General features: G+C 34.8%; 4 protein-coding genes and 2 long non-coding RNA genes across 13 annotated transcripts; 2 read left to right on the top strand and 4 right to left on the bottom strand.

Annotated features, from left to right (window-relative positions):
* Positions 1 to 24,793: 24,793 nt before the first annotated feature.
* Positions 24,794 to 32,477, top strand: LOC130986837 (uncharacterized). Of its 4 annotated transcripts, none has more exons than XM_057910362.1 (14): positions 24,794 to 24,987; positions 25,205 to 25,368; positions 25,479 to 25,612; positions 26,517 to 26,555; positions 26,673 to 26,765; positions 26,883 to 26,999; positions 27,755 to 27,850; positions 29,354 to 29,467; positions 30,161 to 30,214; positions 30,567 to 30,614; positions 30,809 to 30,959; positions 31,662 to 31,827; positions 31,906 to 31,975; positions 32,093 to 32,477. In XM_057910362.1, the coding sequence occupies exons 2-14, from the start codon at positions 25,287 to 25,289 to the stop codon at positions 32,348 to 32,350; spliced, it is 1,422 nt and encodes a 473-aa protein (XP_057766345.1). In that variant the 5' UTR covers positions 24,794 to 24,987; positions 25,205 to 25,286; the 3' UTR covers positions 32,351 to 32,477. The 4 variants fall into 4 exon arrangements, with proteins under 4 accessions (XP_057766345.1, XP_057766362.1, XP_057766355.1 ...); XM_057910379.1 differs by having other exon boundaries at positions 24,809 to 24,987; positions 25,227 to 25,368; XM_057910372.1 differs by having other exon boundaries at positions 24,810 to 25,044.
* Positions 32,478 to 33,973: 1,496 nt separating this feature from the next.
* On the top strand, positions 33,974 to 40,081 carry LOC130986810 (uncharacterized). 3 transcript variants are annotated; one of them, XM_057910350.1, is made up of 4 exons: positions 33,974 to 34,215; positions 34,433 to 34,694; positions 34,790 to 34,839; positions 39,580 to 40,081. In XM_057910350.1, exons 1-4 carry the CDS (start codon positions 34,170 to 34,172, stop codon positions 39,789 to 39,791), a joined length of 570 nt encoding a protein of 189 aa, XP_057766333.1. In that variant the 5' UTR covers positions 33,974 to 34,169; the 3' UTR covers positions 39,792 to 40,081. The 3 variants fall into 3 exon arrangements, with proteins under 3 accessions (XP_057766333.1, XP_057766332.1, XP_057766337.1); XM_057910349.1 differs by lacking the exon at positions 39,580 to 40,081 and adding an exon at positions 37,050 to 38,278 and having other exon boundaries at positions 34,001 to 34,215; XM_057910354.1 differs by having other exon boundaries at positions 34,006 to 34,215; positions 39,589 to 40,081.
* A 133-nt stretch (positions 40,082 to 40,214) lies between these two features.
* On the bottom strand, positions 40,215 to 42,466 carry LOC130986798 (heat stress transcription factor A-7a-like). Its single transcript, XM_057910345.1, has 2 exons — positions 41,783 to 42,466; positions 40,215 to 41,264 (listed from the first exon to the last, which is right to left on the bottom strand). Exons 1-2 carry the CDS (start codon positions 42,134 to 42,136, stop codon positions 40,524 to 40,526), a joined length of 1,095 nt encoding a protein of 364 aa, XP_057766328.1. The 5' UTR covers positions 42,137 to 42,466; the 3' UTR covers positions 40,215 to 40,523.
* Positions 42,467 to 44,456: 1,990 nt separating this feature from the next.
* LOC130986783 (zinc finger CCCH domain-containing protein 65-like) lies at positions 44,457 to 49,537 on the bottom strand. 3 transcript variants are annotated; one of them, XM_057910323.1, is made up of 8 exons: positions 48,688 to 49,537; positions 47,306 to 48,216; positions 47,231 to 47,266; positions 46,748 to 46,813; positions 46,507 to 46,635; positions 46,321 to 46,371; positions 45,677 to 45,817; positions 44,457 to 45,559 (listed from the first exon to the last, which is right to left on the bottom strand). In XM_057910323.1, the coding sequence occupies exons 1-8, from the start codon at positions 48,839 to 48,841 to the stop codon at positions 44,630 to 44,632; spliced, it is 2,418 nt and encodes an 805-aa protein (XP_057766306.1). In that variant the 5' UTR covers positions 48,842 to 49,537; the 3' UTR covers positions 44,457 to 44,629. The 3 variants fall into 3 exon arrangements, with proteins under 3 accessions (XP_057766306.1, XP_057766315.1, XP_057766297.1); XM_057910332.1 differs by having other exon boundaries at positions 47,231 to 47,781; positions 47,863 to 48,216; XM_057910314.1 differs by having other exon boundaries at positions 47,231 to 48,216.
* A 7,932-nt stretch (positions 49,538 to 57,469) lies between these two features.
* On the bottom strand, positions 57,470 to 59,005 carry LOC130986778 (uncharacterized). Its single transcript, XR_009089397.1, has 2 exons — positions 58,311 to 59,005; positions 57,470 to 57,716 (listed from the first exon to the last, which is right to left on the bottom strand). It is a non-coding gene; the product is annotated as an uncharacterized LOC130986778 (long non-coding RNA).
* A 2,712-nt stretch (positions 59,006 to 61,717) lies between these two features.
* Positions 61,718 to 63,253, bottom strand: LOC130986774 (uncharacterized). Its single transcript, XR_009089395.1, has 2 exons — positions 62,559 to 63,253; positions 61,718 to 61,964 (listed from the first exon to the last, which is right to left on the bottom strand). It is a non-coding gene; the product is annotated as an uncharacterized LOC130986774 (long non-coding RNA).
* Positions 63,254 to 68,345: the final 5,092 nt, after the last annotated feature.

Raw genomic sequence — 68,345 nt, 5'->3', positions numbered from 1 at the left:
ACATTCTCAAATTCAAGTATGATTTTCACGAAAATGAATTGGGGATTCTCAAATTCAATGATGATTTGATGAAATTGATTGGGGATTCTCAAATTCAATTATGATTTCAAGTATGATTTTATGAATTTGATTAGGGGATTCTCAAATTCATGTATGTATGATTTCATGGAAATGCATTGGAGATTCTCAAATTCAAGTATGATTTCATGTAAATGAATTCGGGATTCGCAAATTCAAGTATGATTTGATGAAACTGATTAGGGGATTCTCAAATTCAATGATGATTTGATGAAATTGATGATGGGATTCTCAAATTCAAGTATGATTTCGTGGAAATGAATTGGGGATTCTCAAATTCAATGATGATTTGATGAAATTGATCAGGGGTTCTCAAATTGAATGATGATTTGATGAAATTGATATGGAGATTCTCAAATTCGAGTATGATTTCATGAAAATGAATTGGGGATTCTCAAATTCAATGATGATTTGATGAAATTGATTAGGGGATTCTCAAATTAAAGTATGATTTGATGAAATTGATTAGGGGATTCTCAAATTCATTGATGATTTCATGGGTATGAATTGGGGATTCTCAAATTAAAGTCATGATTTGATTGCATTTATTGCGTTTTTTTTTTTATTTTATTTGCGGGAGTAGTGATGTGATTTAATTAGCATTCGTAAGTAGTAACCCCATTTCTAAGTCCAATTTCATATCAAAGTGGAAGATTGTGAATACCGTCGGGTAAATTGAGAATGCCGTCGGATTAATTGAGAATATCGTCGGGTAAATTGCGAATACCGCCGGGAAAATTATATAATACCGCCAGTCGGTATTTTGAACTATTCCGACGGTATTCTCATTTCTCGACGGTATTATCACACATATTTAAGTCTAATAACTTTTATGTGATGTTTCTATAAATTATTAAGGTATTTTGACATAATTCCCGTATGCTAAATAATTATACCTTGAGAAAATTTTAGAATACCACCGTGAAAATTGAAAATATCATCGTGGTGTGTAATTATATTTTGTCGGAATAACGACTGGCGGTATTCTATATTTTTCCCGACGGTATTCTCAACTTAGTCGGCAGTATTCTCAATTATCCGACGGATTTTCAATTTTCTCGGCAGTATTATCAATTTTCTCGACGGTATTTTCAATTTTCTCGGCGGTATTCTCAATTTTCCCGACGGTATTCTCAACTTAGTCGGCGGTATTCTCAATTATCCGACGGTATTTTTAATTTTCTCGGCGGTATTCTCAATTTTCCCGACGGTATTCTCAACTTAGTCGGCGGTATTCTCAAATATCCGACGGTATTTTCAATTTTCTCGGCGGTATTCTCAATTTTCCGACGGTATTCTCAACTTAGTCGGCGGTATTCTCAATTTTCCGACGGTATTTTCAATTTTCTCGGCGGTATTCTCAATTTTCCCGACGGTATTCTCAACTTAGTCGGCGGTATTCTCAAATATCCGACGGTATTTTCAATTTTCTCGGCGGTATTCTCAATTTTCCGACGGTATTCTCAACTTAGTCGGCGGTATTCTCAATTTTCCGACGGTATTTTCAATTTTCTCGGCGGTATTCTCAATTTTCCGACGGTATTCTCAACTTAGTCGGCGATATTCTCAATTTTCCGACGGTATTTTCAATTTTCTCGGCGGTATTCTCAATTTTCCCGACGGTATTCTCAACTTAGTCGGCGGTATTCTCAAATATCCGACGGTATTTTCAATTTTCTCGGCGGTATTCTCAATTTTCCTACGGTATTCTCAACTTAGTCGGCGGTATTCTCAAATATCCGACGGTATTTTCAATTTTCTCGGCGGTATTCTCAATTTTCCGACGGTATTCTCAACTTAGTCGGCGGTATTATCAATTTTCCGACGGTATTTTCAATTTTCTCGGCGGTATTCTCAATTTTCCCGACGGTATTCTCAACTTAGTCGGCGGTATTCTCAATTATCCGACGGTATTTTCAATTTTCTCGGCGGTATTTTTTTTAAGTACAAAAATACAATAAAAAATTATTAAAAAATAAAAAAACTAAAACGTGGAGAAAACAATAAGATTAACTAATCCCCTTTGAAGTATTTAATCATTTTTTGTTCAGACATATTTTGTCCAAATAGCACTACTCTTTTGATAACTCGTCATATCTTGTATTTATATATAAATGAATAATGATTTTTGCGAAAAATAATCAACATGAAAATTTAAATGAGGAAAATCCATATATAGTATATTTGCTCTAACAAAAGAAAAAGTACAAATCCTTATAAAAATATATAAATATTATTCACATTTTGCAGTAATATATTTAATCATGTAACAGTTTTAAAACTCAAGATTAAAAATCGTGTAATTATATAATAATATAATGAATAATATTACACAATTACACTTTTAAACCTTTGTGTAATTATATAATAATAATAATAATAATGTTAAGAGTTTAAGCAAATTATGAAATTATATAATAGTTCGACCAAAAACTTTGTATTCATATATATAAGCAGTGTAAATTGTTTATTTTTATTGAGAAACTTTAAGAAATAAGTAAATAAGAATTAATATTTGTTTTCATAATGTCCGAAACGATAAATAGATTTTTTTTCAAGTCATGATTGGAATTTGGAAGATGAGACGTAGAATGAGAACATCCTTCTCAAATTATCTACGCAAAGAACTTAAATTTTTCTAAACAGATATCTGTAATTTTCAAATAAAAGCTTTAGTAAAACTTAAATTTCAATTGGTTGGTGTTCATTAGTCATATCTCAAACAAATTGGGAACTTTGTATAATTGATAAAATATATTTCATTCGTTCTTAAAATATTTTTTTTTCTTTTTTCATTTGTCTCAAAATATTTTTTAAATTCTACTAATTTGTGGGAATCATCAAATACATAACTAACTTTTATTAAAATTCGTATCGTCTCCCATTAGAAATTAATATATTTCAGAAACATAAGAAGCGTTAAAATTATAATTTATCCAATCTCGTCTTTGAGTAAAATATAAATAAAATATAATTAATTTAAACAGTAAAAATAATCGAAAGTCTTGATTCCAAAACTCCGATCTATTTAAATAAGTGAAGATTGGTCTTATTAATTTTAGAGATTAAAATTCATCTTCAAAAGTAAATGAATGAATCATAATAGGTCGATAGAAAACTAAACTAGATGGATTTTTTTGACGATTTAAATCTTCGATTATCAAATATTGGTTCTCTTATTTATTTAAATTGAAATTGTATCTGCTATTTTCCCCCTATGTATACTTTGAATACTATATTAATTTTCCAAAAAGGCAAATGATGTGAGAATTAGTAGAGATAATCGTGAAATTAATGGGTCCTCGAAAAACAAAAACAAAAATGTGAAATTGACGGATAAGGTGATGTACGTGGAATGAGTAGTTTGGCGGTGCCAATATAAATTTGCATCTGCAAAACCGCAATAAAAAATGGACCAAAACCAGAATAAAAAAATGGGAAGTATTGGTTTCTATGGCAGGACACGTGGCGGAAGATCAACGTCCCCGCCTAGTAAGCGGGCGCCTAGGATAGACAAAGCCTTGGTTTGGGTACAAGTCGTTCCACACCTTTTCAATTTCATTGTGCACTTACATTTCATCATTGTATTTTGGTCAATTTAATAGGGTGATTGGATACCGGATGGATTTCCTCTCCCGCTCTCATCGTATTCCACTCTTAATTTATTACTCTCGCAGTCTCATTTATCTTGAGATAATTTTTATTTTGAACGTTCCACTTATTTTAAGACCTCTTTTTATTTGATAAAAATTTATCATTTATTCACCTTTCCATTTTTTCATCTACACACAGAACACTACTTTCTTAATTCTCGTGTAAAAATAAAATATCTCAAGATAGCCGGGACGGAGGGAGTATAAATTTTAATTATTTTTTAATATTAATTTATTATATTTTAATATGATTTTAAGATAATTAATAAGAATTTACTCATTTACTTAAAATTTATAATTATTTTTATATTTATTTAAATTAATAAGGAATTAATCTGGTTAATTAATTCAAAATTAGGCTACATAATTTTTTTAAAATTCAATTTTTAGTAGTACATATTAATTAGAGTTTATTTATTATATAATTTGTTATAACAAATAATTATAAAATAAAATGATTAACAACGAGACACGGTGAGATATAGTAAATTATGGAATAGATAATCTCATCCTAGTTGGATACTACATTCTGCATACACTCTCGAATTAAAGGATATGTATGTTTTGTTCTCGATATATTGTGTGTGTATGCATGAGATACTCTCTCCGACTCTCCGCCCCGTGAAGCTTGAGCAATTTTTTTTCGACACAAATTTTAAAAAGTTAGTACTTTATGTGTTCAGTGTAGATATGTGAAAAGATAAATAAAAGAAAAAAAATTGATATATTACATAAGTAAAAAAAAGTCAAAAATCGTGTGATGGGGGACACGAATCCAGAACCTCAGGTCTTGGGCATTAACCTCCTACCGTCAGGTGACTCAGGTCATATAAGAAAAGTGTTCAAGTTTCGTAGAATAACTCAAAAAAAAAAAATACCATTCACGCTTTGCGGGATGGAGATGATATTTCGCATTTTTTATTTAGTGAAGTAGGCTGGATGAGAGTAAAAAAATGTAAAAAGTACTATTGGATGAGAGTGGAGTACTCCTTTTATTGAGTTTTAAGTTAAAGTAAACTTTTTAGGAAAATTATTATTTATATCCTAAATTATTGGTCATTTAAAAAAATACTTTAAATTATTCATAATTCCTATATAGGGAACACGTGAACTATCTGAAAATTAACAAAAATATTTTGAGTTACAATAAAATATTCAAATTATCTTAAAACTAATAAAAATACCTACAATTTCTGACAATTATATTTTTCTGATGTGTTTCATCGGCCTCTAAGTTTTAATTCTAATTATTAAAAATAATTAAATGAGTGTCGAGTTTTTACGCGACTTGGAATAACTTGTCGAAAATTCAAAAGAGTCTTGTTTGTTAGTTGGATTAACCCCGAACTTGGAAGTAATTTATAAAAATAAATCGGATTTTTAAAAATATAAAATTAGCCAAATCCATAAATCTTATGGATGGTACATATCCAAAAAGAAGCGTTCACATCATTTATAACGTTCAATTATAAATTTAGTGCCGTAGAATTCACAATTTAAGTGCAATTAATTTGAGAGGCTTATTGAGACCTTGGTATCATGCGTGGTTCATCATTTCTTTTTGTCAAAGTTAAGGGATAGAAAGAAAATGAAATCAAATGAAGTGGAGGATTGCGTGTTTGATTTAACAATGAAAATGAATCATTAGTAAAAAATTCTCTTAATTTCTTTTATTTTTCTTCTATTTTGAGGGTAACAAATTAAGTGATTAAATTATCCTCGGGTAAGGATAATGATTAACTCATTATCCAAACAAAATAACAAGTAATAGGTTCAATTAATTGAATTCATTTCCAACCATTAAAAACACCCAATCAAACGTGGGCTTAAACACAATCGGTTGGAGCTTTGGATGTGGTCACAAACTATGCTTGATTACATCCAAGTTTGCACGACCTTTAAGGCTTATGAATTTGAATAGTTTTTTAATTGGATTATGACGTAGAATTATCAAATTTTGTATAATGATACTCCCTCCGTCCCATTATTTATGGGACAAATTCCATTTTGGTTGTCCCAACATACATGGGACATTTTTATTTTAAGCAAAAATAAGGGATGGATTAAGCATTAAAATAGTCCCTAATTATCCTTAAATAAATCATAACTCTACTCTCTCTCTCTCTCTCTTTCTCTCTCTCTCCTTCCCCCTACCAGTCGCCGACTCGCCGCCTGCTTCCCCCTACCAGTCGCCGACTCGCCGCCTGCTTCCCTTCTCTCTTCAAACACCACCGCCCGTCGCCTCCACCGCCACCACCGCCCTCGCGCCCCCCCACCGCCCGGTCGCACCCGCGTCGCCGAAGGAGGGCGGCGCCGCCGACAAGAAGAAGAGGCGCGCCGTTCATCTTCTCCTTCCTCCAGCGCGCCGTTCATCTTCTCCTTCATCCCGCGTCGTCCTTCCACGTCGTCCACGTCCACCGTCCATCTTCTCCTTCCTCCATCGCGCCGCCCTCCTCTAGGGTTCCGATTTGTGGATTCGAGAGGAGGCCGTGGATTTGAGAATATAGGGCTCCGATTTGGGGATTTAATTTTGAAACTTATTTGGAATTTCTTCTATTTGGTTTCTGCAATTTTGAAACTTGTTTGAAACTTGTTTGGAACTTTGATTTAATTCTGCAATTTCTTCGATTTAATTTTGGTTTCTGCAATTTTGAAACTTGTTTGAAACTTGTTTGAAACTTGCAATTTTGAAACTTGTTTATGCAATTTTGAAACTTGTTCGATTTAATTTCTTCGATTTAATTTTTAATTTTGGTTTGGTTTCTGCTATGGAGAGAGGGAAGGGAGAGAGGGGACGGGGAGGGAGTGTGTGTGACTGTGTGTGTGTTTTAATTAAAATAACACTACACATCTAATTCCCTTAATTCTACTCTTCTTAATCTCCGTGCCCAACAGTGTTTGTCCCATAAATAATGGGACGGAGGGAGTACATTTTATGAAAAATACTAAAAGTTCAGGAATTTTGAATTGAAAACAAATTTTGGGGACATATTATGAAAAAAAAATGTTAAAAAGTTGGATGTACAATATAATAGTAATTTTTATTTATTTTTATGGTGAGGTGGGAAAAAGATCCACCTCGAACTCTGACGAGATGAATTATCTTTGTATTATCGAATTTTGTATAAAGAGATATTTTATGGAAATGCTGAAAGTTGTTTGAAATTTTTGAATAAAAATCATAAATATTTTGAATATTTTATAAAAAATTAAATGCTAAAATTTAGAGACATAAAATATTATTAACTCTAAAATATATGTTATTTAATGATCAATACTATTTGAATAAGCAAGACTCACTACAAGTTGTGATATGTACATTGTAAAAATCCACCTTGAAGAGTGATCTCAATCACGTTTAGACAAATCTTTCACACTATGTTAAAACAAATTAATCATCTACATATACTTTTTAAATAAATAAATAAATAACTTCTACATGCCGATCATCTTTCTGTAAATGCTCAACTAGATAATATATACGCCTCAAATATTAATATTTGCCCTCTTATTATCTATATTAATGTAGAAAATTGAAAGATAAATGTATTAATTGAGCAGCTTAAAAAGTCGCATATGTCGATTTTTTTTATTGTATTAATTAATTTGAGATATTTTTCTAAAGAAAAAAAACTTTGAAAGAACAATCAAACTCAGATTAATAAAATTAAACAACTATTTTTTTTTTAAAAAAAAGATCAATTACAAAAGGTACTTTAGCCTATATTCGTGTGATCTAATCTGAGAATAATATAGACAGTCAAAAGAATAAATTTATAAAATTAATCAATTTGTAAAGATCGAATTCATATATAAATGGTTTTCTAATTTAAGTAAGTGGACTGAACTTTTTGCGCTTTGAATTATATATATTGTTGTGTTATATTTAGAGGCAGCTATACTACTGTGTCAATGTTTGCGGCGACCTGCAACTGTATTAATTCACCAAATTTCGAAAAAGTTTGGCAATTAACCCATTACCACCCACTTTCCACGTAGTATTATATATTTTCAGATATTTTATTTTGGATCGTCCTATTATAAGTGGTCTATTTTCATAAATAATAAAATTTAACTCTTTAAAAAGTATGGATCCTACCACTTTTAACACATTTACATTTTCTCTTTAATTCTCGTGCCAAAAAGTTTTGAACTACTTAGTACGGAGGGAGTAATACTTACACAATATCATTACTTTGTTTATTTTTCTATATATTAGAAAAAAAGAATAAGGTTGAAAAACTTGAAATTCTTGAATGAAGGGGCATTTAGTCATCCGTGCATCATTAAATGCGTGTACTATTAATTCATCGTCAGTTCGGATCATCTGGCAATATTTTTTTATAGTATATTATTTTAATATTATTTATTACTCCTTTATCCCATTTCAATAGAATAAGTTTTTTTATTTTCTTATTTCGATGTTTAATTTCTATAAGTCGTCATTTTAGAATACATAAATATTCTTATATAATTTATTATTTACATCAAATGTCATTGTGATTCAGACATAATTATCTTTCATTTTATTTAAAAGATAGGTAGTATTTTCATTTCTCTCTCTTAGTTTTTGAATAAATATATCCTTAAAAAAAATTACTTTCTCTCTCTTATTTTATATGCACACTTTTATAGTGAAAATATGTAAGGAGTAAGAGTCAAATTATATTTTATAGAAAACTAGAAAAAATAAAGGAGGAAGTTAAAGAGTGAAAAAAAAATTATTCCACATTTTTCTCATGATAAATTCACAAAAAAAATAAATAAATACATTTGTATTACTTTCTCCGTCCCATTTCATTTAGCATAATTTTCTTTTCGAGTTGTTTCATCTGATTTTATCTGTTTTATTTTTGAATAATATTACATTTTTACTATAATAAATATGAGTATATGTACTTTATACTATTTTATATTATAATTTTATTTTCTTTAATAATCATAACAAAAAAGAATTAGACCAAATAAAATGAGGCTAAGAGAGTGGTACACAACTACTACCATTTATTATCAATGAAAGTCTTGTCCTTAAAATAATTAAAATATAATATTTCCACTGTGGTCATCATCCTATAAGTGCCGTGTAAGACCAAATTTACATATGTATGATCCTCTATAAATATGGATGATCGAAACGATACATGTGTGAATCTTATATGCTACTTGTAAGAGTGAAATGCAGTTGGAAAGAAAAATACTGAGTTATATGTTGCATAACTGACCAAATTATTTTATTTTTTCAGCAATTAAACGAGAGACGATAAAATTATTTATAATTAAGTTCCACCTTTATTTTTTTGTTTGTTGATATGTTAAATAGTTTCTTTTGGTGGCGCTAACAATGTGTAAAAGAAACTCTCAACTCAAACAAATCCAAACTACAAAATTAAAATTAAGATATTTTTTAATAAAAATAATAATATTAATTATTACTCCCGTCCACGATAAATGTGGTGTGAATGGAAGAACACAAATTTTAATAAAATATTGAATACACGCAAAGAGTTTAGAGTAACTTAGATAATTTTTCCACTCAAACAAATATATATTGATGAAATAATATATTCAGGGCTTGCTTGGTATGCAATATGAGATCAAATGTGATATGTGATGTCTTTTACTATATGTCATATTAGTATCATTTTTGGTAGAATATATTAAAATATCTGTAAAATATATATGTTGTTTGGTATGATGTATTAAGATTATATAAAGTTAATAATAGTTATAATTAATATTTGTATCACGTATACCACTTTCGTAGGCGATATACATAATTCCTCAAATGAGTATAATATTTTCGAATTTTTAATTTATAAAAGGCCATATATGTTTCGTATTATTTCAAACAAGATATTAGGGTGTTATAATTAAGTATATTATACACTCCAATCACTCGTACCAAACGAACCCGATATATAGGATGTGTGGTTTGAATGGTTTAAATATGATTGATAAAATAATTCAATTTAATCGAATACTATTTGATTCGTATGATTAATTTCATAATTAATGACTCTACTTGCACTCTAATCATTCGAATCATTCAATCGAATGATTATCTATCACTAAAATTATATTAATTATTCAATTATCATCTAATTCCATCAAATTTACTAATTTTATCCATTTCATTCATCAAACCAAATAATTATTTTGAAGTATTATTAGCTGCACATCTATAACAATTGGTATATATGACTTTGCGCCGAAAGAGATCTCAATCTATGTAGATATCAATTCTTTTTGCACAATTAAGTATGAACTTTTTATACCCCGACATACACAAATTAACATACTCCCTCCATCCCTAAAAATTGTGACATTTCTTTATTTAGAAATGATCCAACAAGATTTTCTTCTCACTATTTATAAAAAAATGTGAAACTCAATCTCCATTCAAACACAATTCTTAAAATATGTGTAATCTCCTTTGGAGCTCAATTTGTAGAGACGAATGAAGTAATTAAACTTCATAGTGAACTAAACTAATACTCCAAATATTTTTACTCTTATTTTTTCAATTAAAATCAGACTTGGTTACCCCAGATCTACGTTACCGAGCAAATTCTGCCGACAATTATTTATTTTTAAGGGGAATCCTACCGACAACAATAGGTTGGTCAAGGAAAAAAAAGATTAAAATGTTTATAAGTTTGACCATGTATACATACAATACGACTTGCAGCCCCAGCTCTACGCCTGTACGGCATCAGACCACCTTGACTCAATACAATCCGCTCTTTTCAATTCTTTCAAATTCTTGCTAATTAATAAAGGAAGACCTCCAACTCCTCGCCCAAGACTGCGACTTTGCTCATACTATGTGAATAATAAATATATTGGAGTAATATTTTAAGTACGTTTTATAATAAAATATGTGTAAATTGTGAATAAATAAGATTTTTATTTTAAATATAAGTGGAGTTGTATGAGCCATATTACTATAAATGAAAATAGCAAATTTTTTATGAACTGACTGAAAAAAAAAATGATAAAATACTATAGACGATAGAAGTATCTTGTATAATTTATGCTAATTTTAATTAGATTTTATTTTTACTATATGTACAATATAGTTTATGCTTGCAAGACTATGTACAATACAAAAGTGTTGTACAAATACACACTATATTTTTATTTTAGTAAAAAATAGTTTCTATAGGGGCTACAAAATATACTAAAAAAATATTATTTTTTTATTCCTAATATAACTTATGAAACTGGTTTTTAATCGGTGTCTATCAGCATTATTGTGTAGCGGTGTGCCTATTAGCAAAAAAGATATCACTGAAAAATGGTACCGATAGAAATCGGTTTTTAACCGGAAGAAATGGTTTGTGTTCTTGTACGTTTGATTCACTAGCCTTTTACAATATTAATACTTGAAAATAAAAATAATTAATAAAATTGTTAATTTACATAAAGTTGACTTTTCCTGTCGAGATTTCGCATTGTCCCTTGGCAATTTAAAATGTTATCGACAAAAAAAGCAGTTATAAGTTATAAACCATTAAATATTTCCCCAATAATGGATTAATAAATTAGAGGTGTGGACACAAAGATCACATAGAGACAAACAGGCACCTGGACACACGTACACTGTAATACTAACAACGAATTAACAAACAGGATTACAGGAATGTGTCTCTTCTTAAAACATTTATTAAGTGGAAAGATGCAATATAATTAATACTTTTTATACAAATATTAGTAATATTTTATAATACAAAAACAACACCATATGTTAAGTTTAAATGAAAAAAGATATATATTTTTTTATTCTTTTCTTTATTATGATAAATTTTAAATAAAAAAGAACACATCTTTATAGTATTATATAGATTTCATATTGAAGAACCCGAAGACTGCAAGAGTTTCTGCATATATAATACTAATCTGAAGCAGTTGACGAAGAAATTATTGGTCGCAAATTTGGAATTAGAAAATCCTTGTTGCTGGCGTTCAAATGCATTAATTATTTGAAGAATCAAATTAGAGATATGGTAGTGGATAGGCAAGTCGGGACATATAAAAATATTATTGAAGTGCTAGCCCACATCAATAAATAATAAAAGGGATATTCAAATCTGAAATATCCCATACATCTCCTGCAATTTGCATGGAAGCTGTATCCCTCCTTACTTTATTAGCGTCAAACTTGCATGGGGCTATTATATTATTTTAGAATATGATGATATTGATGAGCAATCGTGACATATATAATCTTTAGAAAAATATTTATATGCGATTCGCAGGTGTCATACTAGATAACTATCATTAAATTTGTATACTTTATTTTATGTTGTTGTCGACCACAATCAATAGTTTTGATTTATGATTCGTTTCTAGACGTCATTCAATAGTTTTGATCATTCGTTTTCAATATACAGTCGAACACCGACCAAATATACCACCGAGACAGATATGTCTCTCGGTAATTATCGACAGAAAAAATGATGGGTAACGAGGGATGATTGAGTTGCTTAAAATTAATACTTTCACCAACGAAAAAGGACAATGGAAATAATTTACTGACGAAATTAAAGTTCAATGTTTGAATGTTTTTAAGGTTCAATGTTGAATGTTTGATAAATGTTAAGACTAACTTTATGTGATTATACTTGCTCAACTATTTAATACTCCTTCCGCATATTTTATGTGCATCGATCTAACTCGTTTAACTCGTTTAGTTCGTTTTATTTGAGATTTATTTATGCATTTAAATTAATTTAATTTTGATATTTATTATTTAAAGTTTCGTACTTAAAGTGAAATATTAGTATTAAAATTAAAATTATATGAATAAAACCAAAGTTAAAGATGAAAATAAAAGGATTGAACAGGTAATAATAATAATAATAATAATCATATTATTATTATTATTATTATTATTATTATTATTATTATTATTATTATTATTATTATTATTATTATTATTAATAGGGTTAAGTATCAAATAAACCCCTAACGTGGAAGCCCTTATTACATCCAGCACCCTATGGCAAGGGGTGTGTCAACTAAGCCCCTAAACTACGTAATTTCGGACAATTAGGCCCTCCAACTTAACGGAGAGTTAACACCGTTAACTTTTTAATTTTTTTAATTTGAGAGAAAAATAACAGAAGGCAACTTGCCGGAAGACATAGACTGAACAGGCAACTCGCCCAGTTCCTCACTCCACCGGAGACCTTCCAGAATCGACAATGCTTCACCCTCCATAGCCGAGAAAGCCCCCTGAATAAAACTAAAACGGCAGCAGATATTCCCAACAAAACCTTCAGAGATGAACGCCCCAACACCCAAACCAGAGTCACGTTCCACCGCTGCATCGCAAGAAATACGGATCTGCTCCTCTCGAGTACGAAACACCCAGACCAGAGTCACGTTCCACCTTCCCGTGGAATAAGAGAATATTTTGAGCAAACCAAATGGACCAAAGATGATTAGTGAACGTTTGGTGCACCTCCTTATGTTGAACAACCCGGATTTTATCAAACCAGATAGAGATAGTGCAGATTTTGGAGTCGGCGGATGGCGGTGGTGCCCGTCTGTTGTTGCTCACTGGAGTAGAGCAAGAGCGACCGTCGGTGGGCTAAGTGTTGCTGCCAGTCAGAGCCAGGGGGGAGATGAGTCGATCGACGGCGATCCTCGCTGCTGTCGGTCGGACCCAAGGAGAGAGAAAGAGAGACAGATGGCGGCGCCTGGTTTTGGGGTTAGGGCTTACAGGCCGCAGCGGGGCTTGAACCACGAGCGGCGGCCATGGTGCCCACTATGGTTGCCGAAAATTGGAGAGATGCGGTGGTGGCCACTATTTAGGTGCCGGTGATCTGAGAGAGGTGAGTGAGAGGAGAGAACTGAGAGGAGTCGGCGGTGGAATCGTGATAGGGAGGCCGAGATCTGGAGACTGGTGGCGGCGGTGACACAAAACAAAAGAGGGGAGAGAATTAGAAAAAAAAACTGACGAAGTTAACTATCCGTTAGGGCAGGGGGTTTAATTGGAGAAAAGTAGGTACTTCAGGGGCTTTGTTGGCACACCTCTTGCCACAGGATGCTGGATGTAATAAGGGCTTCCACGTTAGAGGCTTATTTGATACTTAACCCTTAATAATAATAATACGGTTAATTCATCACCTTGTTGAATGAATTCATGGTCCGAAGTTCGAATCTCATAGGTAACAAAAAATTTATTTTTCGCAATTCATACATTTACACAGCGAATTCATACGTGTTCTACATAGAATTCATACATTTTAACTAGTTTGTATTTTATATGTTAAGAAGTGTTTATACCCTAGCCCTCACCAATATATATATATATATATATATATATATATATATATATATATATATAGGGGAGGGCTAGAATAAAAACACTCTTAAGTGTATAAAATATAAATGATTTTCAGCCCTTAGATCATCAAGATCTACGGTTGATTCGTAACCCTGTTGGATGAATTCGTGGTCCTGAGTTCGAATCCCAAAGATAACAAAAATTTATTTTTCGCAATTCGTAACTCTGTTGGATAAATTCATACGTGTTATACATAAAATTCGTACATTAAGAAACGTTTATATTTTATACACTTAAGAGTGTTTTTATTCTAGCCCACCCCTATATATATGTGTGGGGGGGGGAGGGGAAGTTCTATAGTAACACAAAGTTAGACAGAGAAAGGAGACAAATTATAGTTCGTTAGATCAATCTGGATCAAGGGCTGAGATTAGAAGTTAATATAATTAACAAAACAAACTAAATGTTGAGAACTTAATGAAATATCCTAGCCCTTATTTTGATTATACCAAAATCCTTAGGTTTTCTTCGTAATAGACTAGAACCTTTTGAACTCAAGTGTTGGAGTTCTCCTTCTAGTTTAGTTAGTGTTCTGAAGACTGAAGACCGGAGGAATGAAGAATGAAGAACGAAGGACTAAAGACTGAAGACTGAAGAACTCGACTGATGTTCGCGATTAAAGGCAGAGTCAAATACTGATATTTGACTAAACGAGTTTCTCAACTGAAGAATCAGTTATGAATGATTCATCTAATGCTGGCTACGTGGAATCAGCGGACTGATACTAATGTCAAGTATCAGTTGACATTCTTCATCGGACTGAAACTCCAACGTTAAAAGGAAATCACGCACTCAAAGTATAGCCGCATTAAATGCAGAGATACAGAGGATCGTCCTTTCTCTGCAGAGCATTGATTTTTTGGTGATTACCTTTTCAGAGACGTCTTCTCTCAGGTACCAGAGTAGCCGTTTCTAATCATACAAGGAACCTCGAAGATTGAAGCCTCAGCAAAATTCGAATTACTCTCCAACTGATGAATTCTTGAAGACCATCTCCGCCAACGGATCTATTCAAGACCTCTCCTATAAATAGATACAGATGAACACTTCAATCTTCACCGATTCAAATACACAAGCTGAAACGTTGCTGAAATCGCCACTCAACCAATCAAAGCCTTCCAAAGTTTGAATCGAAGAAGAGAATCCTAAAGCCAAAATCAGTCTACTACTGATTACATATATTCTCTTGGAACCTTAGGCAAATATTGTTTATCCAAAGCCTAAGTTACTGATTACAGAGAGCCTGTTCTATGTGATCTAGTTGGTAGTTTTCGAACCTCTTTTCAACTAAGCGAAAAGAGTGTTTGAGTTGTGTGGAGTTCAGACCAGTGTTCTGACTCCGAAGAGATCTTAGTACCCAGTGCGTGCTAAGTGATTGAGAAATCCAACCCAGTGTGTTGGTACTGAAAAGTGTATTTTTAGTTCAAGGTTTGTTGTGCACTCGTAAGCATAAGCCAGAGTGTTTGTCAGTGTGATCAACCGACCGTGGACGTAGGAATTGGATTCCGAACCACGCAAAAATCCCTTTGTCGTTTACAGCTTTCAGTTCTACTTTCTTATCTGTGCACAAACGTCTTTAACTGAAACTGATTAACTGCAAAGTGAAACATAAACCTGACAACGTGTTTATTAAAAGACTTTTTCAAAAGATAAGTTTTCCGCTGCCAGTATTATTAGTCTAACTGGTTAATCTTCGGACAGTCAGTAAGATTCATAACCTCCTCTGATCAAATCTAAGACTGAACCTCTCCGAGTATATCAGTTAAAGCCTAGTGCTTAACTGATATCTTCACTGAAGTTATTTCAGTATCAGTCTCCAACCTTTGCTTAACTGATATCCTCTTTAACTGCTTACATCTTTCAAACTCGTTAGTATCAGTTAACTTTTAAAGGTTGTCTCGTGTGTTTTGAAAAATAGTCTATAGGTGTATTTCCCCCTATACACCTATTCTAGACCTTCCGGGACCTAACACTAAATATCCCTATAATTGATACCAACATATTTTGAACTCATAAGTTGCTAACATGCTTGAAATAAATCCAACAAACTAAATAATATCCCTATAATCGATACCAAATAAATCCATGAATTATCATGACAAACAAATTGAAATACACTAAATAAATCCTCAAATGCCTTGAATTCTCAACAAACTAAGATCCCTAAAATCGAATTGAAATTTTAAATAAATAATATCACGAAATTTCATCCTCAACAAATTTCGTCAAAAGCACCGGCGGCTAGGGTTTACTGAAGGGTAGTTGATCCATTAGCTTCAGAATTTTTTTTTGTTTCACAATATACTTAAATTGGAATTTTTCAGCTTTCGTATTAATGTTTTATTATACATAAACATATCCTCATTATTTTCAAACTTAAGGTATTTTAGGGTTACAAAGTGACGTGACTTTACAATAAATACACATTTCTCATATTTTGTACATTTTTTAACTACCTATCTTACATATTTTCTTACACAATTGTACTTGTGTAATAAAAGTATAAGAACTTTTACAAAAAATCATGCAAACCTATCAACATCAATTGTTCTTTGGGTAGTTTTATAAGACATATTATATGGGTGGATATTTTCCATAGACATGTTATAAAAGTGGGTACTTTAAATTTCCACCCAATTAATAAATATTTTTAATATTTTCTTTCTACAATTAGCCTTTTTAATCCTCATCCTCATCCTCATCCTCTTGGTCATCATTAATTATTAACACGCATAGTTTGCTGCAAGGAACATTTAGCAATTGAGTGCATAATAAATTTCGACGAGGTGCTCATGCCTTAAAAGGCTACTCAATTGAAATATTATCTTATATTCGTCATGTCAAAAGAGAAAAAAATGGTGCCGCTTCCACGAGAGATATTACACATCATGTTCGAAATAAACCTTTGTCATTTATAGTAGATCTGAGTTATCTCCATATACCATGTTCTTGTGTGTAATAAAATATCCTCTCATTTGTCTTCAATGGGACACCAAGTGGTGCGACCTCCTGTGTGTGAACAGTGAGATCTCGAGTTCAAACTCCACTGCTCCCCCTCTCCAACTCCCCCAAGTAAAAAAAAATGATATTTGATTGATAAAATATCCTCTGATCATTCTCAAAATCTTATGGGCTATGCATAAAGGCTGTGTTTATTTCGTGTGATTGATAAGATGCATGATTGAATATTTTTATCTTCAAAAATATTAATTTATCCAATAATAATAATAAAGTAAAATTAAATAATAATAAAGTAAAATTAATTTAAATAATAAAAATAATTAAAAATCTTAAGATATCCCAAAATTTTAACTTAATTATCTAAATAAACAAAAGATTAATCTTACTATTTGACTTAATCCTATAAAGTAAACACCCCAATAATTATAGTTAGCGGGCTACGTGAATAATTTAGTACGAAAGCATCAAGCATGTGCCATATAAATGTTCCATAATACGCATTCATTATGTGATTTGTATAATTTGAATAAATGGAACCTATTTAATTAATTAATTAATTAATACTACTCATTTCAAAATTATTTTATTTTTTAGGAATGAACTCGGGCGACGAGCAATTGTGCAATTGATCATAGTCTATAGAGTCTCAACGTTGATTAATTATATATAGTGATAATTATAGTTTTATAGCTTGTACTTTCGGTGAATTTCAGGGGGTGTATTGGATTGAGATTCTGTAGGATTTTAAAGGACTTTAAAAAGTCCATGAATTTTAAAGGACTTTCGAAATTCATAGACTCCGTGTGGAGTCGCGTGGAGTTTAGAGAAATTAATCAAAATCTCAAGTCTGAAGCTCAGATTTCGTCCTTTGTATTTTTTTTTGACAAATCCATCAGAATCCATAGATTGTTAAATTCCATTAAATGTTGAATACCACCTGATTTTAAAAAACTTTAAAAAATCTGGTTTGAATACCTATGGATTTTAAAAGACTTTAAAAAATCTGGATTGAATACCTCTGGATTTTAAAGAACTTTTAAAAGTCTGGATTGAATACACCCAGACTTTCGAAATCCTTTAAAATCCTACAGAATCTCAATTCAATCAATTTACATATTCAACTTCATTTTTTGTTTTGTATGTTATCAATTTTAAGAAATTGTTTAATTATAAATAATACCACATCTAAATTTTTTGTCAAAATTACACATAAAGGAATGATCAAACCTCCAATTATACACACAAGACGATTTCAAATGGTAGTTAGTCCATTGCCGTTAGACTACGGGTGTGATCTAAATCGTGCTTGAAAGTTGGGATTGTAGTACTTCAGGCGCGACTCCAGGCATACCGATGATCTAATGACAATGAAATATTTACTGAAAATTCCCATTTGTGTATCATATAGTATTAGGCATTGATTTTGTGGTGATTGAACATTATATCAGTGGAAATATTGACAAAAAAACAACTGCTATCATAATTTCAATGTGATAATGGTCATAGTTCAACAATTTCTCAAAATTTAGAATAAAAATAAATAAATGAAAGTTACTATAAATTAAAATTCGCTTAACTTTCAGTATAATTAACCTTTTACTATAACAATTTCTTATATGATGTTTCTACTTAATATTTTATTATGACTCGCCTCAAAAAAACATTTTATTATGACTAGAAACCTCGTGCATTTTATAAATGAATTAAATCATAACAATACTCGCCACTGGTTACAAATGATTTTTCAGCCTGAAAGATGAAAAACAACAGTTGATGCGTTGCGTTTCTAATTAACTAACGTCCCAAAATTAAATATAGTGACACATGACCCAACAAATAAACTCTACATAAATAAACCAATCAAATATAAAAGCAATTTATTCCTCCTCAATATATATATATATAGGGGAGCGTTCCAATGAAATCATCTACATATAGTGAGATCTTAGATTGATTTATGGGTGTTGATTTCATGTATTCTATGGCTGATATTTACTTAGATGACGAATTTTTTTACTAGGATTCGAATCCTGGAGTAAGCAAAAATTTTACCAATTTTTTTAATATTGTTATTCATCAGTATATACTGTCTTATTTATTGTACTCATGATCTTACAAAAAATACCAATCTCACTAGAGTGCACCCCTATATATATATGAGACCCCCTAATTTTCGTGTAACATGAGACACGATCTGGTGCATTTATTTTATCAATCCTATGGCTGATATTGTATTTGGAGGGAGATTGTTTTTCACATGGTTCGAATCCTGGAGGGAGCAGAATATTTTAAATTTTGTTATTCATCAGTATATACTGCATTGTTCATCAGTATATATTGTCTTGTTCATCAGTATATATGTCTTATTCATTACCAATTTTCTAAATTTTGTTTTTCATCAGTATATATACATCTTGTTCGTTAGATATACGTTTTGTTCATTAGTATTATATGTCTTATTCATTGTCCTCATGTTACACAAAAAATAGAGGGTCCCACTGGAGCACGCCCCTATATATATAAGCAATTTAAAAACCTAATTAGTTTTTTATAATTTTCTTTCTAAATAGTGAAACAGCCACACTCCCAAAATTAATGTAGGCTTATAAGAGACACAAAAAAGTACTCATTTCGTCCACAAAGATTGTGTGTTTTCCTTTTAGAAATCTCCTTTACACTTTAAACTCCATTCACACTCAATACTTATAAAATATTCACCATTTATTTCTACAATTTAATGGGTCCAATATTATCCTTGAACACTAAAATCACATATTCTGATTATTTTATTAAAACTCGCGCCCTCCACTCAACCACATATTTTTTGTGGACCAATGAAGTACTATTCCCTCCGTCTCATAATAAGTGTTTACTTTATTTTCAACACGAAAAATTATGCGAGTGTATTTAGTGATTAAAGTATGTTGGCCCACATTATTAAAGCTATATTAATCCCAATTTATTTTCTTACTTAACGGCTATTATACAATAAATTTATGAATTTAATTAAGATAGTTAAATTTTTGAAGTTGCCTTATCGTCGTCGCCACCTTCTTCTGCCCTAACGCCACCGTCTTACTCTTTCCCCTTCTGACTAAAGCCCTAACCGCGTAGTAATGGAGTAGAGAATCTAGTGCGATAGCTGAGAGCTCCGATTTAGGTGGACTGGTGGAGCAATCTCCGCTTATAACATAAAATTTTTGCAGAAATATGCTATAAGCATCGAGAAAAATAATTCTAGATTCAAACAAGCCTCTTCAGAAAATGTAGTGACCAAGAAATCGAGAGTACTTTAATGGTCACCATAGTCTTTTTTCTTGTTGAAAAATTGGGAAAATCAAATCTAGCTACAGAGACGCAGTAAAGCATTAAATGAAATGAATCGAGAACTTCCTCGGACAAAGCACAACCGCTCCAACCACGGCCACTCAGAAATTCGCCCTTAAGGCTCTCCGATTGAAGACAACAAGGACAATGACGTTTCATCACAACGGCGTGTGGTGGCGAGAGATAGAGAATCACCAGAGAAGAAAAGAATTGTCCATTTAGAAAGAGAGGAGAAGCGGCGCAAGGCTAGGGAAGAAGAATGAGATAATGAATTAGGTTAGAGCCCATTAGGGCTTTTAAATTAGTTAACTGGATTCTTAATTAATTATAATTTAAAGCCCCAATTATTTCATATTTTAGAAAGTAGACATTTATTATGGGATAACTCAAAAAGAAAAGATAGACACTTGTTATGAAACAGATGGAATATATAGTAAAAACTTTTTAGAATATTTTATACACGAATAAATTATACTCACTCTGTCCGGGTCCAATAGTCCCATTTCTTTTGGACACGGAGATTAAGAAATTTGCTTTTTGAGTGTAAAAGTGTGTGAGACCATATTGTTTGTAGCGTAAAATCATTACAAAAAATAGAAACAAGACTATTGGAGTGGGACATCTCGAAGGAAAACAGGACTATTAAAGTGGGACGGAGGAAGTACTCAGTATGCATGAGGATGGTATTAGAGCTTACTTTGTATATCATGAAGCAGGACCAAATATCCGCACAACAAACTCAGTAAATCTGATGGAAGCCCCATAGATGAAGTGGCTCAAAAAGAACTTTTTCATAGCTGAAGTCCATGTCAAGGAGATTGAAAAAGAAGAAGAAGATAGAAAACCCAAATGAAGGACTGACAAGCCGATGTTGTGCATATTTCATGACGCCCTTAGGAAGCATCAAAGCTGAAGATAAACAAGGAGGAGTCGAAGAACAAGATAACCTAAAGAACTCTGAGAAATGTGATAATAGCTGATACTAGGGACATAGACTTGAAGAAGCTGACAAAAGTTACTTTTTAGTTGACATTGCGTGGTACCTCTAGGAGTGGTATAACCGTAAATGCAAGTGGTCCCATAACAATCCCTAACACATTCGACGTGGCACTCGAATATCTGAAGAGACGAAATTACCTTTAACCTCAAGAAGAACAGAGCTAAAATGACGAAAATATTCATCGTATTCAGAGATCGTGCTTTTTATATTTTATAGGATATCAGTTTGGTGAGTGAGTTGATGGATCAGTCGGACAATTTTTAAAGTTAGCTCAAAACCTAAGTGTTCTTTAAGTACTAGGAGATCAGTTGATTGGGGATCAACTAATCACACCCAACTGAAGGTATGGCCCAACCAAGCCAAACATGCCACGTAAGTCCTAAAGTCAGAGAAATGAAAACGGAGTCAACCTACGAGGCGTGACAAAGCGAATAAAACATTTAATACTACAAATTTTTCATTAAATGAGTATCTTGCTTTTCTAGAAGAAAGTACATCCCAACACAAGAATTTTGTAGATGCGTCTACATCATCAACGTACGGATGCGCAAAATCCTGACACAGACTTTCGTCTTGTCAAACAAAAAGATTTTGCAAAGCCAACGATCAAGGATTTGAAGATGTTTTCGGCAATAAAAATATGGGCTATTTGGCTATAAATCCATATATTATAGTTAAATTTTGATTTTTCCCATACATTATAAAATTATTGCTAAAATACATATATTTTGAGATTGTTTGAAATTTCCATAAATTTCAATTTTCTCCAAATCAAAGCTTACGTGGCAAAATTAAAATTGACGTGGCAAGCTTATCGATCAAAACAACATCGTTTTGATTTTTTTTTTAAACAATTGGAAAAAAAATCATGTTTGCGCAATATCGTTGACACCTTTAGGTCGTCGCACGACTTCTGATTGTGGCCAATTAGATTTCTTTTTATTTTTTAATTTAAAATACTAAATTAAAACAACGTCATTTTGATCGATAAGCTTGCCACATCAATTTTAATTTTACCACGTAAGTTTTGATTTGGGAGAAATTAAAATTTATGGGAAATTCCAAAAAAGTCTCAAAGTATATGTATTTTGACTCCAATTTCATAGTGTATGGGAAAAACCAAAATTTGACTATAATGTATGGATTTATAGCCAATTAACCCCTAAAAAATTCAAGCCCTCGTTTAAAAATACCCGTTGCATTCAACGTAGTGACTACCAGATACACTATCCATTTGATTTCTTCAATTGATCAATCCTTCATCCACAAGATTACAACGTAACTTCGAAGAAGGAAGGCTACAATATAAACAAATTCTTGTCTGGAATTACAAATTTAGTTTATTTAGAACAAGAGTACATACATTTTCTTAGTTCTAGGCATCAAATCGTATATCCCAAGCCTAGAATCAAGCACACTTCTTACTCACTGTTCTTATTATAATAGTGTGTTCATTAATTGGAAAACCCATTTTATCAGAGTAGAGTAGAGAAAGGTCGTTCAGAGAGTAAATTGCATGTCGTAAGACGGATTGAAATTTGGAAACCAGAGAGTAAGCAACATGTGGTAAGACTGACTAAAATATGATATGTATCCACAATTGCTAACCCGCCTAAGTTACAATGAGTCACTTCCATGATACAAAGTGAAGTATCGACTGATCTAAGAACCCGCCTGATAGGCTGTCTTGCAGCTTTAAAACAAGGAATTCATAAGATAGTGAATTCCCCTATCATAAATGGAAGTAGATGTACGATATTGTTCAAAAACCACTACAAACCAATTGCGTACTTACTTTTTGTATTTACATTTAGTATTGCATGCTTATGTGTCTGCTTATTTTAACTGCATACTGACAAGTTGTACACTATATCAACATAGAAAATTGATTTAAGCTTTTGATCTTAAACGGAATACTGACTAAATTGAAAAGTTGACTTGGAAATATTTTGTAAAGCGAGTAACTAACCACCTATTTCACACAAGTAAGTTATATGTCCAATTGATCAGCTTATGAGCAGTAAGTAGGATCGCTAAATGTACTCACAATTAGAATAAACTTATTTGATATATTCAGTCAGTTTAACATTGGTTAATCTAATATGCATTAAACTGGTTGACTCATTATCACATAAACATATTCAGAATACAATACTCAGAAAAACAAACGAAAAGTTTATAATTTGTATTTCATCATACACCAGTGTGCACTCGTTCGAGACCAACAGTCCGTCCCTGAAAATTGTAGTATTTCATTTTCTTTTTGAAAATTAACCCTTACATTTTAAATTTCATTCACACTTAATATTTTACAAAAGAAACTCAATCATTTAACATATACTTCACTACTTTGGTGGGTGAGTCACTTTCACTACTCAACTTTGACAGATTCATTTATCTATTTTATACACATTTCTCAATTAGTTATTAAAATTAGTATTTTTTTTAAAGTACATTATAATTTTTGTAGACGAAAGTAACACTCCCTCCATCCCATTACAAATGTCTCATTACTTTTGGGCACAAAGATTAAGAAATGTGTAATTAATAGATAAATTGAGTTTGTGGAGAAAAAGAGAAATAGATGGAGATTTGTAAAAATAGGCAGAGAGAGAGAGAGGAAGTGGTGAATCTATTAACATAAAAATTCCCATGAAACCAGTTTTTTTTAAAAACCACCTTCACAATGACATTACTTCAACATACAAATGATACTCCACTTTATATCGATTTCACAGTGAAGGTGATTTTTTTAAAATATCGATTTCACAGGAGACCACCTCATTAATTAATCTCTTGATTATTTGTCAAGAAAAAGAACAAGACATTATTATTGAAACTAGGATATTGATAATCGGACGGAGAGAATACTATATGGTAATAAAAGATAGGGTTAATTGCATCAAAATACTTGACCTTTTCCCAAAATTTGAATTTTTGACAAACTTTTTAATTGTAGCAAAAATTTTAGCTACGTTTCAATTTATTGCAATGTCCGTCCCGCGTATATTTTCGGCCAAATCCATTCATTTCCGGCCAATTTATTTTAGTTACGTTTCAATTTATTGCAATGGATTTGAGACGACAATGTTTCATTACCCGGCACGACATGCCACCTAAGCTTTACGGAGGTCCACCTCAACATGGATTTGGCCGAAAATATACGCGGGACGGACATTGCAATAAATTGAAACGTAGCTAAAATTTTTGCTACAATTAAAAAGTTTGTCAAAAAACCAAATTTTGGGAAAAAGGTCAGGTATTTTGATGCAATTAACCCTAAAAGATACTATCCCAGAATCAGTTATATCTACAACCCAAATTAAGAAAAAAAATATATTGTGTATTTTAAGACAATTAATTAATTTCCTAAAGAAAGGCATATTCATAAGCGCATAATTTATTTTGAAAAAAAGAAATTGAAATCTATAACTACTGAAACACAAGGTTCGTATATAACCGAACTTTATTTTTTCTGTTTAATCTCTGTCTGTACTAAAAAACCCTTACATCAATTCCGCAAATTCATCCGATTGCTTGAGAAATTTTGGTGAAATCTAAGAGGATATAGCACACAGAAGCTGCGCAGATGTTGCAGAATCAGAAGATCTAAGGTAATTAGTATGCAGATCACATGAATCAATGGCCAGCAATACACATCGAAATGAACAGTTCAGTTCCCTCATTTCCTTATTGTTATTCTGTTAGCCACTTTCTGATGTACTCCTGATTGAATACTGAACCAATTCGAATCCAGATTAGATTTGACAGAATGTTCAGTTATGATTTGCAAGAATGTTGTATGCTATGTTACTGAGATTTGTTCGACAGTTTTTTGTTTTGTTTTCTGCAGTTGTGCTTTTAGGGTGCACACTTGATTGTTTAAAACTTGTACCTTTTACCACCTCCATCTATGTTTGGAGGTCTTGAGTCTATCCCTAACAATAGTCCTCATCTACGCAAATCTGGTAGTCGGCCTGTTGTGTTTGATATTGGTAAGTGAATATGTATATGTATCTTTAAGCATCTTTCCATCTGCATGGTTTTCCATTTTCTTTTCCACAGATTTTAGCATGTTTGTAATAATATTGATATTATCTCGTAGGTTCGGGTGAGCTGGGGAATAGCTCCGAGGAAGATTTTTTACATAATACAGAGTCAAATGAAATGAAGGGTGGGACAACACCATTGAGCAGTGCGGCCATTGTGCCTTCCCCTCTTCTGCTTTGGAGATTTAAGGTATTACTTCTAGTTGATCCGAGTGGCAGAGTAGCAATTGTTCCTTCTGTTTTGATGCGGAAAAAGGTTATTACGATTTTGATGTGGAAAAGGTTATTATGAGGAATACATTTGACATTTCAATTTTTAGTTTGGTTTCTGTCTACATTTTATTTTTTATTTCTGCATTTTGGAGATGATAAACAGTTATCTGCTAACAGATTCTGACATTACTTCACTGTAATGCTGTAATAAATCTGGCAATATGGGTTCCAAATTTTATGTAATACAAAACTTTTACTCAAGTGTATGGCGCATCTATTTGACATTTCTGGCTAATGAGATATGCATAAGGATCAATTGTGTCATATGGTGTCGTACGGCTATTTAAATGGGGAACTATGTCGATATGATCTGGAATCTGAAGTGACAGAAAATTGTAACAGTATTGTCTTTTTCGCTATTTGGGCTATTAGTGCCAAGCAATCCCTTAGAGCAAGTTTGTCTAAATTTATTAAAAGATGTTGTAAGCTCCTTGTCTCTAAGTAGTTCCTTTGGGCATAAATTGTAGATCTTATTCCCAAGTAACATGTTCACAAAGACAGTTTCGTTATTGATCTGGTAAAAGCTAAGTGAACCTGTTAAGATCTGGAAAATAAGTTTGGCCCTCTTTTCTAGAGAATATCATGTAAGTTCTTCCGTAATTTTATTCTCAAGTCGAAGTTCATTCCTAACTTCTTTTGAACTACTGTATGAAATATTCTGCTCTCAAAGGTATAATTATGATGTATTTTGAGTCCTAACAATGTTCTGGGTAACAGTGGTCTATTTGGATGAGTTGCACTTCTGTGTATCTCTGCGATATTTTTGGTGATTTTGGATTATGCTCAATAGCTTGGCATCTCTAATCTAACTTTGTGTACAGGTACTACTGTTTTTCGTCTGGGGATTCTGTTGTTGCAAGGTTAGTTCAATATCATCCTTTATTGCAAACTTACTTTGGGGTTTAAGTGTTAAAATGTCCTGATCTAGGCTTGATTCTGGTCTGCAGATGCCTAATGTTTGTTTATACTATTTGCAGATCGGATGGGATTCAGTAATGAGAATGAGTGCAGACCTTCGAGATTTATTTTTATATGAGGCTTTCTTGTATTATAATCCTCTCCTTCTTGTGGTCAGTGATTTATGTTGATTGAGTTCTTGATATAATCTATCTAAATTTAGTGATGGAATTATCATAGGTATTCTCAAATTGAAGCCTCTTAAAATATTGTTTATGGTTGTGTTGCAGACTATGATGGTTTGGCTTTGGGGGATCAATTTGTGGGTTTTTGCCCAGTCTAATATTGGATACGTGAAAATTTTTGACCTAGATCAGAGCCATCTCACTCATAGAGAGATATGGAAGGTATTCATAAGCTTTGGGCTAAATATTATTATTCCAGATTTGCTTATCACCGTTTGTTTCGCTGCTATTTATTTACTTCTGTAAATCGGAGTTCTAATTCATCCAGGACTGAATCGTACACTTGCATTGCTCTGTGGATAATTTACGAACCTTATTGCATCATACAGGACTGACTGTGCATGCTGGCCTTGATTTGTCAACAGAATCTTCTTCGTCTGTTTTTGTAGATGTTAAATTGTCTCTTACTCTATTAGGACTTCTAAGGTGCTATGCTCTCCAAGTGTTTTCTTTACTTGAGGTTTTTTCATTTTTATTTTTTTATCATAAATTGGTGAATTGTGTGTTGCAGCTCATATAAGCAGCTCATGTAGTGATACTTTTTGGTTTCGTAAAGTTTGGTCTTTGTGATAGATGATATTATGAAAAAATTTCTCCACCTTTTGGTTAGATCAGATGGATTTGTGTTTATGTATGTTTATGTATATATCTTAACCAGATATATATACCCATTTGTTCTCATTTGTCTTAAATTTTTATATCTGTTCTCTCTAGAATGCAGCCACTTTTTTTTTTCATTGTTTTGATCTTCATCTAGTTCTGGTCTCTTCAGCATGTAGTCATATTTAAATTCTCTTATAGAGGCTTTTGATTTCCCTGTTTCTAGATGCAAATTAGTTTGCTCTTGTCTCTCTTCTCAGCACCTGTTGGTTGATTAATGTTTTACACATTTACTGACATTACATTTCATGTGTCAGTGCGCTACATGGATGACAATAATTGTCCCAACTAGCATGACGGCATACCTTTATCTGTATTCTCACGGAGAAGTTTCGTTGGCTGCATCTCAACCAGTGTAATAGATGCTTCTTCTCCTAGAAATTATGTTGCTTTATCACGTTCAGTTTCTTTGAAATGATTTTTTCAGTGTGCAGGATGAACTATATATATATATATATATATATATATATAGATAGGGTGTGATTATCGTGAGAACTACATTTTTCATGAGATCTTGAGAACAAAGCATTTTCCAAAAATTAATGCATTCACTTTTAAAGTTAATGCATCCAAAACAAATGAAATTTCCGCTTCCTCTAGTATTCGAAGTTTCGAACCCACCTAGCTGTTGCATTCATCCATCAAGATGATACATTCATCGTAGATCTTCGCGATCGAAGGAATGAGAATAGTTCTTCGTTCTCATTTTACATAAGGATTCTCATTTGAACCTCCTCTATTTATATATATATATATATATATATATATATTAGAGAGAGAGAGAGAGAGAGATGATCTGGTGGGAATGGCTAAATGTGGTGAGAAATTAGAATGAATCTGGAACGTGAAATATTCAAATCCTATAGTTGATATTTACTCGAATTAATCGTGAGATGTTCAGTTAATGAATAAATCAATAAAATTCGAGAATAAGCTGCTTATAAAGTACGAATAGCCATTCTCACATGGGCTCGCATCCTGGAGGGGGCAACAATTTCACAACATTAACTGAATTCAGCCATTCGTGCATTACAAACAACTTATTAATGGAGTTTATTGATTTATTCGTTATTCGCATTTCTCACGAAAGATTGTCATTCTCACTATAACCTAACTCTCTCTCTCTCTCTCTAAATATATATATATATATATATATATAGATATATATATATGGTTGAGTTTCAGTACAGACTCATTTAATGTAAAAACTAAGAACCTTGCACTTAACCTATAGAATTATTGGCTTACTGCACTTAACATATAAAGTAACTGCATTTTAGTGGTGATAAATTGTCCTGAAATTGTACTCCCTTTGGAGTTGTATGTTGATTGCAGATGCTGTATATGTTGATTGCAGTTATATTACTCCCTCCGTCCCATTACAAATGTCCCGCTTTCCATAATGGGATATCTCATTACAAATGTCTCATTCCTTTTTTGGCAATATATTCTCTCTCTATACCTAATATTTAAATAATTTTCACCAATCCACTTTATCTACTTTTTACATATTTCTTAATCTTCGTGCCCAAAAGTAATGGGACATTTGTAATGGGACGGAGGGAGTATAAGTTAAGTGCAAGGGGTTTGTAGTTTGTATGTTAGGAGAGGTTTTTATTTGATCCCATCTCTCTTTCTCTCTCTCTCTCTCTCTCTCTATATATATATATATATATATATATGATGTGTATTTGTTGTCATCTTTCTAGATGGTTCTTGGCTTGTTTGTTATCTTGTTATTTAGCACATATAGTATGTTATATATGTATATATATATATATATATATATGTATGTATATATATATTCCTCTGTTCTCTGTGATGAAGCTATAGTAACATTGTCTTGGCAACTGCAGGTGCTCTTGTATGCGGCTGTCTTGATGACCCTCATATTTCCCTTTGATATCTTTTATCTTTCATCTCGTTTCTTTTTCTTGAGGACAGTTTGGCGAATTGTTTTCCCGTTACAGGCAAGTTTACTGCTGTAATAACTGAAGGGCTCGTATACTCATACTAACTACCAACGAAAAAAGAAGAAAAAAGTCCTCTGATATTTGTTTTCTTAAGATATGACGTCAACAAATTATTTATTACATACATTGAGAGTGGAGGAGCCAGTGTGAAGGCATAACAGTTAAAATTTGGCTTCACACTTTGTTGCGTCCTAAAATTTGTATCAATTTTGTGCAGCCCTTTGCTTGAAAGCTTTGGTGATAGATTTGAAAGCTTTATTTAAAAACCTCTGCAATTGAGAGTGGAGGAGCCAGTGTGTGAAGGCATAACATTTAAAATTTGGCTTCACATTTTTTTGTGTCCTCAAATTTGTATCAATGTTTGTGCAGTCTCCCAAAGCCAGAAATTTGTATCAATTTTGTGCAGCCCTTTGCTTGAAAGCTTTGTGATAGATTTGATGCTTCATTTAAAAAACTCTGCAAATGATTTTTTCATTATTATCTCTCTTTCTTCTAAGTCGGTTAAACAAAATCTAAGCTTCCAAGTGAAACCTATGCTATTCATAGGCCATCCTTTTTTTTGTGGATGTAAAGTTTATAACCCTGAAAGTTCTCAGGGCAATAACCTAGCAAAAAGATTTATAAACTTAACCTTGAGCTCCCGGTACATTTTCTGTAAATTTTTCTGATAATATTTACTTGCTGATGCAGGCAATATCATTTGCTGACTTCTTTTTGGCTGATATATTTACCTCTATGTCAAAGGTATGCATCTGATTGTTATTCTAGTCCTGCAACCATGATACCGGAAATTGATGAATCCCTGTTCAAGGGCTTCAATTTATTGGAAGAATACAATTGTATGTGCTCCTGATTCAAGAAAAGCATTTTTTAATTATATATGGTGTCTTATCAATTATCAAACTGCATCTCCTTATTGACTTAACTATGGTTCGTCTTAAAGTTAAATGGCCTTCTTTTGGAAAAAATTAAAATTAAAATAAAATCCTTTCACTGTCATATTTAAGCTTCTTGGAGAATGACCATTTCCATTATGGATCATTCTTGCCCCAAGTTAACTAGTTGTAATGTTCTTAACCTTTGTCTACACATGCAGGTTTTCTCTGATCTGGAGCGTTCAGTTTGTAGAATGGTCCATCGCCAGGTTAATATTTTTATAAATGTCCTAGTTTCCTGTGTATGTGAGTTCACGGGAATTTTACTTTGATATCTTTGGAGCTAGAGTTTTTGGGGAAACCCTATCATTTTTTTTACAATCGTGTTCTTAATAACTGATGCTAAAGCATTAGGTTTCCTTTAAAGCTTGCCATTCGGTTCTGAGGTTCCATATATGTGCAGGTTGCTACCATCGCATGGTTTGAGGCAGACTCTGTTTGTGGGAGTCACTCTGTCGCAATACCAATAGTTCTTGTTTTGCCTTATATTTTCCGGTTCTTCCAATGTCTTCGGCAGTACAAGGATACAAGAGAAAAGACTGCTCTTCTAAACGGTTAGCTTTTATCATGGCATTTGCTTATATGTATGTTGATGTGATGGTAGAAAGTGTCTTGATTTTGGATATTTTGTTTCCCCTCCCTTCTGCCCCTCTGAGAATGTGTGGTCTTACATGCATTTAAGTGAGTAGAATCAGGTTAATATTTTTAGAGGATGGTATTTTGATAGAATTCATCCATTCAGACTTATGTGTCTCTAATGCATACAGCATAGTCATTTAGATAGCCTATGAAGGGCTTCATTCGTAAGTCAACCTGCAGTGCAGACCATACCGTGTCAGGTACACTTACTTTTCTAGAAGCAAAATCAAAGGTCATGTCTTTAGTATTAGAAGACAATTTTATCTGATACCCAAAACATCAGGCTAACACCAGATGGGCTTCTGAAGAAAATTAGGTGTTTTGTAGGCACAATTGGAGTTATTAATTTTGGTCGAATCATATTTATAGTAGCCAGCCTGTAGTTTGCTCAGTTATTCCCATGGCTGCCAGAGGGATTAGTGGTTTGCACCAGTTTCTTTCCACGCAAATGATTGTTATAGTATGTTAACCCAGATTGCAACAAAACATTAATTGTAAACCATTACATTTGGTCTGACTAGACCCATTTCATGTTTTGGTTTATATAATGGCTGTGAAATCATGAATGGTTATGTTATGTTGTGTCATTATATAATTTGATCTTCCTTTTGTTTCAGCCTTAAAGTATTCAACTGCAGTACCAGTTATATTTCTTTCAGCCCTCAAGTATCATGTTTTCCCTGAAAAATGGACAAGTATCTATCGCCCTCTGTGGCTATTATCGAGTGTATTGAACTCTTTGTACTCGTTCTACTGGGATATTACACGGGATTGGGACTTGAGGTAAAGCAAAGATCCTGTATTTGATTTCTGATTTTCCATGAGATGAAATTGATTAATCTGTACATTTTCCTCGAGCAGCTGCTTTACACGGATTTTCAAGTTCAATAAACCACATATCATATCCAACTTGTTACATGGGAGGAAGTGGGTAAGGGAACACTTATTGCATCAAGAAAATGATATTGCTCTTTAGAACACTACTCGCCATGTTTTCTTATAATATGCAAGTAGGTTGTGAAGTAATTGTGTGTTTGGAACATTGCAGGTGTACGTTTGGGTAATCGGGAGCAATCTTATCCTACGTTGCACGTGGACATACAAGCTATCAGCCCATCTTCGTCATAACTACCGGACTGTGTTTGCAATATCAGCGCTGGAGATGCTGCGCCGTTTCCAGTGGGTATTCTTTCGTGTGGAGAACGAGTGGAATAAAACGAACTCAAAATCAAACATTCAGTTATCCATGACTGATATGCCTAATGAGGAAGAGAAATTGCTTACTTCCAGCGGTCATACTGTATAGATCGACGTCCTCATTAGCCAAATTTATACCAACTCCAATTTTTCAACATTTTTGATAGTAAAAAAGAATTATCCCTTTTTTGACTGAAAATATACATTTTTCCTTTATTATCTATGATTTGAATCAACTCGCCTAGTGAAATTAGAATTCTCATTTCTTATCCAAAACCATTTGGATGCAATGATTTGACATAAAAAAATGTGGACAGGGATAAGGCAGATTGTGTATACAGAATAGTAGGTATCACCTATTTGAAATTAAATGGGGGGATCATGTGTTAGTGACTTAGTGTGAGTGTGACATTAAGATTTGAATTCAAATTTATATTCTATAATTTATTCATAATTATATAAATCAATAAAATTATAAATATTGAAATAAGGGTTTGGATCTAAATTTTGACTCGTTAGAATTTTTTTCAAGGAACTGTCTGGCCTGTACCGAATGGTCATAAGCTAAAATGCCTCTCTTTCTTCACTCACTCACAAATGCACTTAAGTAGTAATAATTATTAAAACTATTAAAATATATTATTTGATTATTTATAATGCTATTTGGAAAATATCATATGGGAAAATATAATGTGTGTTTCTTGTGATATTATGTGAAGTAATAAACATTTTTAAATTAAGGTTAATTGCACCAAATATCACCAACTTTGTCCGAATTCTATTTTCTCATAATTTTAAAAAAAATTATTTTTTATCACAGATTCAATTATTCGTTCATTTTTCTCACGATTTTTAGCTTTGATGACCGAAAAGTTGACATTGATGTGGATTTAAATTTACACATAACATTGATGTGGAATATATATTAATTTAAAATTATTCAAATAACAAAATCACAAAAAAAAAAAAAACCCTTATATCACTTGAATTAGAAAAAAAATCCCTAAGAATCGGCTGTCTTCTTCTCCTCCATCCCAATCTCGTCGCCTTCCATCTCGCCGTCGGGGCGCTGTGGGCCGTTGGCACCCACCGCTGCATGTCTTCCATCGTGCTCACAGTCCTGTGTCATTCATCGCGCCGCCAGTCGTTGGTCTTCATTCTCGCCACCCACTCGTTGTGGGACGGCCAACTCTGCCGCCGACGGATGAAATCACCGAAGCTCCGCCGTCCTCCGCCCTCAAGCTCGAAAATACAGAATCGGATTGTTCCCGCAAATCATCGCAAACCACCATTCAAATCGCCGAAGCTCCGCCATCCTTCGCCCTCAAGCCGTTGGTCTTCACCCTCACTGTTCTCTTGTCTTTCCTGCGTGGGTGAAGAATGAAAAAAAATGAAAAATTATGGGAAAAATGAAATTCCGGCAAAGTTTGTGATATTTGGTGTAATAAAGAAAAGCAACTTTTTCAATCGCCGGAGTGGAACGTGTGTGATGTGTGCCGGCGGCCCGGCGAGCTACATCAGCGCCACGTCAACTCCGATTTAAGGGGAAAAAAATATCGTGGGAAAAAGAACGATTAATTCAATCTGTGATAATTTTTTTTTTAATTATGAAAAGAATAGAATTCGGACAAAGTTGGTGATATTTGGTGCAATTAACCCTTTAATTTATATGAAAAAAATTCTGAATTTGTCCGTCCACGTCTAAGTAATTAAATACTGTTGAAATATAAGTATTAAAGATAATGCTCACGTGTTTCAGCTTTTTCTATTGATGCAAAGCCTGCTTTTTTCTAACACGAATCTTTGATCATTCAAATGTATGATATTTTATTCTCTCCAATTCAAATCACCAAAATAGCTCCGCATCGGTAAGAAATTCAATCCACAAAAATTGTAGAAAAAGAAAAAAGGAGTCGGAGAATTCTTTCATGGCTGATTCCAAATCGTATCCTTCAAACTCTTCATCACCATCAGGTACTACCTCTCGATTCCTTTTCTCTTGTACACTCAATTTCAAAAACTTAGGCAACGATCGCAATACCCTGTCGTGGAATTTCCGGGGGAAATTAAGTTCAATAGAACCAACCCTTTTTGCATGTAATGTTTTTAGTTGAATGGGATTTGCAGTTTATTGTTTGAATAGTTATGAAAGGTGCGGTTTTAAGATTGTACGGATACTGATTGTGGGCAGGGAAACATGTAAAAGCTCCGAATGTGTTTGAGAGGGCAAAGGAAGAGTTTGAGGCAGTTGTACACAATGGGAAACACAGACATGAGCATCACAAGGAGACTCATGGATTGCGAGATGATATTGATTCCAACACTCCAATCAGTGATGTGAAGGCTCCCAATGTGTTTGAGAGAGCCAAGGAGGAATTTGAGGCCATTGTGGAGGCTATTCATCCCAAAAAAGAATCGAAGAGCCATGATTCGCACGGCTATGGAGAGACGAGGTTGGGGAAATGTACGGTTTTGATTTGGATGATCTAGTTAATGAGAGTGTGTGAATGTTATGCATGTTTGCTGAGAATTGGGTTATTGTTTGCAGGAATCCTGCTGCAAAGAGTCATGTAAAATCAGAGACGGAGTTGCATTCAGGTATGGTTTCTGAAGTCGTTGTATTTGGAAAATTTGGAATATGCTTATTTTGATGTCTTTAGGTGCTGATGTGATTGTTTATAGTATTTTGTATGGTTGTATCTGCAAAGTGGAATATGCTCGTCTTGTATGTGGTTAGTTCTGTTTGTTTGATCTAGAGAAGCTCCACGTTTTCAAAATCATTTTCATGCTCTTATGTTATGAATGTTGGACCGGGACTGTGTAATAGGGCTATTAACTGGAAATATAAGCCTTTATCATGATTCCTAGATTGACCTATGGTGGCAGGAATATATTTAACTTCATCTAAGGGAGCTCTGACCTCAGGATTCACTAGAGAGAGACCCAAATTTGATAGTAAAAAGGATAGCTTCCTGTTTTTATTCGTAGTATCTTTATGTAGAGATTACGAGGAATCTAAATGAGAGACCTAAAATTATTATACGTGTAATTAAAGAGTAATGCAACCATACATTATTTTGCCTAAAATCTTGGCAGATAATCATATCTTGAATGCCAAATCATCTTAAAAATAACTGAAATTAAGCTGCAATCAAGCTAGATTTAAGAACTTAGTAGTTTTACCAAGTAGCATTGGCTTGGTCGGAATCAAAAAAATACTTTAAGCTCTCCTGGTGAGTTATCAAACTCAAGGCAAAACGTGTATGGCTTGATGCATATGCCTCATCAGTCATCACGGATCTAGCATAACCCTTTAGATTTATTGATGTAGTTCTCCATTCCATTAGGTGTTGAGCAATTAGCAATATGACTTAGAAAGCATGCTGCCATGCGAAATTCAGATACCCTTACTCTCGCCTCTGTAGACCGTAGCGTTTTAAAACTTTCAATTAGGACTTCAGATGGTTTCTGGTTCTGTTGCTAAGTTGTTCTGAGTGTGGAATCAGAACCAGGTATTAGGGCTATTAAAAACGAAAATCTACTGGGTCTTTGGCCTTTATCATGATACCTAAATCAGCCATGGTGGCAAGATATAATTTAAGCTATTCTGCCCGAGCCACATCCCCGGCACACTTGCTATATCCACTAACGCTTCATACCACAAAGAGAGAGACACAAATCTCGTAAAGCAAAGCACAACTCTTTTGCTTACTTTATTTACTGCTCATGGCATATTTTTATGGAGTTTACAAGGAATCTGAATTAGGAAACCTAGAATTAGGACAGCCACAACTGAGTAATGTAGCTCTAGATTATTGCCTATAATGTTGGCAGAAATTTGTTAGAGACGAGTTTGTGAGGGTTTATCGTTTCAGAGGAAGAGCAGCATGAAGAGTTCTTTTTCTTTTAGGTTTATTTATGTTATTTTTCTAGGATCATTCATTTGAGTATCGCTGGTTGTGGCCCGATAGGAAGTGTTTGCTTGGTTGGCCGTTTAATAAGGTAGCATGTGTTTGAGATTATAGTTCTGGAGTAGGTAGGCTTTTGATAATGAAGTATCGGGAATGATTTTGTTCCCAAAAGAACCCATTTGGTCCTTGGTTCTTGTTGCTCTTGGTTGATTGAGTTAAACTGAAGTTTGCTCTATTCCATTTTGTTGGCGGGATGCCCTTGATGCCTCAGGATCACATATACTACAAATCATTGCAAAATGAAATCAACAAACTCAACAAGATGGTGGCCATGTGTTTTTCCGTAATACATATGCAACATCTTAGACTGGGATTATCAACAACCTACTGCGACCAGTCATGACTACACGACAAGGAAAATAAAAATAGAAAAGGAAAATTGTCATATGCTCTCCAACCGGAGATTGGTCCTCCAACTGAGCCCAACCATCTCTAAATCCATTTGCTTTTGACACATGACAATTTTTTATTGATCATATGGATTTCTTTTTAGATAGAATTTAAATAGATAATATTGTAGATAACCTATCCCCCAAAAAAACAATTATGTCAAAAGTTGTATATTTCAACCTTCTATAATTAGAGCTCCATGTTGATATAATTTGAAGCACAATTTAAAATTCTTCTTCTCTTGCATATTTCATATTTGAAGATAATCTCAAATTCTCTATTTTCTATCATTTGAAATTATGAATCCAAATAATTCAAATTGTTTTTCGAACTCCTAAGGTTATCTTCTTTTTTTTTTTTTGAGAGGAACTCCTAAGGTTATCTTGACTCCCAAATTATCCAAACTTCCAATCTTATCTTAACTCTCAATAGTTTCAAACTCTGCAGATCATCAAGAATCTCAATATTATCAAATTTCTCAGTATTCTCCGAATTCCAACCAAATTCCTATCTCTGAACAACTCCAACCATCACAAAATATTTCCCACAATTGGTTCTGTGATGTTCAACAGACAGAGACAAATCGAAAGGGAAATGCGTGGTGTGAAAAAGAAGATGTATCCCTAATGTTATCTTGGTGTTCCGTTAGTGAAGATAAGGTACATGTCAAAAATCAAAAGGGTGCATCTGTGTGGGCATGAGTGAGTAATCTTTATCAAGAAGCTCGAGCAAGTAATCCAGAAGAGCTCAGGGAAAGAAACATTGATATGATAAAAGGTCGTTGGAAACGACTCAACGAAAATGGAAACAAGTGGATTGTTGCTTACAAAGAAGCATATAGTCGGAAAATGAGTGGAAGAAGCTTGTGGGATGTTGAGAAAGAAGCTCATGCAATTTATGAAGCAGGTGGCAGTAAGTTTCAGGATTTGGTTGTATTTAATGAGGTTATGAGTAAACATCCCAAGTGGTATTTAACATTGCAAGATTCAACACGACTACGTCCTGAAAATGAAGAGGATAATGAAGAAAGTGGTGGCAGCTCCAAAAGATCAAGGACTTTTGAAGATGGGGATTATTCTATGCCTTCCAACTTAGAAACTCCTACTACTGGTTGTTCAACTATTCCCCATCCTACAGTTAAAGATAAGACTTTCGAAGGTGGGGATTTTTCTATGCCTTCCAACTCAGAAACTCCAACTACCGGTTGTTCAACTATTCCCTCTCCCATTCCCCATCCTAAAGTTGAAGATAAGGTGAAAAATAAAGGAAAATGTAAGGCATTAGAATCTTTATCTACTAATGAAGTTGGTGCGGAAATTCGTGCGTTGAGACTCACTATAGGCAAGGAAGTTGAAGAAATGAGCAAATTGAATAGTGCTAGAATCGACTTGGAGCTCAAAAAAGAACAAAGAAAGGCTATGAAGATGAATGTAGTTTTGTTGAACACATTGTTGGCAAAAGATCATCTATCTCCAAAAGATGAAGAGATAAAACATCGTCTAATGGAAATTGTTTTTAGACAATGAATGTAGTTTATTTTCATGTAATTTTAGTTTGTGTCACTTTAGTCATCTAATCATGTAATTTCAATTATATAATTGAGTTGATGTCGTGTATGTGGAAGACATAAATGATTTTTTTACTAAAAGGTTCAGTTGGGTTGGATTGTTGATAAATGTAGTTTTCGAAGAGATTACTCATTGGAGTGGTTATTGGGCTACTTAAGTACCAAAAGTAAATTAAGACATTTAAAAGGGATAAGAGCTTTTGACATCAAATGTGATTATAAAAATTTAGATTAATTATTTTTCATAGAGGTCATGGCATGCTTTTTTTGGGTTTTGGAAGAGTAGTACAGAAGTAAACATATGGTAAAATGCTGCTAGAAAATTTAGACCAACATACTAGTGCTAGAGGGGTAATAGACAAGAATTTATTATCTAATCTCAACTTGGGTACTTTAGGTTAGAGATCTGATTTTGTCAGACTGTTTATTAGTCAAAATGAAATGCTTTAGAGGCGATATGTATTCTCTTCCCAGTTCCAAGTGCACACAAGAGTGAATAATCTCCTTGTTCTCCTTTTTATCTGCAACTTTCTCCACTTATGATGTACTCCAAGTTATCTTTTCTTGCATCCCTTTTGCCCTTTTAATTGTTATTTTCTGATCCTGAAAAGTACAGTGATTGCTCATAGACGCTGAAGAAATCTTGACTTATCTGCGTCTTTACTCACATGATGTTGATGAAATCTTTCTGGATAAGAGACCTGTAACCTCCAATTTTGAAATGAGAATATGTGTGATGTGTGTGCTTTGTTTTCCAGAGCATTTTCAGGTTGATTATGTTCTTTTCTATTTGGCTATTGTCATGCCTTTTATTAATGACTTCGAATTGTGAAAAGTGACTAGATATCGGACATTAAAAAAAAAGACTGGATACCATATCCTTTGGCAATATCAATACGTTGTGTAATTAGAACATAAAGAATGTATTGGATAAGTACTTTGATTGTGTAAAAGAATGATGCTTTCAACTTTAGCAAGATGAAATATTTGCCATATTTAAGTTTTCATCAAACAGAAAAATAAGAGCTCTCCTTTACCTGCTATTTGATCTCTATGTCCATTTTCTGCATCAAACCATTTTCTGCATCAAAGTTCTGTTAAAACCTAAGATAATGCTTTCCTCGAATTATTTCATAAAATTGTTGCCTCTCTATTCTTCCACGGTGTTAGTGTCTTTGCCTTCTCAATCATCTTTATAGCAACAACTGCTTGGAGAGTGTTGGCATTTTTGCATTTGAAATAATAATCTTGGTCCAATTTGTTTATTAGTTTATGTGCCTGATTGAGGATTGTTACTTGTCAAAAATAAACATTTTGTTAATTATCACATGATGAATCTCAGATTGTTAAAATCTGCTTATTCTTTGACATATGAAACCTGATTCAGATTGTTTAATGATTATGCTCCAGTATTGGCAGAAACAAAGGGGAAGGAAGGCAATGAATCAGTGAAACACAAATCACATCATCATAGAGAGACTCATGGAAGGAGTGATGATATTGATGAGAGCACACCCATTGGTGATGTTAAAGGTCCGAACGTGTTTGAACGAGCAAAAGAAGAAATCGAAGCTCTGATTGAGACAATCCATCCCAAGAAAGATTCAGGCCGCCCCAAGTAAGGATGTTGAGCTGCCCAGCATCTGTCGAGAAAGGATACGGAAAACATGCTCATCGTCTTGAATATTGGTAGTGAGACACTGAAGCTCTTGAATTTCTTTTCTTTGAATTATTTGCTCACAACGCTCAATGCTTGTGACATTTCAAATTTGACGGATATTGAGAAAATTTGGGTGGTATTATTGTCTAATACGTAGCACTTTGGTAGGCTGCAGATGAAGGTTCTATTCTTGTGTAATTAAATGATGTTTTGTCTCTTGCAGCCGCTCCTTGATCCATTTGTGTTTACCAAGGTTGTTTTTAATTAGGTATACTAGGTGAATTTGTGGGTGTGCACAACGGATCCCAAAATCAAGTTATACAAGCAAAATTGCTGCTACCATATAACTAACACATACTTCTCCCATATCACATGAAAGAAACACTAGTATTGAAATTGTAGACTATAATTACTAGAAGAACAAAGTCATAAGCATCATACACCAAGAAGTCATAAAATCTACTATGTTCGCCTACCAAATGCCACATTTACAGAAATCCCATTTAAGATGGAGATGGTGAGTTAAGAAGAATGATGAAAAGCTCAAGTTGGTCAAGAAAGAAAGAGATGATAAACAACTGCAACTGCAACCGCAACCCCATTCTCCACTCCAAATTACACAGCCATTTCATCCTACTTCAATCCTTGTATAATTGTATTCCATCTCTCTGAACAAGATGAGTTAGATGAACAACTAGGCAATCGTCGCGAGGCACCCCACCAGCTCCACGAGGCCTCTCATCTGTGTCCCACACTCCGAGGGCTTCGCCACCACATTCTCCAGTTCTGAAACAACATCACATTGTGCTCTATCATCTTCATAGATCATGTCATCTTCCAACAGTTTCTCCCATAGAACAAAATCATCGCGGCTCTGAGTAGTCTCAGAGGAGCCCGTGCCCGACTCATCACAACAAAGCAGTGTCTCAATATCTGATTGGATCCTCTTATCATCATCAACATCAACGGCTCTCATTGCTGCCATCAAGCAGGCGTCGTCTTCTTCAAGATCAGGAGCCGCAAGCCTCCTCTTTTTCAAGACTTCTCCACTTCCAAGTGCCCTTATCTTCTTCATCTTCTCAGTGATGCGCTGCAGAAGCTGAGGATTCTTCATGAACTTGATCAAGAAGAGGGTCATGTGTTTCTGCTTTGTTTCAGTTATACGAAGACGCTTCTCAACAGCTGCCAGATGACTCTGTGTCATCTCTTGCTGCTGCCTTAGCTTCAACACCTCCGTTTGCAACTTGTTTTGGTTGTTTTTCAAATTCTCGAGCTCTTCCTCCGCCCCGTGCTTGGGTGAATCTACCCAAGATTGTTTCCGACTTATTTGGAAGTTTTGCTTTCGCCTCGTGATGTGCTTCAGCAAATGCTTCTTACCCTGCTGAAACCCTTCGTTTGCAAACTCCCATCTGTCTGAATCGATCTTCCTGAACCTCTGAGAATATAATCGAATGCCGGTTCAATTCATTTAAAATACAAAAATTAAGCCAAAATAACACCATTTCGATAAAAGCAAAATAACACCATTTCGATAAAAGCAAAACATATTATGCAGAGATATTGAAGGATATTATCAGCATAATTAAGTTCCTACCATCCCCAAATGCAGAAAATTCAGTTCCCAACCTTTCTAAATCCAACAGATAACCTAATTTAGCTTAAATCTTCCTGATTTTGAGCAACTTCTTCTCCCATCCCAAACCACCCAAGACTATACACGATCAATACTAAAAGTCTAAAACCCCAGTTTCATCTCTTAAGAGGGGAGAGAGAGAGAGATAAAAGACATTAGGCAAATCAACAACTCAGATACCAAAGAAACAACAAAACCCCTCAACATAAACAAGAAACACGATATAAATTGCCACATTTTCCCAACAGAGAAATTCCCAGATTCCTCATTAAAAACTAGAACTACTGATGAATGATAAGGCATAAAGAATAGATGCTCACATAGGTATTAAGTTGGCGAACAAAGCTGGAGAAGTTGCTGTGCTTGAAGTGCCTAGGCAGCAAATCAGTGGAAAATCGGTGAGGGTCCCAAACTATGAAACTATTTTTCGTGGGACTCCACGAAATTATGCAATCTGTTTCGGGATCATCCACCATCTCAAATGTCTTCCTCAGAAACGGCGGCGGCCCATTCTCCTTCAGCCCGTCGAGCGGCTTCGGAAGCCGCTCCTCCTCCGTCACTGCGCCGCCACTTTCTTCATGAGATACGGGCGGCTCCTCCTTAACAGACATCAAAACCTCATATTTCTTGATGCTCTGCATAATCTCCGCGCTGGTAGGCTCGTTTCTGGCCATTTGAAGCGCCAATTCTGAGTGGGATAGTGAGTGTGCGAGGTGAAAGTGGTGGGAAGCACGCCGATTATATGAGAGGAAAGGGAGAGGTTCCGTGCGAAAAGAGGACACAAGGATGGTGGTTGTGAGTACACATTTGTACGTGAAGTGGCATACGCTACAGGTGGAGAGAGAATGTGATGAGAGAGAAAGCGGTGTTGTGTTGTGTTGTTGTTATCTCTATCTCTATGCTATCATTTTCCCCATTTTGGAAACCTTTAAGAAATGTTTCACAGTCAAAAACAGACCACTAATCTCTTCACAAATCAACCCTTTTCCAAAACCAAAATTCATATGAGTGCATCCTCACAGTAGTTTATTAGTATTAAGAAAACTGCAAATTATGACCGACGTAAATGATAATTATTCTTTTAATTTTAACTAAAATGTGAAATAATTACTTTAAATGAAAGTGATAATTATATTTAAAAACTATTGACGATATTGTCCATACATACGCTGATGTCCTCAAAATAGTCCACCTCAGTAAATAATAGAGTAAATATCGTATTAAAAATTAAATTATATTCGCTAAAAAATATTTTAAAAATCTCAAATTATTAGGTTTGTATAAAAAATATCCCACATGGCCACATTAAATGTCAAATTATCCAACATCGATTTAATTTTTTTTAAATGATATAGCACAAAACGACGTCATTTTATATCATGTTATTTTAAACAATAAAATATAAATTATACGGTGACATCCGATAAGCCACGTCATAATTTCGGGGACTGAAAAATGGGCGCAAGATATTTTTATGGGATTAATATGATATTTACCCTAAATAATAAATATATACAAATATTTAAATTCAAAAACTTTAGAAGAAATGGAAAAAAAAAGAGCTACTATTTAATTAACACGCAAGTTTATGAACATGGAGATAGTATATTTTAAAAGTAAATAATAATAATAATAATAATAATAATAATAATAATAATAATAATAATAATAATAATAATAAGGAATTTTGGCAAATAAAATCACGAACTATTTCGAAATTGCAATTTTAACATGACTTTGAAGTGTGGCGAATTAAATCATTACCTTTTCAATTTTTCAATTCCGTCCCCTTCCCCCACCCCCCAATTTTTTTTCGATCCCCAGAGTTTTGAATTGAAGCTTACGTGGATTAATAGCGATGTCGTCGTTTTTGTGAAGGTTAAACGACGTCGTCCATATAATTTCAATTAAAATTTTCTCCAAGTTATAAAGGGATTGTATCCTATATTTGCACTACAATTTTCAGTATTCAATAATTTTATTAGAAAAAGATGTTGTAACACGAATATTACGTGACAAACTAATCCACGTAAATTCCACTCAACAATCTAATGACCGAAAATAATTGAAGGGATGAAATTGCAAAAATTAAAAAGATGATTTAATTTGCTTCGCTTTAGAAGTTACGTTAACAGTGAGGTCCCAGGTTCAAACTCCACTGTTCCCTCTCCCCAACTACCCCAAGTCAATAATAATAATAATAATAATAATAATAATAATAATAATAATAATAATTTGTAATTTTATTTGAGAAAATTCCTAATAATAATAATAATAATAATAATAATAAATTATAGGCATTAGTTGAATTCTTAGCTTAAAATCATAAAAACAAGATATTGTTTTCACTCCAACAAATTATTTCAACTGAGAATGTAATAGATTCAAAACTTGAGAAACACGAAAATATATCCAATGCTGGCATCATCTTATCCGAACAAGGTGGGCAAATGAGGAGCATGGAAATATTAAAGCAATTAATTAATGTGTGCAGTAGTGCCACGTGTACTATTAGCCGCTCCAGCAAAGTCAGCCTCTGCCACACTTCATAAATTCTCTTAACTTTGCCAACCACTATCTATGATTAGTTTATATTTGGTCCGTCCGAGAAGCTTAGGCTTGTTTTCCTTTTTTAAATCTCCTATTTATATAGGCTTATTTTCATAAAAAGTAGTAATATTTTTTTACCCATTTACTATTATATTCTTATTTAATTTTTTAATTTACTTCCATTTTAATACATCATTAAATAATAAATATGGACATACTAGGAAATTTACTTATATATTTTCATTTTCAATGATTTTTCTTAATCTTTGTGAAAATCTCAATCAGCCTAAGCTTATGGGATGGAGGGAGTAAACTGAAATTAAATTAAATTTCTCTAGTACTCCATAATTTAATGCCTATTATAAGAGATTAAAAATTTATCCAACACTCCATCAATTAATGCCTCAAGCTTTTCTTGACAAATAAAATCAAAAAAGAAAAAACATATATCTGGGGGCCATAAAAAAAAAACATTCTATATTTTTTCATTTTTGTATTTACTGACATAAAATACCAAGTGAAGGACTCAAATCAGACTCGACTTCCGAGTGCAGTGCTGCTGCAGTAGTAGGATTGCACCAACAGATTATTTACAACGTCTTCTAACTCAACTACTTCTAACTTATCCGTTGATGATGAGGTAATCCAACTGTAACGTCAGCCTCAAGTTGTGCAGCAAATGCCAATGTTGATCGAACAGCCTTCTGCACCGAGCTTGGTGTATTTAATAAGGGCCAAGTCTGCCCACGGGAGGAAGGGGAAGCAGTCTCACCTTTACTAGAATCAAGATTGGATTTTTCCGATGCATCTAACCGGCTTCTGTTAAACGACAACAAATTTACATTCTGGGCTGCAGTTGGAGGAGTTTCATTAGCCTTCATTTCTGATACTAGGTTCACAGCACTTTGGTTCATCTGCCTATTGGCATTGAAGGTTCCAGTACCTTGCTTTCCTTTGCCCATATCATCTATGGCTGACTTGTGTGTCCCGTCATTACAAGTGGAAAGCAAGTTAGACAAGATCTTACTGGTAGGCTCGTCTGAAGGAGGTTGGCCAAAGGAGAGAAAATTTATTCCCCGTGGTTTCCTTGGAGCTACCCCCTCAGACATCTCATTCAACTCATTGGTGGCACCTGGCATTTTAAGGGCCCCTTTACAGCCTGCACCAACGCCATCAATTGTTTTTGCAGAGGACCCATCCTGTTTGTCCTTGTCCGTGTCACCAAGTGGCACCGTTCCGTTCGATAAGAAGCTAACTCCTCTGGGTGCCAGCACACCAGTCCTTGGAACAGGCTTCGAAGATAGCTGTTCTCTCTGAGCAGAGTTTGCGGCAGAGCATAATCTACTGTTAACTTTCTGATGAGATGTACCAAAACTATCCATGGGCCTGCTAGAATTTTGGTTATTCTGTTGTGATGGAGACTTCAGTTCAGACTTATTGACCTTTGGCATTGGATGGGATCCTTCTTTTCCAGGCACTGTTTGCAGCTGAGAAATCAAATCATGTTTGGAGGCACTTGGGGCCACAGAGGGACTCTTGGCTGGCATCTGAGATAATTACAATCACACAAAACATAATTTCAGTTGCGTGAAGTATAGATACAAATAAGAACATCAGCAAGTAGGCATAACTAAAAGCTTAGAAGTTGTGGAAGAAAACATTACCTCATGTGAGAACATACATTCAGAACCTCTACTGCAGAAACCATTTGAAGTATAATTGTTGCATGGATATTTAGAGAGCTGATGATCAAACGGACAATCATCTCCTTTCATACAAGAGTGCCGAGCAAAATGGCCACATGGCTGCAAAAGAGTTACATGTTCAGTCCTGGAAGCTATAAATTAAAATAATGATTTCCAAATAAACATGGTCCACATGATAGATGATACTACCCATGAGTGAGTAAATCATGCAAGATCTCCTAGAGACTAAAATGCAATTGATTTGATCATAGATCAATATTGATTGCTCTGTTGATTAAATTTCAGATCACGTGTTTACAAGCAATAATCTCAGATAGAGTAAAGCAAACTTGCAGGTAGAATTTAAAATGAAGGTTAGACAATCTTCTGAGGTTAACTATCTTTCAAGATAAGGCACTCAGACATGCAAGCCCCATTTGCTCTGTAAGATATAGCAAATACTCAAGAACAGGGTTTTACATACTACATAATTCCATAGACCAAAATTGATAAAACATAGTAGATTGGATTTAGTATTCTACCGGATCATCAAGGTTTTACTGTTTTAGAAACTAGATAAAGATGTATATATGAAGCGATAACATAAAACTGGTTAAGCAAACCTTAGACTTTGTCAAGGGAACTGTATCATGTGAAAAATTGCATTTTTCGCCCTGTAAAAACAAAAAGAAAATGATGCAAGAGCAAGTTAAAAAAAATACATTCCTCTAGGTATTATGCTGTGGGCAACTAAGCTATGACCCAACACAGTAGAAATGATGACAATATAGTGTATTATCCCGGAATACCTCATGACATCTCCCCTGTAGATAGTGGCGACAATACACTATCTGCTTTGGCTTCAAAACTGTTGGCAGCTTTAATCTCTTAACCCCAAGTTCTCTGTTCTTTTCTGCTCTTTTAATTCTTTCCTTCTTCTGCTAAAAAAATTACTGCATTAGATAAATGAAGGTAGGGACACCACATATCACAGACTGGTCAATGCAGTGTAAGAATTCACTTTTAGTCCAATATCTCTTTCGCATTTACCTTTTTTTTAGCTCTTCTTTCCTTGGTCAGAGTTCTCTTCCTTTTATTTTTTCCGGCATTTTCGTCCTGCAAAAACTTTCACATCAGTTTGCAGCTCATGCTGGGTGTGTACACTATGACAATATAGATGTGCATATGCTAAACAGAATCGTAGAAAGTTTAGTGAAACTAAAGCCAATTATCAGATTAGAGTATTGACACTCCACTAGAGTTTAAAATAAGTGAGCCCCAAACGGACATTTTAGTTAAATCTTTCCATTTTTTGTAGTTAAGTCTCACTGCAAAGATAATGTGTTGTTAAGGTAAATATGGTATGATACTAATGGTAATACTAGCCTAACTAAGATGGCAGCTTGTATTGGTATAACCTCAGTCCGTCTTGCAACAGGAATTGTTTAAAATGTAACCTACAAAAATACAAAATGATGCTAGAACATAAGTTAACATAGGAAAATTTTGGAAAAAGTGTAATAGCATTCATACCATTTCAGTGGTAATATTAATTTGATTTTCAGCATCTTTCTCCAGAAGGATTCTTCCAGGTGGAGTCTGGCTATCCAAACAACGGGGTGTATCACTCCTTTTGGGAATCTTCATATGACTCGAACGAAGAACATCCAGATCATGATAATCTTGCAATTGTCTAGCAGGTATTCTGTTTTTCACATTCTTAGGATTACTCTCAATATTCGCTATGTTGACCAGTGATGGATCAGAAATTTTGTGTTGCTGGCGTCCTCTATCTGTGTCCTCACGAAGGAGTTTATCTCTATCAAAATGACCCTCGGAAACATGCAAATTTTCTAAAGCTTCCTCTCCAGAGATCCCAGCATCCCCAGAGATCTCCCCTTCTTCAATCTCTCCAGCATTTTGACATAACGGCGCCTCTGTATTGCCAGAACTATAAATGAGTTTCTCCAGCTCCATCTCCTTCATCTGCAATTCATAATCCATATTCTTCACTAAGTTCTCCTTCGAAACAGTGCCTTTCTCTTGGCTGAGCTGTCTGGATTCTGATGATTCAACAGCCACATCTGAGCCAAAACAAGAGTCAAGAACTTCACTGAACTGATAAAAACATGAATCATTCTCCAGTTCAACATCTTTTAAAGTACCAAAGTCATCCATCTCAATGTCAAGGACACGATTCACATTTTCTAGCTCCTTTGTATTCTGAGCAGCACAATCATCCGCCTTTTCTTCAACAACCATGTAGTCCTCAATGCCAATTTCATTTGGTGGAGTTAATTGCTTCTCACTGTCTCCCGCCAAGTCTGGCTGATGCAATTTTGGTGTTGTTGCATGTTTACTATCACAATCCTGAAAAACATTATTTTCCTTGCCCTCGCCATCAGGGGTTTCTTGGACTACCTGATCCTCTGACCCCTTGCTATTAGGATGTGGAACCAATATATCCGTCGATATGACCTGACTATGAGTGATAAATCCATCTTCTCCGCACGCCGGTTCTGATACAAAATCACCACAATCAACTTCACTAAAGGCCAAAAACATACCCAAATTGCACAAATTTCATCTGAAACCTAATGTTTGAGTATCCAGTTGTTCACATAGAAATCAAAAGTCCTAATTCAGCGTGTGAAAGTCAACAAAAGGTGGAAAGCAAACAAGCAAGGAACCTCACCAAGAAAAAGAAAAGAAGACAAAAAAAAAAGGACCCAAAATCTAAAACAAGAGTAAATACTTCATTTATCAAATAAGCAGAAGTAAAATTCCCGTTCTCCACATTTACAACCACTTCCTGGAAAGGGAAAACGAAGCCATTATGAAAAATTAAATCTTTTCCCCTAGTTTTAACTTCTTTCTATCCAATTACAACACATGGAAACTTCTCAAACTCTGGAGTAAAATAAATAGCAGATAGAGAAGCATACACAACATGGCATTAGTTAAAAGAGTGGAATTCCCTGTAATAATACCTTGCATTTGGAGGTGCGGACGGTGGAGAGAGAGAATTTGGATGAGCGCGTCATACGTACGGCTAGGGAGAGGCCGGCGGCGGTGCGGAGGGAAACTATAGGCGATTTCCGAGGGATTTAGGATTAAACTGTGCAGCGGCAGCGAGTCCTCCATTAAGGCGGCAAAGTCCGCGTTCGAGCTCTCGTCTTATGAAAGAGAATTTTGACAACTGCAGATAATTTATTGGTCACGAAACTCACGACCCAATTTGGACGACGTCGTTTGATGACCGCGTACTTCAATTAAAATTACAGAAATAAAATGTTTGAAAGACGATAGTTACGAATTGAGTAACCATAAACAAGGGCAGAATTACGGGGCTGTTGTTGGTGAGTTGGATGGGTGTCGGAGTTTGGGGTCGGATTCTGTGAAGCTGGAATGAATGAGTTAGAGCTGCGGCTCAGCGGCAGCTGTCGTGCTCGCATCGGAAGAATAGAAACGCCGCATGACGTGGCGGAGACGACCAGACCGCGGGCAAACGACACGGCTGGTGGCGGCAGTAGAACGGCGACGCTGTGACAATAACGGAGGCCGAAGGTAATGGCTGACTGAGCAGTGCCGCCGGTGGGTGACGGCTGAGCGGCGCCGGGGAAGCGATGGCGGAAGCTAGGGGTTGGGAATGGAGGAGGAGATTTGCTACTAGGAGAAAGGAGATTTTTCAAAAATTTTCTTATATGATTAAAAAAAGCTATAAAAAGGACATGAAAAATGTTAATAAATGTATTTTTACAAAAATAAAATGTTTAATCCGACTAAATATGTTAAACGTACAGAATGAACTTGAAAAAAAAAATCATTTATATTGACAATAATAATTACATAGAAATTAATGAACTTTCAAATAATTTGAAGATGACCATTGTTAAGCCAACAACTCTTTTATTAAACAAAAAAGAAAAGAAAATTGTGTGCGTGTGTCGTTCTAGCGATAGGATGTTAATGTCCAGGACCTGAGGTTTTGGATAAGGTTCGAGTCCTCCGTCGCGAGATCTTTAAAAATTTATTTATTTACTTATATAATTTATCAAATAAAATAAACTAAACTTTTCTGTTGTCGATAATTTTTTTCTTCCAATCTTTACACCCAATGTAATTATCATTTGCATGTGTTAGGCGATTAATACTCGAGGATTGAAGTCTTGAGTTCGAGTCCATCGTCTTGTGATCTTTAAATTTCTTTATTTATTTATGTAATTATCAAAAAAAATATGAAATAGTCATTGAAAATTGTAAATTTAATTATTTTTTTTTAAATTAAGTTATACGTCATTCACACACCTTCTCTCCCCTTGGCGCTTGAGCGAGCCCGTTGGAGCACGACTCACGCCTGCCCAGCGAACTGCGGTGTATATACTCTTATTATAATGGCGTTGGTGGAGTATTTAACTCCCACCAAGTAACAAAAAAATCAAATTTGATTACTATATAAAATTGATAAATTATCAATTTTTTAAATAAATAAATAAAGATCTTATAAAACTTTCAAACTCGAAATTTGAAATTTATAGGTCCTATTAAAGAAAAAAAAATCTATATATGCCCTATATATACATGTAAATAAGTAGGTATTTTTGAGATTTATATTCATAACTCATGTTTCATCGATTCATTTATGCATCGGTAAATTATGCAAAATGATTTATTTTGAACGTAAAGTTAGGTAACGTATAATGCACTTCTATTACTTTTTTTTTTTTGAGAAGGCGAGGATAATTTATTGATCACAAGAATATGAAATGTGGAGATGACCCACCACAAATGACGGAGGTTCATTCCATACATGATGTGAATTAACATTTCTCGTGGCTTTTGCTAGATTATGAGCAATGACATTACGATTCCTCTTGATATGACAAAGACTAAAACCCGAAAGAGACAAGAGCTCGTGGCGGCAAAAATCGGCAATAATCCCCATCTCCAAAATGTTTCTACCACCTAAGTTTACAGCATCGCAAGCTTTCTGGCAATCCGACTCCACAACACCATTAACATAACCCAGCTCATTGATCCAAGCAAGGGCCTCCTTAATCCCGATCAATTCTCCTTCCTCCACTCGACGTCTGCCCAGAATTTTCAAAGCCTTCCCCATAATAAAGTTACCTTCGTGATCTCTAAGAACAATGCCAACACCCATGGCACCAACTTCATCAAAAAACGCAGCATCAACCCCACACAAAACAGAACCTGACGGCAGCCCATGCCATCCCACACAGGTGATCACCGAAGGCAGCTGGGAAACCGCAGCTGAATCTACAGTCCGTGCTGACAGCCAGTCCAACCGTGCACCGACTGCCGACGTAACAGATCTCGAATGAAACGGGTAGATACTCTTCCACACAACAACATTCCTATCCTTTCATATTTGCACTTATTTGAAAGGGCAAGATGATATATGCTACACCCTCCTATTCCTATACTCCCTCCTATTCAAAATGTAGGTCATTCTAAACTCCTTCACATAATTTAATAAAACATAATTTTATCAAAATTAACTTTATTAACGATAATTTAAATCATAATTTTGTGGAAAATGAGAAGAATTTTTTCTCTTCTCCAACTCAAATGACGCAGACTATGGAGTGCTTGTCTTTTAAATAAGTTTCTTCACAATACAAAAGATTGATTTGTCTTCCCAATAATCTATACTATATTAAAAAGGGAGTTTTCAATTTGCAATCAATTTCAAATTAATTTCAAAATTGAATGGTAATTTTGTAGTTATAATAAAATTGAAGGTCTATGTTTAAACTATGTATTTTTCTTTTTATTTTTATTTTCTTTAACTTCTTATCTATTGTTATATTTCTTTTCCAAAATTGTGAAATTCAATTAATTATAAAATATTTAATATGCATATCAAATTAAAGATCAAGATGAGAGCTTTAATATGATATATTTTATGAAAATATTTGATTTAAAATGTAAAATTTAAATTTGTTTAAATATTAAAGTTTTATAAATTTATCTCTCCTTTCTCATCTTTTTTGAATAAGTTTTTTTTTTATTAATATTTTATTTTTAATTTTTTTAAAACTTTTTTGTGTTTTTCAATATCAAATTTTATAATTGTGAATTCTTTTTTATTTTTTCAATATTCAATTCAAATATATTCAATTAAAATTAATTTTTTTATTATATTTATAAGTATAATAATTGAATTAGTATTAATTTTATATAAATATAAAAATTAAAAATATTCTCTCGTGCATTGCACGGGATGCAAATGCTAGTTAATGAAAAGCGGGAGTAAATAAGGGCAGATTTGGCAATGATTTGTAAAACGATATTTAAATTATAAATAATTGAAAATCTAAAACGACATGCATTTTGAATAGGAGGGAGTATTTTGAAAGACAATTTTTTAAAACATTCATGCTTTTATAAATTATATTCAAAAATATAACTTTTTTATCCTTATGTCTAGTATTAGTACATTTTGCATTGATGCTCGATTACTCGACTTGCAATAATTCGAGTATGTCGAACATTAATATATTTTCTAAGAATACTCAATCACTAATGTTCATTCTCAGAGATCGTGCATGTCGAACATGAATTTATTTACAACAAATGCATTAATGCTCAACACACTCAACTCGTAGTAGTCGAACATCTCGAGCTAGCACTAATGCAGTTACCTTAATGTTCGACATGCTCAACTTGCTTTGGTAGATCATATCGAACAAAGTTCGCTATTTTAATTATCAAGATAATTTTATTCTTCCAAGTTCAAGATAATAATTTTTATAATTTTCCTTTATAACAAATTTTGTGTGTGTTTTATCTTTAAAAATGAATAAAAAATGCCAGTAACTCTATCCGGAGGGGAGGATCTTGTAATTAATCTACCGTACCGATGCATACCAATGATGTGCACGTGCAAAATATATGGAGTATATTTTATGTTTAGAAAACTATGTATGTACATTTAAATAAATACCAATAGGACCCCAGTTAAAAATAACATAGGAAAAAAACATAGATTTTCACATCAATCGCTTTTATAATATTCCTACAAATTTTTACAAAAAACAGGAAATATTTCAGCCGTAGGCATTTTTTAAAGTTTTAGAATATTTAAGCATTTCCTTTTAGTTGGGGAAATATTAGAGCCTTGAATAGCTCGAGCCTGGAGGACTGTTTTTTTTTTCTTTTCTTTTTTCTACGAACTATGACTACTTTTTTCTTGTTCCATTAAATTATCAATCACTAGTATAACATCATCCCTGTGAGATGCAATGCAACATGATTTAAAAATTTATAGTGACATTTACTTCTTCACCATGTTTGGTAATGATGTAAGTCGTTTTCTTCCTCCGGTAAATTATTATTACATCTAGTAAACTCTTTTTTGAGTGATTTCGAGATATTCTGGTAATTTAATAATTTAATATTTACTTATTCATTTAGATAAAGTATATATTAGAGTAGTAAACGAAAGAAATTAAATAGAATTGTAATTTATTTACTAAATAAGTTCACAAAAATTATGGAAAATGATGCCTCACCGAACATTTTCTTACATTAGTGTTGAGAGGCATCTAAGTGATACTAACGAATACTGCAATTTAAAGTGTCTCCAAACAATTAAAGATAATTCGTTGTGGAATAAGATTCGTAGTTTCTTACATATTTGGGTTATAGTCAGGGGCGGAGCCAGACTTTTTATTCAGGGGGTCCAATTTTTTTTTAAAGAAAATTAATAATTAAATAAGAAATAAAAAATAAATTAAATTATATTAAAAATAAATGATAATCAATAACACAATTATAATATTATTCAAATTACAAAAAAAACACATTTTAACATATTTTCAAGCTCATATTCATGTTACGATGTATTTTGCAATAAAATTACTAAATATTGAATATTATATATAGTGCAAATACATGATACAGTCTCTTTCTAATTTGGAGAAAATTTTAATTGAAATGTTACGAAACGATGTCGTTTAGGCCTCACAAAAATGTCGTCGTCTTTACTAATCCATGTAAGCTCCAATTCAACACTCTAGCGATCGAAAAAAAATTGGGAGACGAAATTGCGAAACTTGAAAAAATAGTGATTTAATTCGCCACACTCAAAAGACATTAAAATTGCAAATTCAAAATAGTTTGTGATTTTATTTTCCAAAATTCCATGAAACTTTGTAAGGCAAAGTAACTTTCAATATCAAATTCAAAAAATAAATCTCTACAATCAAATCCAAGCATGATATGCATAAATTAATTATGTGTTTACTTATTCTAATTTCTAAGCATCTTAACTCTAAAGCTTATATATCAATTACAGTATAAAATAGCTCAACAAGATAATGATGTAGATAAAATTATATATTTTTTATTTTTAATATAAAATTACGAAAATATCCTAGTATTTTTAAAAATCCCAGGGGGGCCCAGTGACCCCCCTGCCCCACCCCTAGCTCCGCCCCTGGTTATAGTATAGGTGTTGCATCATGCATGTTTTAGTTAAGGCAACATTCACTTATCAACTATAGAGTGGGAAAATTTTGTCAAGAAAAAATACATCTCAATTCATAAATAATTGTTTCAATGAACTTTGTTAATGTCGTATGCAGGGACGGATCTAAAAATTTAATTAGGATCGGGCGACATTATATGACTTCATTTATAAAAGTATCTTTAACTATATAATTATACAAAATAAATAATAGAACTACACATTCTCTTACAACCAATTTTAAGTTGCGATCTACGAGTTTTCATGATATCAAACTCGTCTATAATTGGGTCAACATCAAAGCTCTAAGCAATTTCTCTATCGATAAACATTATCAAAGAATTAGACAAGAAGTCATTTTCCATTTTATTCCGCAACCTTGTCTTCACAATTTTCATGGCGGAGAATGCACATTCTCATGTTGCCGTTGAAACCGGAAGAGTCAAAATAAGTTTAATCAACCTGTCAACAAGAAAGTAAATGGATGACTTACATGTCTTTGACAATAGTTGACATAATTCAGGAAGTGTCGCAACATGTTGAAAATGTGCATTTTTTCGAATGTCAAGCTCATAAAGTTCGAGTTGGTACTTAAGATGCAGCTTATCTAGACTTGAAAAATCAATCGGGTAGTACTTCTCAACTAGCTTGCAAATATCATCAATATTAAACAATTCATAGCCACATTGTGAATCTAAAGATGAACTCAACTTTAACAACTCAACTGCATCTTCATTGAATCTAAATCTCAATTCTTACAATAGGCAATCTATTGTTCCATAGAAGATATCGACTCGATAATGGTGCTCCCATGTGACAGGAATGTTCAGAGGCCGACCTCTACTTGATCGACGCACACCATTCATGTCAGGGATTTCAATATCTCGCTGCTCACAATACCTTTTTACCTTTTCCAATAACTCACTCCAACCATTTTCTCGAAATTTTTGGATGACCTATTTTGTAGTCGATACTGCATCGATTGCATTAACAATATCTTGAGATATGCACTGCAACATTCTACAAAGATAATTTGCTCTTCCCAATAAAACAATAAGAAAGTGCAAGACAAATACGAATTCAAAGGACATCATCACATCATAAGCTTTATCAGCTAATCTTTGTGATTTTAAGTGGGGGAAGTTCTGGACAAGGGACTTTATCTGGTTGCGATTTTTTTCAATTACATCTGCAGTTGGAATCTCAGGATTAGATGAACCGCCAACTCTGTTCGGGTACTTTGTTTCTGAAAGTACGATTCAATTCCTCTCTTTATCTTATCCATTAGAAATCTATAACAATATATAACATTAATTCAATCAAAAACATAAGCAAACAAATGAACCCTAGATTCCTAATAATTAAAGAAATGCAAAAGTTACTCAAGTTTTTCTTCAATTCTATTAGTTTGACAACAAATATCAAATAGTACAGTATAATACAATCAAAGTACTGATGAAATTAAAATTTTAAAGTAATAAGCAAAGCCAAAGGTAAAAAGAGAACAAGATAAATAATTCAAAACTTACCAATAAAATGAAGATGACAAATGTATATTGTTAATTTGATATCTCAATGTTGGATTTTGTGAATTTCCATCTCAATTTGGGGTCCATGTGTTGTTTATTGGGAAGAAGAATGAAAATAAGAAATATGCTAAGAACTTTTCACTTCTTCTTTCTTCTGTAGTGTGAATAGTGGCATTATTTGTTTATTATCATTTGACTTAACTAAAGGGAAAGTCAAAAAGAAAAGTGGAGTGATTGGGCCGCATGGGACTTGGTTGGGGGAGTGAATGGAGTTTCCAATTTGTAAATTACATATTTATATTAGGGGTAATTGCCTGTAAATTCCTAACGTTTACTCGGAATTGGTTTTTGCACCTTTTTTTTATTTTTCTTCTTTTAAATACCTAACCTTTAGTTTTTGTCTGAAATTTATCTGATCACCGGTTTTTTCTTACACTGGCGCCGGAAATGCCACTGTGGCAGCCGAAATTCACACTGTAGCAGCCGGAATTCTCCACTTGGCTCATTTGTGACATGTGGCAAAAAAATATGAAAAAAATTGAAATAAAAAATACATGTGGAAAAAAAGTAAAAATAAAAAAGAAAAGAAAAGGAAAATCACCCCCCCTAAATCGTCCTTTCTCCCTTCCCCACCCCAAACCCTAACTCTCCCTCCCCCTACCCGGTGCCGCCCCCTGCCACCTCCACCACCGCCGGCGCCGCCACCCACCGCTACCACCATCAACGCTCCACCGCCTGGAGCAGCGGAGGAAGTCGATCGCCGCCGCCGTCCTCCGGAGCAGCAGACCAGTCTCCACTTCGTGGTAGTGCACGAGCAAGGCGCGCGACCAAGCGGCGGAGCAGCAGACCAGCCTCCACTTCGTGGTGGACTTCCGGCCTCCCCCTCCCCAGATCCCGCCGACCTTCGCCGCCCCCTCCCCCTCTCACCTGACTTTCCCTCTTTCCCTTCACATCTCACCAGTTCCAATTTCTCCTAATTAAAACGGCGAAGCATGGGGGAATTGGTGGTGGCGATGGTGGTGGTGGCGCAGCAGGGGGCGGCGCGAATTGGTGGAGAATTGTGGATCTAGAGCACGAATTGTTGCCCTTTGTGCGCTGCCGTCTGTGCTTGCGAATGTGGTGAGAACGGTGTGGGGTGGTGCCGGCAATGGTGGCGGCATGGGCGGTGGCGGGTTGGGGACTGGGGAGGGGCAGACGGGATCTGGGGATGGGGGAGGGACAGGTCGTTGCGGTCTGGGGAGTGGGAGACCGACGAGATCTGGGGATGGGAGAGGGCCGATGGGTTTGGGAATGGGGGAAGGGGTGGCCGGCGCTGGCATATGGTGGCGGCGGGCGGCGCCGGCGGGTGGGGGGAAAGGGGGAAGAGGTGAATAAGGTTGGGGAAGATGATGAGTTGGAAATTTTCTTCTTTTTTTTATTTTTTTTGCCACATGTAAAAATTATGTTTAGGTGTCAATTCCGGTTGCCATCTCATCTATTCCGGCAGCCACAGTGGCATTTTCGGCGCCGGCGTTAGCAAAAACCGGTGATCAGACAAATTCGAGACAAAAACGAAAGGTTAGGTATTTAAAAGTAGAAAAATAAAAAAAAGTACAAAAACCAATTCCATGTAAACGTTAGGAATTTACGGGCAATTACCCCTTTATATTATATGTATAATATATATATATAGCTAATTTGTCACACCCCAATTCTTGAAGGAATAAATATAATCGAGGTGTGAATAATTCATAAAATAAACAAGGGAAATACCTCGTTAAAACCCAAAATAGGATAGAAAGTCGGGCTATGCCCCTTTGGATCACAAGTTTTGTTTCATGTTTCTGACAACCAACATTCATTAGCATAAAACTAGAATTTCAAATTTAAGCTCGACATGAAGTCATCTTAAGTTGAGAAAACAAAAGATGTATAAGAGTAATTGCTACAGCGGAAGTCTAACATATGAATTTTAACTCTAGCCTCAGCTCCGTCCCGTCAGCACCAGCCAGCCAACCTGAAAACATTTGAAAGTATTTTTGGGCTAAGTACTAATGTACTTAGTGGGCATGCATTTTCATAAACATTTCATATTTTCGTAAGAGCAGTTTATCCAATTATACTTGACATGACTTAGAAGGTTTTAAAATGAAATAACTTCTAAGCATGTTAAAACATTTTTCATTTGTGCGCACATGTCACACTCCCTTTCCGTTACTCGCTGTGATCCCGGACCTTTTAGCCACCGACGGATCCATTACTCCTGCTTTACTTGGACTGAGGGCGTAACCCAGCCAAGTTCCCATTTGGGACCCAATGCTCCGGAACACATCCCGTCGAGCACCCTTATAACGCCTCATACATGATTAGTGCCCGATGGAGATCAACCCACCAGGTCAGCTAATAGGTGTACACAATTCTCAAATAACGTGTTAGGTCAAGAGAGAACCTCGATCGATTCATTGTTGCGAGCCTTAAACGGAGCAGAGTGCACAAAATATTTTATTGGATAAACAGTTTGCATTTAATAGAATAAACAATTTGCATTTCATTGAAACATTTAGAGCTTAATAACTCAATCATACTTTATACATTTGGAAAGTAAGCCCACCTGGTTAGGCAAAGCCTGAAGATCATAATCACATATAAACCTGTCTTGGGAAAGCAGCGCTAATCCCCCTGGTCACAAAGCCTACAAGAAATTCTATTCTTAATAGGTCTCGTAAAGCTAACTTAAAGTCTTAGTGGGTGCACTTAACTACTATGATTTATCACGCCGGGTTTTCAAAAATTTAATGAATAATAATTGAAAACTAAAATTCTTGAGTTAAGGACACCAACAATATCCTTACTCGATTTTCTTAAATAATTGGAATTATAAATAAAACCAATTAAATCATAAATACTTTTATTGCAAAATATAATGCAATATCATGTCATGCTTAGCATATAATAAGTAATTTACTTAAAATATGCACATAATAATAATTTAATATTATTATGAAAATTATCCTTTAAATAAATTAATCAAACTAATAATAGTTCAATTAATTAAAAATAAGAAAGCTCAATTTAATTAAACAATAATAGGGCCATCTATTAAATAATTGAATTAAGGCCCAGCACAATTATTAAAACCAAGAGCCCAACTGATTTAATAAACAAAACTCGGCCCACTAAATAAAATAATTTCGGCCCAATAAATCGGCCCAACTGCAAGCCCTAAGCCCAAACCAAATTCCTCTCCCTTTTCTTCTTCTCCTACAGCCGCTCCCCTCCCCCTTCATTCTCGTCTCTCTCTGTTTTCACAAAACACACACACACACACACAGCCCGCTGGCGCCGGCGACACCGCCGTCGCCTCTCCACCCTCGTCCCTTCCTCCACCGCCTGACACCCCCACACAACGCAGAACTCTCCCTCTCTCTCAAAGCTCACGACACGCACAACGCAGCCACGCAGCAGCACGGCATCGCCCTCAACTCCGGCGACATCGCCGTCGAGCCGCCCTCTCGCCCCTCAACCTTCCTCTCTCTCTCACAAAGCTCCGTCGCTGCGGAAGCTCGCCGGGAAGCAGCGGCGAAAAGCCGCCGTCACCCACTGCTCTCCCCTCTCTCCGTCCGTGGCCGATCAACAGCAGCCATGGCCGCCGCGCTCTGGCCTACCTCTGCTAAACCCAGCTCCGACCAGTCCCAGTTCCCGATGGTCGACGACCCCCAGGCCGCCGCCGCCCTCTCCTTCCCCGTTCTTCACCGTGGCTAGGCAGCAACGGCAGAGCCGCAGCGCCTGGCCTTCCTCTCTGACTCCAGCCGACGAGTAGCAGCCGGAGTCGCCCGCAGCCTCCTCCCTTCTCTCCCTCTCTGTGACAGTGGCGGACCACCATCACCACCACCGGACGGACAGCAGCGATGAGCCGCTGCCGCCTCCCTCGACTCGACTCAACTCCAGGGAACACACAAACACGACAAGCAAAAATCAAAGCTCAAAACTCCAGCTTTCAATATACAACAAATCTCTTCTTTCTTTCTTCTTTAAAAAAAACAGTCATGCTTGTACATAAATGTATACACGTATATAAACAGAGTGCAAATGTAATGTATTTATGGGTGTTTTCCTTGTTAGGCAGTTGAAATTCTTATGACATGATCTGGGTTTCTTAGACGTAGTGTAAAATGAGGTAAGTAGGGAGCTTTAAAAGAATGGCACCTTTAGGAATTTCGTATGAAATCTGGAATGGTTGGCTGCGCGAATCTGTCGGACTGCTCGCTCTTGAAGTTCAGTCCGGGCGTTGGAACGGAAAAGAGGAAGTGCGTGAGTTGAGAGAAAATAGTTTGGCTATCGCATGAGTGAACTTTAAAGAGGAGTTAGGCTTTGGGCTGCTGAAATGAGGAAGGAATGAGGAAGGAAAACATATGGGCGGCTGGCACAAGCTAGTGAGGCGTTGATTGGAGGAATGGGGCGGCCATGGGTGTAGGGTGGGCGGCTATAGCTGACATTGGTGGCTGTTGGGCGGCTATTAGACATAGGGTGGGCGGCTGTGGTATTTATCGAGTAGGTGTAATTAAAACTAAGGCCCAAAATGAACTAAAATAAAACTCCAACACACATTTATAATTAAAGTCCAACATAGATTTTAATTTAAATCTGTAAAAATCAATATTAATATATGTAAAATATTTCACATATACACATGCTCATATTTAAATTAATATGCAAATGCACAAAAATTTAAATAACTAAAATATTTACAAAAGCTTTTGAATTTCATTTTTGTTGGAATTAAATAAATCATTTTTTTCATTTTTCCGGCGTAAATCATCCTAATCTAAGTTTAAAATAAATTCTAAACTTAATATAAATAGGCGGGGTGTTACATTCCTCCCTCCTTATAAAAATTTCGTCCTCGAAATTGCATATATGGTATTCTAGTTTGGGATACTAGACTTTCATTATCAGTGCGGCTACATAGCTTGATTGTTATCGCATCTTTCTAATTGTGAGAACACCATGTCTATAGTCTCGAGAACTAGTGACAAACGAACTCATTCTAATCATATTATGCTTATCGTGATGGAAGAAAAATCTTATTGTGGCAACTACATAGTGAGAGTCTCTATATATTGTGATGACGCTCTACAAACATTAAAAATCTAAATTGACAATCACCGAGATCATAGTCATGTGGGCTGGCCAGACCCTGCACAACGAATCACTCAGTCAAATGGGAGCTTCGCCCCTAATCATGTCAACTTCTTATTTCTTATAAAGCTCTAAGTCAACTTCTAACTTAAAGCACTTACTTCTAAGTACTTCAATCATAAATCATTGGTACCATATAGGTCCATTCTATGTCGTTCTAGCGGTGCTATCACGACTAACATTCTTAAGACATTCTTGGGTGGTTCTCAAACAGTTTGTAAAAGAATTCATCATTCTAATCATATAGGCAGTGAATCTAAAATGATAACATAAAGCTTTCTCATCATTTATTCATACATACATACATATATTTGCTTTCTTTGAAAATTTGAGTCATATGGACATTAAATGTCCCTTTCATGAAAAACTTTGCTTATGCCGGAAAGATTCAAGGAATCTAACTCGACCATACATACATACATACATTGATTCGTTAAGGGCTCGGGTTGTCCCAAACACGAAATACATTCATTGAGTCGTTATGGGTTCGGGTAGTCCCAAACACGACAAAAAGCATTCACATAGCATCGTAAACATAAGGCGCACATTTTCTTGAAAACTTTCATAACATCTGAAATACATATATGTATATTTTTGAAACTATTATCGTACCTTGGTTGCGGCAGTGTGACGGTGAGCTGAGGACTACTGACATTCTTAGAAGTCTAGAGATACTATTCTAGACTCTACATCAAAAAGCTTATGGTTATCAGAAACATGAAAGAAAACTCATGCTCTGATACCATTCTGTCACACCCCAATTCTTGAAGGAATAAATATAATCGAGGTGTGAATAATTCATAAAATAAACAAGGGAAATACCTCGTTAAAACCCAAAATAGGATAGAAAGTCGGGCTATGCCCCTTTGGATCACAAGTTTTGTTTCATGTTTCTGACAACCAACATTCATTAGCATAAAACTAGAATTTCAAATTTAAGCTCGACATGAAGTCATCTTAAGTTGAGAAAACAAAAGATGTATAAGAGTAATTGCTACAGCGGAAGTCTAACATATGAATTTTAACTCTAGCCTCAGCTCCGTCCCGTCAGCACCAGCCAGCCAACCTGAAAACATTTGAAAGTATTTTTGGGCTAAGTACTAATGTACTTAGTGGGCATGCATTTTCATAAACATTTCATATTTTCGTAAGAGCAGTTTATCCAATTATACTTGACATGACTTAGAAGGTTTTAAAATGAAATAACTTCTAAGCATGTTAAAACATTTTTCATTTGTGCGCACATGTCACACTCCCTTTCCGTTACTCGCTGTGATCCCGGACCTTTTAGCCACCGACGGATCCATTACTCCTGCTTTACTTGGACTGAGGGCGTAACCCAGCCAAGTTCCCATTTGGGACCCAATGCTCCGGAACACATCCCGTCGAGCACCCTTATAACGCCTCATACATGATTAGTGCCCGATGGAGATCAACCCACCAGGTCAGCTAATAGGTGTACACAATTCTCAAATAACGTGTTAGGTCAAGAGAGAACCTCGATCGATTCATTGTTGCGAGCCTTAAACGGAGCAGAGTGCACAAAATATTTTATTGGATAAACAGTTTGCATTTAATAGAATAAACAATTTGCATTTCATTGAAACATTTAGAGCTTAATAACTCAATCATACTTTATACATTTGGAAAGTAAGCCCACCTGGTTAGGCAAAGCCTGAAGATCATAATCACATATAAACCTGTCTTGGGAAAGCAGCGCTAATCCCCCTGGTCACAAAGCCTACAAGAAATTCTATTCTTAATAGGTCTCGTAAAGCTAACTTAAAGTCTTAGTGGGTGCACTTAACTACTATGATTTATCACGCCGGGTTTTCAAAAATTTAATGAATAATAATTGAAAACTAAAATTCTTGAGTTAAGGACACCAACAATATCCTTACTCGATTTTCTTAAATAATTGGAATTATAAATAAAACCAATTAAATCATAAATACTTTTATTGCAAAATATAATGCAATATCATGTCATGCTTAGCATATAATAAGTAATTTACTTAAAATATGCACATAATAATAATTTAATATTATTATGAAAATTATCCTTTAAATAAATTAATCAAACTAATAATAGTTCAATTAATTAAAAATAAGAAAGCTCAATTTAATTAAACAATAATAGGGCCATCTATTAAATAATTGAATTAAGGCCCAGCACAATTATTAAAACCAAGAGCCCAACTGATTTAATAAACAAAACTCGGCCCACTAAATAAAATAATTTCGGCCCAATAAATCGGCCCAACTGCAAGCCCTAAGCCCAAACCAAATTCCTCTCCCTTTTCTTCTTCTCCTACAGCCGCTCCCCTCCCCCTTCATTCTCGTCTCTCTCTGTTTTCACAAAACACACACACACACACACAGCCCGCTGGCGCCGGCGACACCGCCGTCGCCTCTCCACCCTCGTCCCTTCCTCCACCGCCTGACACCCCCACACAACGCAGAACTCTCCCTCTCTCTCAAAGCTCACGACACGCACAACGCAGCCACGCAGCAGCACGGCATCGCCCTCAACTCCGGCGACATCGCCGTCGAGCCGCCCTCTCGCCCCTCAACCTTCCTCTCTCTCTCACAAAGCTCCGTCGCTGCGGAAGCTCGCCGGGAAGCAGCGGCGAAAAGCCGCCGTCACCCACTGCTCTCCCCTCTCTCCGTCCGTGGCCGATCAACAGCAGCCATGGCCGCCGCGCTCTGGCCTACCTCTGCTAAACCCAGCTCCGACCAGTCCCAGTTCCCGATGGTCGACGACCCCCAGGCCGCCGCCGCCCTCTCCTTCCCCGTTCTTCACCGTGGCTAGGCAGCAACGGCAGAGCCGCAGCGCCTGGCCTTCCTCTCTGACTCCAGCCGACGAGTAGCAGCCGGAGTCGCCCGCAGCCTCCTCCCTTCTCTCCCTCTCTGTGACAGTGGCGGACCACCATCACCACCACCGGACGGACAGCAGCGATGAGCCGCTGCCGCCTCCCTCGACTCGACTCAACTCCAGGGAACACACAAACACGACAAGCAAAAATCAAAGCTCAAAACTCCAGCTTTCAATATACAACAAATCTCTTCTTTCTTTCTTCTTTAAAAAAAACAGTCATGCTTGTACATAAATGTATACACGTATATAAACAGAGTGCAAATGTAATGTATTTATGGGTGTTTTCCTTGTTAGGCAGTTGAAATTCTTATGACATGATCTGGGTTTCTTAGACGTAGTGTAAAATGAGGTAAGTAGGGAGCTTTAAAAGAATGGCACCTTTAGGAATTTCGTATGAAATCTGGAATGGTTGGCTGCGCGAATCTGTCGGACTGCTCGCTCTTGAAGTTCAGTCCGGGCGTTGGAACGGAAAAGAGGAAGTGCGTGAGTTGAGAGAAAATAGTTTGGCTATCGCATGAGTGAACTTTAAAGAGGAGTTAGGCTTTGGGCTGCTGAAATGAGGAAGGAATGAGGAAGGAAAACATATGGGCGGCTGGCACAAGCTAGTGAGGCGTTGATTGGAGGAATGGGGCGGCCATGGGTGTAGGGTGGGCGGCTATAGCTGACATTGGTGGCTGTTGGGCGGCTATTAGACATAGGGTGGGCGGCTGTGGTATTTATCGAGTAGGTGTAATTAAAACTAAGGCCCAAAATGAACTAAAATAAAACTCCAACACACATTTATAATTAAAGTCCAACATAGATTTTAATTTAAATCTGTAAAAATCAATATTAATATATGTAAAATATTTCACATATACACATGCTCATATTTAAATTAATATGCAAATGCACAAAAATTTAAATAACTAAAATATTTACAAAAGCTTTTGAATTTCATTTTTGTTGGAATTAAATAAATCATTTTTTTCATTTTTCCGGCGTAAATCATCCTAATCTAAGTTTAAAATAAATTCTAAACTTAATATAAATAGGCGGGGTGTTACATAATTCCTCTCTCTCTCTCTCTCTATATATATATATATATATATATATATATATATATATATATATATATATATATATATATAGGGAGAGGTTCAAATAAGAACCACTAATAAAATAAGAACGGAGAACCATTTTAAGCCATTCGATCATCAAGATGTACGGTGGATGCATCATCTTGGTGGATGGATGCAGGTGCTGGGTTCGAATCCTGAAGGGAGCAAAAAAAATATTTTTTTCGGATGCATTAAATTTAATAGCGGATGCATTAATTTGTATAGCAGATGCAGTAATTTTATTGGTTCTTATGTTCTCACGATAATTGTGGTTCTCACTATATATATATATATATATATATATATATATATATATACACTGTGAGAGCACATCTTAAAATAAGAAATAAGAACAATTTTTAATGTATGAATTTTATGTAGAACACGTATGAATTCGTTGTATAAAGATATGAATTGTGAAAAATAATTTTTTGCTACCTTTGGGATTCGAACTCAGGACCATAAATCCATCGAACAAGATTACGAATCAACCGTAGATCTTGATGATCTAAGGGCTGAAAATGATTCTTATTTTATATCTTAAGAAATGCTCTTATTTTAGTCTTTCCCAATATATATATATATATATATATATATATATATATATATATATGAATGAAAGATTATTGAAATACTACAAAGAAGAAATTGATAGTCATATTTAAAAAAGGTTTAATAAGGCCCAGTAAAAGTTTGAATAAAGCTTTGGTTGTAAAGTTTGAATCGTGCTCATCAGAATTAATGTAAGTACTTGTTATGAGTTTAAATCCTTTAGCATGTAATAATATTTTCTATGCTCCTTATGATTATGTTATCTTATATAGTAATTGTGCTGATTATTTTAAAAAATTAAAAGAAAAAATAAAATGCATTAATAATCTTATAAATTATCTTGAAGGTGTTATAGAAAACCTAGAACTTGACGATTTCGTTAAAAACGATATATATATATATATATATATATATATATATATATATATATATATATATAGGTAATTAAAAAAAATGACCAGGCGACGGCCGAGGCTGTCTGGCCTCTAGATCCGTCTCTGGCCATACGGTCACAAATTATGTATGCAACAGTTTTTTCTATTAAAGATATGATATTAAATGTTGTACGACTAGTGAAATGTCCAAGTATTCTATTAAATCCCAAATTTTGACATTATTGTGAATTGTACTCAATTATTAAAGTCGTTAGTGTTTTAAATTTTCAATTTGTTGCAAATTCGTCAGTTCTATTTATTTTGAGAATTTTTAACGCATAATTAGAGGTGTCGGTGCATCGAATTAGACCTAGGGCGTGTTTGATATGTTAGTAGGTAAAAGAGAGGATTGATTAGACATGATTGAATTGCAAAGATTAGGTTTGATCAGTTAATTGAATTACTTGTTCAGTTGTTTGATAGCCAAAATTAAAAACACTTGATTAGAGAAATGAGGTGTTTGGTAGGCGTGGCTTTTTTTTGTTTTTTTTTGTTTTTTGTAGGAAAGGACACGAAATGACGGTTGTATCCCCACACAAAATATGCAATGTCACCACTGCCCTTTAATCGGTTTTGTCAAAAAAAAAAAAAAAATTAAAACGAAATTCAGAAAGGTTCATATCCTAATCAAGGAATGAAGAACACAACCATGTCCCTTACATCTTTACGACACACTTGCGCCGCGATTGTCGATATCCAAGTCTACGGGGTTTGCTTAGAGGCTTTAAGTAGCTCTTCACGCTCTGATTTTTTTATATGAGCTCTGTGCAGTAGGGTAAGCTCTTCAATTTTTCATACTCCCACAAACACATATGCACATCCTAGTACAACATCTGCGCAATTAGATATGATTTGGGGATCTTGTTGAGCCAGTCATATGTTGACCGAATTCAGTCTATGGTTATTGACTGGAAATTATTCCAAAGTTAGAAATACCTCAGAGATGCAAAACAAGAAAGAAAAAAAAGGAAAAAAATGATAATAGCAACCAACATCAACACAGCAAAGAAAAAAAACTTGTGAGATTTGCTACATAAAAAAACAAAGAATTTACTGTTCGTGAACTAGCTCAGCATTTACCTGATAAGAATTCTCGTTGCCAAGTGTTAACTCGCCCCCTGCGATTTATGAATGTTTGTAACCTTAAAATGACTCAAAACTTTTCAACACTACAAGTGGCTCAAAACTTTTCGACACTATAAGTGGCACAAAACTTTTCGACACGAGAATTAAAGAGAAAGCTAAATTGGTTAAAAGTGGTGGGGCCTACACCTTATTTAGGATTAATTTTTTCTATTTATGGAAATAGGACACTTATAGTGGGACGACCTAAAATGAAATACATGTCACTTTTAGTGGGACGAAGGGAGTATAAATTATGGATAACTAAATACATTAGGACATGGTTTGAGTACGTAGTACTGTACTCAAATCCTATATCGGACAGAAAATGACGTCTCTAATATCCTATTCCAGTAATCCTAGTCCTACCATTGATCAACAAACACTCGTCATCTATATAAACAAATTTAACTTTCTTATTCAAACTCATGAAAAATTAAGCTATCAAAAAAATAATTCAACGCGAAATATGGCATCTTGTGTGATGTTGGTTCCTAGCTTCTAGGTTCCTACCTTCCGGCCTAGGATCGTATACCCTACGCCGGTGATATCCAAGTCCACACTGGATAATATATACCCGGAAAGCTTAAATGGATTTAAATTTGGATTAATATGCCATCTTTTTTTTCGAAGAAGGAGATGAGTCGATGTCAATAAAACATGTTTGTGGCTGCTTGCATTCAAGTTTGAACCCGAGATCAACTTGGCGGTGACTCCCATGGGCGACGATGACTACTATTTGCTACAATTTTCATGATTGGAAGACCAATTGAAAGCATCGTCTTCGCGTTCTTACAGTCTTAAAGATGGTTGAATGGAGATTGAAGGGTTGTTGTCGCCCAACTATCACGCTAACAAGTAACTCGCGGTGGGTCCTTGCATTACTTTGGTGCGTTGGCATCCACCTCTCCCGTTTTGGGTCAAAGTCAACACAGATGGTTCTGTTCGTGGATGTCCAGGCCCATCATCGTGTGGGGGTGTTTTCCAAAACCTTAAAGGAAATGTTGTGGGATGCTTCTCATCAAAGTTGGACGTGGGATTGCTTTTGATGCAGAGCTTCAAGCGTGTATTGCGGCCCTTGATATCGCACACGATCGAGGATGGAACATAGTTTGGTTGGAGTCCAACTCCACCGAATTGCTATATTCTCGATCCACCAACGTGCCAACCAAGTTTAAAGGGTGGTGGATGCGAGTCTTGAGTTATTTGGAGCATATGGAGTTCAAAGTTTTCCATGTTTATCGTGAAGGGAATAGGGTGGCGGACGCGCTGGCGAATCCTGATACAGAGGTTGGATGGTGGCCGTGTGAGATTCCATCTATATCATAACTAGTCCAAGAACTCCGAAATAATTGTGAGCGA

The sequence above is a fragment of the Salvia miltiorrhiza genome, chromosome 1 (assembly GCF_028751815.1).
Source record: "Salvia miltiorrhiza cultivar Shanhuang (shh) chromosome 1, IMPLAD_Smil_shh, whole genome shotgun sequence".
Lineage (NCBI taxonomy): Eukaryota > Viridiplantae > Streptophyta > Magnoliopsida > Lamiales > Lamiaceae > Salvia > Salvia miltiorrhiza.
This window is presented reverse-complemented; position numbering and strand designations above follow the sequence as displayed.

Coding starts and splice junctions, on each gene's coding strand:
- LOC130986798 (XM_057910345.1), bottom strand. CDS start 42,136: ATGGCCAGAAACGAGCCTACCAGCGCGGAGATTATGCAGAGCATCAAG. Junction 41,265..41,782: donor TTCGCCAACTTAATACCTAT/GTGAGCATCTAT, acceptor TTATATTCTCAG/AGGTTCAGGAAGATCGATTC.
- LOC130986783 (XM_057910314.1), bottom strand. CDS start 48,841: ATGGAGGACTCGCTGCCGCTGCACAGTTTAATCCTAAATCCCTCGGAA. Junction 46,372..46,506: donor TACAGGGGAGATGTCATGAG/GTATTCCGGGAT, acceptor TTGTTTTTACAG/GGCGAAAAATGCAATTTTTC. Junction 45,560..45,676: donor AATGTATGTTCTCACATGAG/GTAATGTTTTCT, acceptor TAATTATCTCAG/ATGCCAGCCAAGAGTCCCTC.
- LOC130986837 (XM_057910362.1), top strand. CDS start 25,287: ATGTTTGGAGGTCTTGAGTCTATCCCTAACAATAGTCCTCATCTACGC. Junction 25,613..26,516: donor TTCTGCTTTGGAGATTTAAG/GTATTACTTCTA, acceptor CTTTGTGTACAG/GTACTACTGTTTTTCGTCTG. Junction 27,851..29,353: donor CGTTGGCTGCATCTCAACCA/GTGTAATAGATG, acceptor TGGCAACTGCAG/GTGCTCTTGTATGCGGCTGT.
- LOC130986810 (XM_057910349.1), top strand. CDS start 34,170: ATGGCTGATTCCAAATCGTATCCTTCAAACTCTTCATCACCATCAG. Junction 34,216..34,432: donor AAACTCTTCATCACCATCAG/GTACTACCTCTC, acceptor GATTGTGGGCAG/GGAAACATGTAAAAGCTCCG. Junction 34,695..34,789: donor CACGGCTATGGAGAGACGAG/GTTGGGGAAATG, acceptor TATTGTTTGCAG/GAATCCTGCTGCAAAGAGTC.